A 67,018-nucleotide genomic window follows, 5' to 3' on the forward strand; every position below is an offset into this window, starting at 1 on the left:
GATCCGTCAGAGAGGTGGGCATGGGCACCAACAGAGAAGTCTGAGAGGTGGGCATGGGCACCAACAGAGAGGTCAGAGAGGTGGGCATGGGCACCAACAGAGAGGTCAGAGAGGTGGGCATGGGGCCTCTAAATGTTATGTTTTGTTCTCATTTAGTTACATAATAGAAAGTATACCTATGTTACAATTACGGTATATCTGAAAAATAGTAAAAACTACGTAATTTGCCCAAATGATTGTAGACGATGTCTTCATTGATAATTCACTTGATTAGACATAGGATGGATATTTTGGAAATTTTTATTGATTATGTAAATGTGAGTAATGTAAGTGTATTGCCTAATGTGAAACTGTGTAATCTGTCTTTTACATAGTACTGGAACATTAATTTCAGCACTTCTAAGGCCGATTTGAAACATGTATCTTGCATTGTTTGCTGTTGGATGAACTGATTGTTAAAAGTACTAAACTGAAAGAAGATCATACTGTTGTGTTTCGGTGATTAAACCAAATGTTCCCATTACATATTACAATAATCTTGTGTTTGAAACAATGATTATGTGGACTGGAAAACATGTGCAACTGACTGAAAGCATTCCATCAGGTTTTGAAAGAATGACTAGCTGTGTTACAAGTGTGATCAGTTTAGATTTTTGTACTATGAGTTTTGAAAATGTACACCTTACTTGTGAAAATAGTACCAAAGCGAATAAAAAAACTGTAATTTCACGACTTCTAAGGCCGATTTGAAACATGTATCTTGCATTGTTTGCTGTTGGATGAACTGATTGTTAAAAGTACTAAACTGAAAGAAGATCATACTGTTGTGTTTCGGTCATTAGACTAAATGTTCCCATTACATATTACAATAATTTTGTGTTTGAAACAATGATTATGTGGACTGAAAAAAACCTGATGCATTCCATCAGGTTTTGAAAGAATGACTAGCTGCGTTACAAGTGTGATCAGTTTGGATTTTTGTACTAAGAGTTTTGAAAATGTACACCTTGTGAAAATAGTACCAAAGCGAATAAATAAAACTGTAAGCAGCCATGCAATATTACAGTTACTGGAAGAAATCAAAGATGACATCGAATCTCCGAATCAGCGTTCACATTCAATTCCAGCAGTTGTTACTCCTCGCTACATTAAAAATATTGGCATCAGGATCATTTCAAACAGTCATCACTGTTTTGACTTTGGTGGCTGATCCATGATAGAAAGAGAGAAGGAGGCCCATTCAATTGCGCGTTTAAATGCTCGCAATGTACGGTATAGTGGGCGGACAAAGGCGCTGATTACCCGATGACCTACAGGTTTCGTAAATTCGACGTAAACTGAAGTATCACAGCCGGCGCAATCTGCGGGTTGGCCATGGCGCTAATAACACTACGTTTGCGAATGTACGTACATGAGGCCCAATGACTCTTACTGAGAGACTTGTTGCTCTTGTTGGTTAGTTGTAACTGATTTAACTTCTTGTACTCACTGTGAATTATATTATATTATTGTTGCTTGCCTTTCTACAGGTACACTCTTGCACTTTTGAGGTTCATGTTGTTTAATTTGTAACTTGTTTAACTACATGCTCTTATGGTTCTCCCCATTGGCACTTATTTGCTTTTCACAATGTATGCTTCATGTTTTGGCTATACCCGCAATGTTTTTGGGGCTATCTCGTTGTTTATGATCATTGACCTATGCACTTTTTGTACAGCTCTTTCTTGTAAGTCGCTTTGGATAAAAGCATCTGCTAAATGAATAAATGTAAATGTATATAAACAGATATAGGGTTGGAATAGTCTTCCTCTATGGAAGCAGAGTGCATCTGAGGTTCAGCTGAGTGTGTATGTGTGTATCTGCTGCAGATGACTCCAGCTCTGCCAGCTACAAACTCTACAGCCTCAGAATAACAGCTGGCACCAAGTCTAGAATATTATAAAGAACTGCTACTCTTCACAAACTCCAGAACTTCTACACATTGTATTCAGCCATGCATTGTAAACCCATATAAAAAATCTAATTGAAATACAGCATGTCTGAGGGAGTGCTTAATGTTATTCTAACCCCCAGTTGTGGTCGCTAATGCAACACTAACAGTGGAAACTGGATTTAAGTAACATTGCATCAGGTAGTGGTTATTGTGAAACCAAACCACAATTGGAGCAGGAGCCATGAAGCCAATAAGGGCTGTTTCAGGGATAGGCATCGCTGTCAGGGCAAGAGCTTCACTAACTCTGGTATAGCACAGGCTCCCCAGGGACTGGACAGGAGACTGGAGAGAGCTTTGTTGTTGTGTTTCAGCCTGAAATGTGCCATCTGTAATGATGCGTCCAGAGAAGGTCTGTCCCAACTCTCTGCAACTGTGTGGTGATTTATGGTCCAACATGTGGTAATGGTTTAGACAAGCTGCTGGAGGTCAGCTAGCTAGCAGCTCTAAGACAGTTTGCACACCACATGTGTGAAACAAGGAGACGAGAGAGAGAGGGGTGAGAGAGAGTGAGTGAAAGAGAGAGACATGAATAGAAACTGTACTTTAAGACAACCCAAGCATTCAACCCAGACACACTTTCTCAAATTTCAACTTGATCTTTGTAGCCTTTGAAGGACAAGAATGAATTCACACAGTATCTCAAGGAAATCTGTGTCTCTGTAATGTTTCTGAGATGTGAATAGAAAGTTACCCATTTAAACTTTTCGCAATCGTTAACCACCGTGACTGACAGACTTTATATGAAGTTTTTTGGGAGTTTTGTGTCCTTCAGATATCTCGAGAAGGGAAACCAGTAGAGACCACAACTGTCACCACATCATCACACAGTAAGGACAGTCAGTGGATTATAGCCCACGGAGCTAAAACATGGACTGTATTAAAAACAACAATAAATAAAACTGTGTTTGAATTCTAGGATAAAAGTACGCCGTACAATGAAGGCATTTATTTAACACTGATGCAAGCCAGTCGCATTTTTTTATACAGACACAAAGGTTAGCAAAAGAAGTGTCCATTCGCTTTTCAAGATGTTTTAGTTGCTGTTAGAAATATACAGAGCAAAACATAGGATTATGTGCATAGATTAATATGGATTTAACAATCTAATATGGGATTTATTTCATAGTTGTTAAACTGACTGGTACAACGGTTCGATCAAAACTATAAACAAACACATTAAACTGTAAGTACAATTATATACAATGTAAAAAAAACAACCTCTAAACCGTTTAAATTCAAGATTGTAAAATGCTGACTAAAACAAATATATGTGATCTGTGATATCTAAGCCAGTGAAATACAATTTAAGATGATGACTAACTAAATGTTTATTCATGTGCCTTGTTAAAGCGCATCAGTTTAAAGTCTGTAATACCATTCATCCACACAAAACAGAGCCATAACTACACCACAACAGCTTGAAACTTTGAGATCAGTATTCAGAGTGCCTGCTCTGAAACGTTACACATGTAAAACACTTACACTTATAAAACTGCCTCCTTCATAAATTCTACACTTTATAAAACCGGTAAAGTGCTATCATAAAGAGAATGGAAATTAATGAGTGAATGCTGCACAAACTATATATAAATGTGACTAGATTCTTAAAAAATAAATTCTGAGACCCCATGAAAGTGCATGGTCATGTAAACCTAGACTGTACATCGCTCTCACTTGGATTTGGAAGTTCTTCGAATGTGTGAATCCAACCATCCATTTCAACCATTCCTCTTGTATAATACATTCAATTATATGTAATATTGTGACTTAGCCTTTGTCCGTCAGTCTAAAATCAGTCTCTTAAACTCTCAGATGAGATTTAATGGTTTTTTACTTGTGTGAAGAAATAACTGGACTGAGTCACAAGAGAGATTAGAGATTAACTCATGGCAAATCCATTCTTTTTTTCATTTCTTTTTGAACTGTGTCAGTTCTTGAAATCCCCTGTCTGCCAGTTCATCATCTTCACCCAGGAAGGCCAGTCCCACACGAGTGTGTATAGGTATCAAAGGTATGCCAAGCCAAAAGAAAAAAGTTGGTACCAAGGTAAGGCAAAGCCAAGTGTACCTTCGAAGGTACCAAACTGTACGTCTGTAGCGTGTCCTGTTAAGTCTACAGGTGATAGGAAGCAAGGTCCTTTTTCCCTCAGGAGACTGTGGGGGACGCATGGGCTGGTAGTCCTGGAGGTCCAGGGGTTCCCGGGGGACCTGGGGGCCCCACTGGCCCAGGCTTCCCTCTGGGTCCTGGCATGCCGTGGACCCCTGGCAGACCAGACTGGCCCTGGATCCCTGCAGGTCCCTTGGGTCCTGAAATCCCGTCTTTGCCCATGGATCCCATGTCACCCTTCTGTCCAATCTGCCCACGGGGGCCAGGTGGACCCAAGGCACCTTTAGCTCCTTTGATGCCCACCACGCCCTTGGCCCCAGTAGGCCCCCCCTCACCCTGTGCTCCCTTGGATCCAATGATGCCCTTCTCACCCAGCGGGCCACTGTTCCCTCCTAGGCCCCTGTCCCCCTTATTACCTGTCAGGCCGACAGGACCTTTGGCCCCTGTCTCCCCTCTGTTACCCTTCGGACCGGGAGGACCAGGAATACCTGTAGAGTGAGGGGAGCCAAACAGGTAAACATGGAAATCTCTTAACGAGTCATGACTTACAATGTAACTTACACAATAACTTTACAGTGAAAAATGTACAGTAAAATTATGATTGCACGTGGACTGCACTCATATGGGACGTTTTCTACCTCAACGGTTCTCAAAACGCTGTAAATTTTTGCCTCTCATTTACACACACACAAACACCACTGGCAGCAGAGCTGCCATGCAAAGGCGCTGGCCTTCAGTGTCTTGCTCGAAGACCAATCCGCTCACCCTCCCCTAACCCTAACCCTCCCCACCCCATCCGCCCCTTAACATTGCATGCGTGTGTCTGCGTGTCCTACTGAATTTACCCTACCTTTCACTATGGTGAAGTTTTGTATCAGCTGGCCATGGTGTGTATCCACCAGCTTCATCTCCTCCATCACCATGGACAGGTTCCGAACGTCCAGGTCCAACCTCACCCTGAGCATCAGGTCCTCTTGCCTCAGAACGTCAGCCATGTGCAGCAGCAGGTCCACGGTGCGGTTGAGGTTCTGCAGGTCCTCGGTGTGGCTGGAGAGCCGAGCTTGACAGGAGGAGCTCTCCATGTTGATGTACTTGTACATGCTCTGGACGTGGCTGACCGTGGCGTTGATGCTGGAGGAGATGGTGTCGATCTCCATCTCAATGGAGATCATTCTGGCATCCAACGTGGTGAAGCGCTCTCCTGTGCGGTTCTCGTAGTATCTGCAGGGGATCAGAACAGGACCAAAGGGGTCATGGTTAAAGGTTTGTTAAAATCTTGAGCAGGTTGAGGAAGTGGAGGTCTTGCTTGTGTGTTTTGAATGTACTATCCCTTAAGGTAAAGTCTGGTACTTTCTATCCCAAGGGCCTGGTTTGTGCCTGCTCTTGAAACATATTTCCAGAGAATTTTGCCAATCAGGTTTGGCTTTCTCTCATAGCAAAAAACATACAATCTCTAATTCAGACACCCAGCCAATTCACCCACTTTGAAGTGATAGTGCGGGTCCAATCAGGGTCTAGAATGTTCCTGGATGCTGTGCATGTTGTTCTCCTGTCTATGTATAGCTGTTTTATACACATTCATGATGCCAGGGTGGGTGGTCAATATCAAACCTGGAGTGGTAGTGGAGGTCGTGCATGTTCTCCTCGTGTTCATCCATGAAGGAGGTAAGGTTGTCAAGCTGCATCTGGAGGTTCATGACCTGCAGGGTGAGGTCGTGGACCATCTCGGAGCTCATGCTGATGCGCTGGTGGGTGGCGGAGATGCCGCTCTGGATGCTCCTCACCGTCTGGGTGGTGGCACTGGAGTTGGACTTAAGGCTGCTCAGGACCCGGCTGTAGTTCTGCCAGTCGGCCGTCATCTTCTGGAGGACTAGGGTCTCCTCATCCGTCTTCCTCTGAAGGGTGTCCATCCACAGAGCGCTGGGTCGGAAAAGAGCGTCCAACATCAAACAAACGTTTTTGTCTTTGAAAATTTAAAGAGCTAGCATGTTTTGGTTCAGAATTATGGAGGCCGGCGCCTACCTGAGGGCCACCGTGGTGTTGACCTGCTGGACGGTGGCCTTGAGGTCGTACTGGTCCTGGGACAACGTCTTCATGCTCTCATCTGTCTCTGTGATCACCGCCTTCCAGCCATCTACCTGGTCCAGGTACCTCTCAAGCGATTGGTTGATGAGTTTGATTGACATGGAGTAGTTCTGCATGTCACGAGTCATCCTGCTACTCGCTGTCTTCAGGGTCTGCTGGGTCTGAGATGCCTGGTCCAATACCTGAAGATGTAGGTGGACTCATTCAACATTTCGGCCAATAGCAGTGTTTGTGTGATTGGTTGTTTGAGGGACAATTGGTAATAAAATGAATAACATATTTCCTTTCATTCCTGTTGCAGATTGATGAATAAAAAGGTTAATAAGAATATTTCTAAAATATATATTATTCTTTTCTGTTCTCTGCTTTACTATTCTACTGACCTGCTCCTGCCCCAAGATCATCTTCTGCAACTCTTCAAACTCTCTCTTGAGTCGAGCCACCTCCAGCCCATAGTGGGCCAGATCCAGACAGCCAGAACAATTACTGGTACTGCTCAGATCTGGGGAGTGAGGGATGAACCAATGTTATACAGTGATCTGTTGATGATGAACCCACAACCTACATACACCACTAACACCATGCTCCAATCGCCTATGCTGTCAGGGGAAGGTCTATAGCTCCAAACATCCCATTGGTGTAGAAACGTGTAATTTAATGCCACACAACCAGAGTTCAGTGTTCAAAAACTCCTAGAGGTCAATGGAACAGAAAAAAGATTCTATCCCAGCAGAGGTAACCAGAGGTAACTGAGAAGTATGTATCCTAGAGCGAGCTCAGAGATTCATGTCTCCCCAGGGTCTCCCCATTTCAGGAGGCCAGGTCATGGGGCTATAGAAACTTCTCCCCCCTCCATCAAGAGACACCCTTACATGCTCCCTCCTGGCCCAAAGTTCCATATTCCATGACCCACATCTCTGAACTCTTCGGACGACCTACTTTGGACACTGAGATGTCTCTCTTTTCGACTTCTGCGACTTCTGCTCGATAGGCGTCTGCAGGAAGTCTTGGTATGCTCCACTAATCTCTGTTTACCACTCTTCACCTCTCAAAGTACAGTGAATAGCTACACTTCTCAGCTACAGTATGTTTGTCCATTATGCAGAACATGCTGATGAACAGTTAGAATGTCTTGTACCTTCAATACTCTCCTGAACTTTGGTAATCTTCGTGTGAAAGTATGATTCCTCCTCCGATAAGTTGTCAACTTTCCGGAAAACTGAGGAGGCATGAAGAAATTGTTAGTTAGCAAGGCTGGCTTCATGAGGAATGAAGAGAAATCCACCAGTATGAGTAGTTGTTTTCTGCCTCAACTGAGCTTAATTATTTGGTAATTTCTGGGACCTTTCTTTCAAATTTTTCGAGTTTGGGTTGTAGAGATTTACAGTATGTGTTGACAGGAGGCAGAAGTTATAAGCGCTAGTTCCCAATACAACACACAACTTACAGGGCACAACTACAGGAAATGACTTAGCCAGCTGCTCGTTTTCTCGTGGACTACAGCTCCCAAAGGACCCACAGTCATGTTTAAACACAGGCTGGAGGAGGCCGTGCTGCGTATTATAACGTCCTAATCCCAGAGCCTAGGGATTAATAACGGCAGAGCTGGAGTCTGTTTATCCTCACAAATGCTTCCATGTGTCGTCCACATACCACCTGTTTAACCGCATTAGGATCGTGGTGTACTGAGTTTGAACATGACTCATTGGAGACTAGAGGTGTTGTTGGTTCTATAGTCTAGGTATGGGGGTTGATCAACATGCATTGAGATTCACTGTCCATGGAGCTTTTTGCATGTTTGAAAACAGTCAGAATGCTTATAGGAGGAGGAGCATAAACTATTGTCTCCAACCCTTTCTGCTAGATGTCATAAGCAGATGGCTAAAGTTTACAGAATTTAAGGGAGGTTTGGAAAAGAAAGAAGCTACTCGGTAAAAACATACACTTTGTAAACACTGCTGAGGAAGGCAGGCTGGAGCCCTGCCTGAGCCAGAAACATGAGATATACACTCTCAGATACTAAGACCCGCTGTGTTTCTTTAGTTATCTGAAAATCCCTTTGGGTTTTGTTCTCTCAATTATTTAATCTAGTGAATACTCAAGCCACAAGCAGTGTTAACAAAAATTTTAAACAAAAGTGGTTTGTCAAATGATGCGCTTAACCCTCGTGCTGCCTTCGGGTCACATGACCCAAAGGTTCATAACGAACCATCGTTGTGTTTACCCAATTTTACCCAATACAAAAACAAATAAAAATAATTTTCTTTTAACCTTCGCAATGTGGGGGGTCTGAGACAGCCCAACGGTTAAAAGAAAATGCTTCACTTTGTTTTTGTATGCGGTAAAGTTGTCGCAATACGACGGTGGGTCACAATGACTGATGGGTCAGAACGACCTGAAGATAACACAAGGGTTAAAAGCTTCAAGACTTGATCTTGGTCTAAAACTTGGACTTTTAAAATTGGTAAAGGTCACACAAATGTGACACTGATAGCGAACACTTGTTATATAATGAAGTATCTGGGAATTTCACCAATATGAAACAGATGTGGGAGTAAGTGGACATAATATGGAAACCTCAACATATCACTGCTTCATGTTCTCCCTCTCTCCCGCGTTGTTTGGACAGGTTCAGCCAAGCACAATGTCAGAGTTTCTCCATGATAAAGTTTACAATTCTTTGTTCTTATTTGGTTTCACGGCTGAGTGGGTGTGGGTTCGTTGACATAAACTGTGAGGCGGACCCTCTCGGTACCAGGGCTAGGCTTTGCCACTGCCGTGAGGAGACCTCAGCTCCACTTTAACCTTCTCACAGTTACAACCAGAAATCTCCCAGGGAGTGCTGAGGTATTGTAAAAAAAAAAAAAAGAAGAGATTTACGGCCTCCCATCTCAATCCCAAAGACCTCCTGATGCATCTAGCATCTGCTATTACTGTAATATTTGTCATGTTTGACACAATAAACCTGCTATGAAACGTAGCTTCATATGATCCAGGGAAACCAGTGACCCTTATTGTTTTACACAGAACTCTTGAAGGCCTCTACCACAATCCTGCTTCTCCCTTGTTATGGCTCATAGAGGAGCACTGTGGTCAGTCGAGCATGACTAAGGGACCAGGTTCTGCTTTGCCAGAGGAGTTTGCAGACGGTATTGGACGCATGATACCTGCTGGAAGGCCAAGCTCTGGGCAAAAATGACTCACTCTACAATCCAGAGTCAATCTGGATTCAATTTTGGTTTAGTTCATTGTAGTCTGTAGCTTGGGTGCAGTGAATTGAGCCAAAAGTGGATGGAGTGTCAGTGGAATACTTAAGCCCAAAGCAAGACTGAGCCCAACCAACCAGCGATCTCCTTCAAAGTTCCAAACACAAGCTATTGGGGCGAACAGTTACAAACCAATCAAAACTCAATTTTGATGGCAGTCAATTGCCAGCTAACTTTTAACTCTAGAATATAATAGTGTGATGCCACCTACCCAGTGATGCCAGCACTGCCACAGCAATGATGAGGAAGGCAAAAAAGACATAGAGGACCTTGACAGCCAGCTGGAGGGAACGGGTCTGTTGGCACTTAACACACCCACCCCGGGTCCTGCCTGAGGGCGGGCACACACACACACAGAGAATCATCTGGATGAGTCTGGACTGAGTTATAGATGCAGTGTTATGTTAGCCTAAGATTTAAGTCTTTCACTGGCATGGAGGGGATGAAGGGAGTGGAGACCCCATGACTACTTAGAGAGCAACCAAAATAAATATTACAATATCTTCTGTAATATCTATATCTAGGCTCGCTGTAACAATGTGGGGAAACTGGCTATTGGTCATAATCAAATGGAGTAGAAGTGTTTGTGTGTGTGTGTATTTGTGTGTGTGTGACTGATTGCGTGCCTCTAAGTCGAACTATGTAAACCAGATATAACAAGCACGCACAAAAACAAAGCTGTGATTGCAGGTGCGTGGAGACACACACGCAGACACACATGCACACCACGACACGCTAAGGATACATTCCCTACACGGCTTCCTGTTTACACAAAATGGCTGCTCCGATGTTACTCATCTGTGTCACTGTTTAGGAGGGAATGTCTTCAGGACAATCAACATTGCACCGGGACATGGAACATGCATTGGGAACACAGCACATTAAGAGTTATTTTGAATGCTTGAAAACAGCGCAATAGTACCGTATTTTTCGGAAAATAACCGCATTTTCTATAAACCGCACCCCACCAGAATGGGAGCTTTGTGTTTGTAAATCCCGCACTGGAATATGAGCAATGTGCGAGTATGGGCGATCTGACAGCATTCCATTGTGTAACACACTTCGAAAACGAAAGTGTGTAATGTATGTTTTCTATTGCCCGGGAATTAACTAACATTTACCTTTAGACGCGTGAGTTCTAAATATTTCCGACGGTCCCCAAAGCGTAAGTTATTTTTTCGAAACGATAGCTAGCTAGCTTTAGTTAGCTTCCGGGCTAAGTTAGCTAGCATAATACTTGTAGCAATGCTACTTCCATGCTAGTGTTACTTGTTAGCCTTCTCATTAGTACTTTTTGAAGCCATACTACAGCATTTGTAACATCGTTTTTGTCCATCAGAAAATATTCATTTGGAATGTTCAAAATCGTATACGAGACCCGCATTCGAACGATCACATATGTGCGACGCTACTCCTTAAAGGCCATATGGCAGGTTAGACACTTCTGTTGATTAATGGGTACATGAAGCACTCAAGATATGTATATCATTTAAAATATCTCCAAATGGTGTCTCCAAATGGTGTTAAAGACCAGTTTTTGTTGTTTTTGGTGTTAGCATTAGCATATTAGCGCAATTTGGCGATGACGTCACGTTGGGGAGTCGTGGAGGAGAGTAGCCTCAGCCTAGTACTAGAACTATGGCGTCTGACTGGGATGAAGAAGAGGTGGCAAAAAACACAAATGTGTATGATGGCCCGCAGCCGTATAATTTTGAACCAAATAGACATGAGAAGGCAAATGAGGAATTGCCGAGACCTAATGGCCGTCAAAGCCAATTAAATGGATGGTCCGAGGAGAATGAGGGGAGAGTTGGTGAAGTGTCTTGGTGAGTTGCTATCATTTAGCAACGCAGCAACAAGCTCTGGAGCTAGTCTACGAACAGCAGTGCACATATACAATTATTTTTTTTACTGTCAGTGAATAGCACCGAGTGAAAGTCAACGTTTTCTTTATAGTTAGAGACAGTGATCATTCAGGGCCTGACATTAACTTTTTGAGGCACTTGCCTACATTTACGTTTCACTTTTCCATGCACAAAAGTCACGTCAGGGTAAAGATTGTGCCTTTGACCAACGAAGATGAGCTGTAAGATTATACAAATGATAACAATTGAGGTGTTATAAAAAAAAATATTTGTTACATTAAACATTTACACAATTTCTGCAAATGAGGTTAATGGTTAAACCCTAACCCTAATGGTTAAATAGCATTCACGAAAAAAGTGTTTCTACTGTTGTTTTATTTAAAAACTTGCTATAAGCCACATCGAAATATAAGCCTCACCTCTAAAAAAAAAAAATCAAATCGGGATATAAACCGCGGCATTATTTCCGAAGAATACGGTACACATGAACTGGAGCTCCTTTTTTAGCAAATATCCAGTTGTAACAAAAAGGGTAAGTTATAAGATGGGAATCTATGGTCAGTGGTCAGGAGGATAGACAGATGGAGTATATGTATACGGTTGATGTATGTGGGTTAATACGATGTTCCACACCTCTGAAGGAAGGCATCTCCTCCTCCTCTCCAGTAAGGTCCTCCTCTGGAAGACACACACACACACAGGATAAGTGTCACTTCTAGCGATCATCAGCTTCACATTTGCTCAAGTAAAATATCTTCAATATCGTCATTGGAAAACTTGACCTCAGACTTTGACCTCTTCTTCATGCAACGACAGGAAGAAGTTAGAAGATGATGGAAGTACTATCTGTTGACAACAGCTGCTTTTCCAAAAACCTAATCAATTCAAGGCAGCATTTTAGCTTTCAGTATTACGTTTATCCTTACCTTTAAAGAGCTGGTTCTCGTATCCACAATAGCTATCTGCCGAGACAGAGAGAAAGAGACATGAAAATTGCAGTCACAGTCATGGGGACCAACTTGCATAGTTTATAACAGCACTCATAAATCTCCGGATAGGGACTGTGCTGAAATTCCAGTCCAAAACACAGAAATTCCAGTCCAAAATACAGAGCACCTAACTGGGGCTGGGTATGGACGTGAGGTCATAGTTGGCGTGCATCTTATAATTAGATGCCTTGAACAGGCAATGTTTTGGTTCTGTTGAATCTGTGTCTCTGACCAATATATCACATACTTCCTGTAGAAGACTGGCTGGCATGGAAATGTATGAGCTGTCAAACACATGCAGGGCCCCAATGCAACATTACAGAAACTACCAAAGAGGGAGCGATTTTCTGTTTGTGTGTGTGTGTGAGAATGTGTTTGCGTGTTCATGTTATTGGTTTGTTATAATGCCGTCATTTATTTCTCTTCCCATTGGTCGACAGGAGAGGGCAGAGGGGGGTGGAGGCTAAATGATGACTGAGACAGAGGCAATCTAAACATATGCCAGGACAGCTACATACTCACATAAATAACTGCTGAAACTCTTAGTAAACTGCAGTTCATGCTTCATAGAGACAGATGCTGAATAATGTCCAGAATGTGATTTATTCTGTGTGGGCATAGTATCTAACTGAGATATGTAGACATTTAGGACTAGAACATGCTGTCAAGGTGCATAACTTTGGACCAGAAACATACAAATGCTAAAAATGTGTTGCATATGAGACCATAAAACAAACTGTAACACAATTTATTTATTTACATTTAGTCATTTAGCAGACGCTCTTATCCAGAGCGACTTACAGTAAGTACAGGGACATTCCCCCCGAGGCAAGTAGGGTGAAGTGCCTTGCCCAAGGACACAACGTCATTTGGCACAGCCGGGAAGCGAACCAGTAACCTTCAGATTACTAGCCCGACTCCCTAACCGCTCAGCCACCTGACTCCCCATATTATATGACTTAATATATTTATTTGACTAAATAAATATATTAATAAATTTCTGTTTGGTGGAGGTCGACACAAATCCACAATGACACAAATATAAGGCTGCTGTGGGCATCTACCCTAACACATTCTATTCTGAAATGATCCCAAGTCTGTCTATGAGTAGTGTACTTCTGAAAAGAAAAAAAACAAGAATCATGGTTGTCAACTTGATTTGCTCAAACCTTAAAATATAGAGCTTAGACACAAGCTATCCATCTTGATCCAGTAACGACATTACCAGACATAAGCTTCCTACATTGGGATAGGAAATGACTCAGCATAAAGGTGTAAAAACGAAAGAGAGCACTTTCACAAGGCACAGGGGGGAGAAATCATACTGGCTGTGAGAGAGGGGAGAGAGGGAGTGAGAGATGAGGCTGGGGTATAGAGAACTGAGAGTGTGTTTATGTGACCTGGTGGAACAGCTGAAGTCAGGTCTGGTGAGGGCCCAGAGAAAGAGCGAGAGTGAGTTGTCTCAGACTTAGAGTTCCTCAGTAAGTCACGCAGGTGTTTCAGTTGACTCACACATCATAACAAACCAACACACACAGACCTCTAAAAGTCAGACCTACTCTGCCTTAGATGCCTTGAATGGAAAAACAAGTCTACTGCGTCAATCTGTAACTCTACATTTAACATACACACACACACACACCTCGTGGTATAACACCAGATGTGTTTCTAAGATGGAATCAGCACGAGCCAGACAGGTGTGGGGAGACTGGCCGCTTGCCTGAATTTGAAATGAGGCTGTGATTGGAAAAATTGAGTTGGAGAATACCCAGAGTGTTAAAATATGAACAAATATACTGAACAAATATGAGCACAGGTGCCTCAAGACGAAATATAGGAAAAACTATGTTCAACAAAACCTGAACATTTCAGAACTTTCAAAGTAAGAGTTAGGGCAGACATTCTCATCTAAAATAACGTTCATAGTCAAATCATGTACAATATGCCATGTAATACAAACCTAACTATTAGGTTTAGTAGTTTAAAGGAACTAAAAGCATCCATAAAATAATATTATTTTCTTTTTTTTTAAACATCCTCCGCTAATGCTATTAAGGGGGATCTACTTTTCCTGCGTTCTCAGTTATTCTGGACTCTCCTGACCACAGTGGTCAAAAAGAAAGGTAGGCTACAGTTCCATGCAGCAAGGTTAGGCCTGCTGTATAAAAAGTTACAACCCACAACGCTATCATTAACTTTCATAAGTATGCATGTTTGCTTGCACGCTGTCTGCTTTAGTGATGGACTCCGGTACACTTAGGGTTAGAGTTAGCTGTAGCTAAGAATACCTATGTTACTGTGATACTAATGTTATGGTAACGTGCTAGTTGTGTAACATACTAACCCTGGAATCCTTCTAGTTATGTCAAGTGGCATGGTGACACTGCCAACTAATAGTAAGTGCTGTGTTTAATTCCTGCATGGGGAACTGTTTCGTGCCTAAGTGGGTATCTCTGGTAATCGTGCTAGCATGGTTATCATGCTAGTTGTGTAGCATGCTAACTGTAAGGGTATAGTAACAGGTATAGGTACAGTAGTGGATGTTGCAGAATAGAGGTGAAAGCACTGATAGTGTGATTGTGCTACACAGAGAGGATTAGCTCTGTGAAAACTTGGTAATGTTTCAGGTTGCTCATATGAAAGAAAGGTAGCACAGATAATTTGTCTGCTAGCTTGTCCAGATGTTGTACAGTGCATACCCAGCAGCCACCTATGAAAACATGGGTACAGTTATACTAAAACACTAGTCCAGGAACATTAGCACTGCAGATTACCTTACACAGTACATCTATTCCAAACATCGTCTGATTGTCTTTAACCAGCACCATGTGCATACCTGTGTAGGTGAAAGGTAAGAGTTGATAGAATTTCTGCTATTAACTGTTTTGGTGTACCTGTCCAGGTGGTTTGTAACCTTGCTGTAGACCAATATGTGATTTCTGGGTCTGAGGGCAACATCTGGGCTTTAGTCCTGTCATGAGACCTTAGTTCTTCACTTCCATATTTATGCTGTGTCGTTCCCAGTGTGGAGTCTTCACAACTATATTCTCTTCCTTCCACCACTATTGTTGTTATGTCAGCACAAACTGGGAACTCAGACCACAGAACTCCCAGTTTGGGTTCTACTGATTTTGGTTCAAGATGGGACCCTTTTACCAATAACAGGGTTCTGTAAACAAGTAAAAAGGGACATGCAAGATAATTTTTTCGAGCAGAACCATTTAACACAAGACTGAAGACCATTTCTGCAGTCTAGAAACCTACTGACAGGTCCTTCTGTCTGGACCTGAGAATAGTCTGACTTCATTTCTGCAGACCCACCAGGGAATCTGACACTGTTAATAGGAGTAAACTCCAGAATACGAGACCCTTTTCATGTTAAGAGCAAGCAGCACTGTCTTAACACTGTGTTGTGTCCACAAGCCTAATGACCCACTAGCTCACTACGTCATACTTGCCCTTCTCTCACCTCTGATCCTTCGTCCCAAAACACTACACAGACAAAACATACTGATTTACTACACAAGTGTTCACCTCTTTTAACGAGGGGCCCGACTAAAAAATGTTGACAAAAACCTCAACCTCAAATGGAAACAGAGACAAAAAAGGGGAGGTTTTCCCAACCAGCAGGGGGTCTTTACCACAACTCATAAAGACAAGTGTCTCCTGAAACTCCTGCTGACACCCTTCTGGTTCTGACTTTCCCAGATGGGGCAGAGTGGTTGTCCTCTGGGCCATGAAATGACTGAGGAATGTGTTGATGTAAACTGCTTAGCCTTGAAGGAAAGAACACAGAAACGGCCTTAATGTGGTAACAGTCAAAAGATGAGAGTTGGGGCTGTGAACAGGCAAACGTTTCCTCGCATGAAAACAGTACATAGAAGACAAAGGGAGGGAAAGAAAGGAGGGAGAGAGAGAGAAACGACATCAAAAACAATCCTCCCTCTAGACTCTTCAGCAGACCATACAAGATTCATCCTTCTCTGTGATTCTAGAGTTTTCTTTTGACTGGTCCTTAGCCTTGTAGTTTTCCAACACCTCTCTGTGTGCCAGCTACACACCTGCTGCCCACTCCTCCCCTCTTTCTTCTGTGGTGCCTCTTTCCAGTTCCTCAGCAGGAATGTGTAGACCTGCATGTTCTGGGTCTGCAAACTGCCCTGCTCCAGCGAAGCACACTCCAAACAAGACTCAGACAGACCTCCTACCTGGACCAAAGGGCACCGACCTGTGCCCAGCAGTTACAACAGGTCAAAACCTTTTCCCAGCAGGAGAATAGTCTAGAACTGACCCCGAAGCAGTATACAAGCAGCGTACCCAACATGCATTGCCTGTAAACACACTTTACTACATTTTCCAGAGGTTTATGACACCTCCTAAATATCCATCACCGTGTGATTCGTCCCCTTCTTCCCATGATGGAAAAGGACACCTCTCACTTCACAACCTTTAATATCCCTTAGAGGGTTCTTCCGTCAAAACACACCAATATGATTTTACCCGTACTTATATAGTGGTTGTTCCCCCATACAGTTTTTTTTAAGCTACATGCTAAACCAATCCTTTAAGGCTCTCATTTCATGCAATGTTGACAAAAGCTAAGAATGTAGCATTAACCTTTCAGTATGGTTTGTGTAAGATACCCCACAAAAATGATCGTAGGCAGATCCGAGGACTTTGAGTCCACACGGCCTCTAAGAAATATGAGGCCGCTCAGTGTTCAAAGTCGAGCCCAAGTCTCGCGTCCAAGAACAACACAGACGCGCTCACTCAGAATCCTGCCTAGCGCGGTCGAAAAACTGGTCTGTCTGCACATTTGGGTGCTGGTGCACTTTCAAGTCCCCCACATGATCTACCACCAGCCCGAATCCCACCCTCTACTGTGGGACAACACCGGTTTGCTGTCTCACGCTGACGCAGAAACCAAGGGCAACATTGGGGGTTGCAGATTTCCACACAGACATGGTATTCTCTTACCTTTCATGGTGACTTCTTAAGGATGCCTCGAATCAGGATGTAAACAGATTCCAAGAAAACTGTCCTCTTCACTAAGTCTTGGTGTCCTGAAGGAGAAGCAAGATAGGAACTAATTCAACTGACAGTGCACACATGTCCATGTAAGGTCAGTCGTTTCACCTCACAAAATGTAACTCAGGAGGTGATGCTGTGTGGTCATAATAAGACTTACGTGTTGCTTCCACAACAGCTATCCAGCTTGGCTTATATCTATACAACTTGAGTAAGACTTCCTCATCAAGCCCATGGACTCTGTCTCTCTCACAGACACTGAAGACAGTTCACTACCGGTGCTGACAGGAACAGGAGAGGCAGGCTGTAAGTCCACTAGCACATGCAAAGACTGAGTATCTACCGAACACACCAACGTTCCCAGGCTGCATGCTATGTTGGCTTCACTACAGGCTGCAGCTTTTCAACATCCTGCCTTTCTCCTCCATGGCCAGAATAAACTGATACCTTGCTCAGAAACCATGTGCAGTTTAGAGAGGAGGAAGAGGGGGAGGGAGAAAGACACAGAGAGAGAGAGAGAGAAAGAGAGAGAGAGATGGGAGGGGTTGAGAAACAAGGAAAATTAAAGAGGGTAGAGAGGGTAAAGGAGGGATGGGAGGAGAAAAGAGAGAGGGAGAGAGAAAAGAGAAGGGGAAAGGAAGGCGAGTGGGTGGGTCCACATGTCATAGAGTCAGGTTCGTCTGGTCCAGCCTAATTGCTAACAAATGTTTGAACATTGAGGAATGGCCACCTTAAAAGTCTGTGGTCTCTGCCGTTTGAAAATGAAATTGTTTCCTCCAATCCTCCTACCCTACATATCAGACATATTCCACATTCAAATGAAAGGAGAGGTAGCTAGCTCCTGTCAGAGAGCAGTATGTCTTCAGTGGAAGGTTACAGACCACTTCTAACATCTGTGTAATTGACTTACCACAAAGTACATCCACCATCTATTTGTCATGCTGTAGGATTACATGTCAGAAAGACTTATTAGAGCACACTGGATGTTCATTTCAACTCCCAGTTTAGCTTAAACATCATGGAACATTCTTAAAAGACAGATCATGCAAAATTCCCTTTCCTAAATTCTGCACACCTGGTATAAGGTGGAAATAGGGGTACCTGGTAAGGACCATGCTGACCATTTCTCTTTGATCCCTAAATACTATGCCTACCATAACACTATTCTCTTCATCAGAATCATAGTACCTTCCAGACACAGGCAGACCACCAATAATAGAAAACCTGGAACTAGGATCCATCTGCTTTCCATCAGCAGAGTTTAGATCATGCCAGTATTCATTAACCATGGGGAGAAGACCAGCCCTGCAGGACAGTGAGGTCAGGGAAAGGAAGAGACCTGCATGTAAGGGGTTTACAATAATTTTTTTGTGGAAACTGATTACATCAATCGATTTCAGTAAACATTTTAATCAATCTACAATTGTACAATCTACAATTATTAGATTGTATACAAATGTAGTTTTCTTGAAGAAAATGCTTAGATTTCTTTTCACTATCACTAGTTTAAGGTAATAACAGTTTCCATAAAAGTTTTGAGTACTCTGAATTAAGGTTTACAGTGTAATGTATGACAAGGAGACCTAGCATTGGAGCACAAAGAAGGTTCTAGAATCAAGATCAGCAAAGGAAGGAGACCCAGAACCAGAGGACAGGAAGAGGAGGGGCCCCAATCTTTCAGGGCAGGAAGGAGAGGAGCCCTATTACTAGGGAACAGGTAGGTGGGAGGTTTTGTCCAAACCAACACAGCTTCCGGATGGGTTGGTGTAGTTGAGGTGGTTTGGTGACACCTGAGGATGTACCTCAGTCAATCACCTGGACCTGAAACCTTATTTCCCATAGGAAAAACAAACTAATCAGCAAGTTTTCTCATTGCAAAACTACCTTTGCTACCGCTGCTGTCTCCAACTGTGAGCCTCCATCACCTTCATTTGAACTGATGCTTGACAGTGTCTCTCGACCTCAAGGGCCCTGTACTATCCAGTGTAATGGTCTCGCTCCTCTGTTTTAAAATCCAGTCCCAAGACTCCTATGATAAAGTCCACGAGAACCAGAAAAACAACAAGAACCGGTTCCATCCCATTCAGCTGCTTGTTCCTCGTCACAGTTGGGCGATGATGTCACTCTCTGCTCATCCTGATCCTCTGATGTTTCCTCCAACCACGCAGGCGGTGACCTTGGACCGGAGAGAAGACTGACTCAGGTTGTAAATTAACGGACTGACAAACACGGCCGGACGCTCCAGGAGTCCATCTGCCCTCTGGAACGGCTTCTGACAGCAATTTGTTTTGCAAAGACATGGATCCCAGCTTGATTCAATTTGAAGAGCCATTTCTTCAGAATGCAAGCTGAAAGAGATTCCAAAATAGACAAAGGGAGAGACTGGTGAGAGGGAGGGGGGCAGAGGGGGGAGGGAGAGAGATTTTCAGGCTTTCTTGATTATCTTGATATCCAAAATAGACAAAGAGAGAGAGCGAGAGCGAGAGCGAAAGCGAGAGCGAGAGAGCAGAAACAAACAGTAACATCTGGTCATGATGTGAGATGAGTAAACTCTGTGCAATAAGTTCAAACACAAGTGACCTGAACACATGGACCTAACAGTGTCATTGATATACCTTCCTGTTTTCATCATTACTTGTACTGAGGGCCCTGATTCAACAGATTCTTTCAACAACACAGAGCTCAACAGGCTTGTCTATGATTACTGGGAGCTGACGACTGCTGTGACCACTGATGAGCGTGCAGTTAGGCTTGGCTAGAGTTCTAAAGAAGCTATTTTTAAATTCAAATTGTTCTCTTTAACAAAACAGGTCTTGCCTGAGGGACGATAAGAAATTAGGACAATGAGGAGGACTTGTTGTCTGCCTCCTAGTGGAGACTAACAGTTGTAGTTGTGTTGTTGCTGGTGAGGGTTGCAGGAACCCTGTTTCAAAGTAGAGCATGTAACCAGCTGTCGGCCGAGCAAGGGGGGGGGGGGGTTCTCAGAGAGCCTGTGTGTGTGTGTGTTTATGTGTGCTACAAACTGCAGATTTCAGTGTTCCAGAGAAAGTGATAATGAAACTGTCTGCGGCTGAAGTTGACCTTGGCTAGACATACACACACATGGGCAGTGAGGCAGGTTTGTGTCTACTATGAGCTATGCAACCTTGTGGGGGAATGAAAAGACGACTGCTTTCACAATTCATCATCACAGCATAATGTACTATCGATCACTGCAGACAATCAGACCAAGCCAGTACAATTTGTACAGGACAGTTCAAGTTGACACTAGGAATGGCATTTTTGTACATACACAACACAGTGTCTTGAATGGAAGACATCCCAAACACTACAGTCGCCTAAAGCAACAGTGTAGCGAATAGGGAGTGCACACAAGCTGCAATCTCTCTCACTGGTTAGTTCAGCATATCCTCTAACCTTTAGGCTTATTGGAAAACAATCTCTCTTCCTGTCACAGACTGAGGACTCAGCCCTTAGTTCTGGTATGGTTTGACATGGTTGTCAAGAACCCTGAATGAGTTTATGTAATAATCTTACATCACAGTGTAACAAAGCACAGAGCACACTGCTTCAGGCGACTCCTAACAGCTAGTAGACCTACTGGTCCAAACTGGACACATGCAGCTGGCTGGCTGACAGGCTGGCAGACTGGGACTTGGCAGCTTGGGTTTACAAAGGTAAAGAAAACGGTTTTAACTCTGCAGGGCTTATTAACAGTAATGTTTCAAAACTTGTCAGGTTCAGCCGGGTTTCACATGTACACCCATTCCTCAACATTCCCCGACGTGTGCATGATTCTGGTCACTTGTCTGGGCGGAGGCTAATAAGGCCTACAGAGTGTGATTCAGTCTAGCTTTTAACTATAGGGATCTAGTTCAAGGTAAAAAGGTTTAAAATGATAGGTAGCTGTGGATGGTCCACCACTAATAATTGTCTACAACCTGCATAATGGCATGGTGTTTGGGACAATGTTGTCATGTTGAAGTTTCTCATTGTTGTGTATAGACTGGCGGATCCACCATAGCATCTTTAAAACCATGTTCCCAGTGTTTACAAACCTGTACATTTCTCTGACCCTTCCCCCTCTGTTTACTCAGAGAGAGAGAGAGAGAGAGAGAGAGAGAGAGAGAGAGAGAGAGAGAGAGAGAGAGAGAGAGAGAGAGAGAGAGAGAGAGAGAGAGAGAGAGAGAGAGAGAGACAATCCAACACTGCCTCCTTATGGCATGTTCACCACACAGCCCTAGGCGCTGACGAGAAATTACACAATTTCTCGAAAGGTCTATAGCTACGGCATTCTCTGCGCGTGAATCACAGAGTCAACATCGCTCCAAGCAGCTGTATAAATACCTAGCGGAGGGCGGCGAAACTGCGCTTCATTCTTACTGAAGATACAGGATCCGCAGAAAGGTGAGTGGTCCTGCGGCTTTCCCTTCCCTCAGTGCGAAGTTCATATTGTGCGTTTCGTATTTCAGGGTAACAGTTTTTTTTGCATTTGATTAATGTTACTTGTCATTAAGTTTTGGGTTTCTCATTAGAAATAAACTTGCTTAGATTTGAAAGAATCTGGCAACGAATTAGTTTAGTCGCATCCCATGCCGTACCGTTATTCTACAAGAATGCTTAACGCTACTCATGAGTGACCTTCGACAGAACCTTTTATTTTGTTAGCTGCGTGTGTTTGGGAGACAACGACGGCCTATCATTTTATGTAATTATTATCACATGCTGCTGCAAAACATGCAACATTATTGTTACTGTTAGTTATATACGATTATTTAGTTCCAATATTTTAAGACACGTTTGCCTATTAATCATGACTAGCACATTATCAAAGTAGGAGTTTTACTGCAGTTTGCCAATAATACTAACAGCTGCCTACTCGGTGACCCCGTGATGTACTAACCAGCAGAGAATTAACAAAAATAAATTCCCTTCAATGCAGGTCTCAGTATGTCGCATGTTCTAGCTAGCTAGCAGGATTCTGTTTTGAGTCTCTCCTGCTTTCAAACAAAATTATTGGTGTTGGGTGAATCATAAAAAATCCCAGCAGACACACCTGACCACAGTCCCATTAAACATTCAGAGTAACTGCAGAGATTCCTATCCTATGATACAACTTGGTTTCATTGCAGTATAGTTTGGCTAAGAGTTTGAACCTCCATCCAGTCTCTGTTTGCTCACTCAGCCTAACCCCTTTCTATTTGAGTCACTCTGTCCCTTATCTGAGTATGAACAGTTTGAGAAAGACTACCCCACTCATGGACACAAATGTCTTAATAAGGACATCATGTACATATATGTTGGCAAACCTTGTTGCTGCTATCACTGTGTAACGTTATCAAGGTTTTGTTAAATCTGTGAGATTTACAGAACCAACCTATTACGAACAGAAAGGAGGGATTAGCATTGGGAGACTGAAGGATTTATCAACAGAGAGATTAGTCTGGGTAAAAGAGATAGATGGATGGACAGAAAGAGAGCGCAGGAAAGAGAAAGTAATATAAAGAAATATCTAATATTCATCATTTAATGTTGTTTGGGGTACCACTGATCAGATTAATCACACGGATCCCCTAATGATCAAATTAGATCTGGTCCAAATTGAAATTGTTTAAACTTTCATCAGTCATTTCCACTCAGTAAGAAGGGTGTGGTTACTTTGCATGCCACTATGCCGCTAATAAATGCAGGCCGTTTCTTGACCCTGACCACTGAAATACTGTTAGAACAATCCATTTATTCTTGATCCTCTATTGTACTGTCTATATACACCATTTATACATAACTTTGGACTAAAGCATCTTAGAAATGAATCAAATAAAAAAAATGTCAAATACTCAACTCCATGTTGATCGGTAATTTGAATACAGTGTCCCGTGGAGCTAAAAAGTGAGGATCAGCATCACCGGGTTCAGTGTTAAATTATGCTGCGTAGCTGTCTTTCTCTCACCCCCACCATGCCTCGCTCCCTCCCTCCCTCAATCTCTTGTTCAGTAAAGTTTCCCCCTAGTGGACATTCCTAACATCACAAAAACACCAAGGTCAGATGTCAGCGATGAAGTCTTGCAGTGATGTCATGTTCCAGTGACACTTCCAGTTGTTGCTTCCTAAGACCGAATGTGCTGACTCGGAAATTAATCCATTTTTTTTGTCTCCTATAGTTACTCCCTTTTGTAGGATGGAGATTCCATTTCAGGATTTCAGGGTCTGACATAGTGATCACATCAAGGTATGCAACTTCCTAGTGACATGCCCCTTCTATCTGTATCTGTGTGGCAGGTTTGTTTTTCGTTTGGTTCCAACTCCCTTGACCTCACCGAGATGTTGATGATGATGATGATGAAGAGGAAGCTGCCTACACGTCTGCTGGGCGTGGCCATGCTCTTGGTCTCGGCCCACAGTCTGCTGCCTCCATCCAGTGAGGAGCTCAAACGTAAGTCAAACAGATGCCAGCAAGCATTAAACCCCGCCCACTACAGACGAGTTGTCTCCGGTTGACCTTTTGGTGTCTTTCCCCCTTCACTCTTTAAGACCTCCACAGTGTGAAGAAAAAATTAGCTGGTGGGATTTCTGGGTGAGACGATTGGAGTTTGAAGAATATAATAGTCATGTGATAATTGTGATTGATGGTGGATTGTGGTGGATACTGTCGCTACTCTATCCCCTTAACCCTCATGCTGCCTTCGGGTCACATGACCCAAAGGTTCACAACGAACCATCGTTGTGTTTACCCAATTTCACCCAATACAAAAACAAATAAAAATAATTTTCTTTTAACCATTGCAATGTGGGGGGTCTGAGACAGCCCGACAGTTAAAAGAAAATGCTTCACTTTGTTTTTGTATGAGGTAAATTTGTCGCAATACGACAGTGGGCCACAATGACTGATGGGTCAGAATGACCCGAAGATAACACAAGGGTTAAAAGAGATGGAGAATGTGGAGACTGCTTCATCTGTTCCAGGAGTCAGGGTTAAGATCTGGGGTCAAGTATTGGGGATGTTCCCGATGAGGACTCTGTAATGACCTTAGCTGTCTCCTTATCAGAAATCTCCCAGCTGGGAGAAAAGTACCTGGACAAGCAGATCGATAACGCCATCAACGGAGTGAAGGAGATGAAGACGGTGATGGAAAAATCAGGAGAGGAACACAATAAATTTCTCAGCGCCCTGGAGAAAACCAAACAGCAGAAAGAGGTCAATGACATTTCCTTCAACTACAAAAACTCTCCCAAACATGTTTTATGAGTGGCGTTCTGACATTAACTCGTTTCCCCCCCCCCACCCCACGCATGCGTTTCCCAGGATGCATTACGTGAGGCGCAGCAGATGGAGGAGAAGCTGAACGAGGAGCAGGAGGTGTGTAACGACACCATGCAGGGCCTGTGGGAGGAGTGTAAGCCCTGTCTGAAGAACACTTGCGTCAAGTTCTACTCCAGGACCTGCAGCAGTGGAGCTGGCATGGTCGGCAGGCAGGTAGGTCCAGAAGACGACATGTTTGAATCAGATCGTAATAGAACATGAATGTGTATTGAGCAAGAATGCCCTTTTTTTCACGCTTTCATACATAAAGAAAATTGTGACCCCCACATGCTTTTAGGCAAATGTGAATGAAAATGAATTGAATATCATTATAAATATGTTTATTAACATTGAGCTGAAATTTAGAAGACATCCTAATCTCCATCATTGTCTCCTCTTGCTTTCGTAGCTGGAGAGGGTTCTCAATAGAACCTCTCCATTCTCCATCTGGATTAACGGTCAAAACATGGACGTTCTGGAGAAGGAAGACCGGAGACAGAGCCAGGAGTTCCAGAACCTGGAAGAGCGTTTCTCAGAGGTGGCGGAAGGCGTAGACAGCATCTTCCTGGACAGCATGAAGGTCTTTGACCACATGCGGTCCCTCAACCCCGGCCCCCTCTTCCCCAGCCCCTTCCGCATGCCCAGCCTCTGGCAAGGGGCAGGCCAGGAGGGTCAGGGGCAGGTCCAGGTGGCTGCAGAGCTGGACATGGGAGGTTCTCGTGTCAGACGCTCCCCATTTCAGGGTCCAATGTTCCACGGGTTCCACGACACGTTCTTCCCCATGATGGACATGGCAAAGAACATCTTCGGATCCTTGGGGCCCCTTATGGATCCTGACAGCAACCTGGACACCATTCCCTCAGAGGGTAAGGCCCAGACGGTGGGCTGTGGTGGTTTGCCGTATTGTTATCCAGGATCAATAGGTCTTTAACCCTTGTGTTATCTTCGGGTCATTCTGACCCATCAGTCATTGTGACCCACCGTCGTATTGCGACAACTTTACCGCATACAAAAACTAAGTGAAGTATTTTCATTTAACCGTTGGGCTGTCTCAGACCCCCCACATTGCAAAGGTTAAAAGAAAATTATTTGTATTTGTTTTTGTATTGGGTAAAATTGGGTAAACACAACGATGGTTCGTTATGAACCTTTGGGTCATGTGACCCGAAGGCAGCACAAGGGTTAACCACAAACGTGTCACATTATATAGACAAACACAAGACAGTGCTTTGAAAGCTCCTCAGCAGCCATCAGTTTAGTGATGTTTGCATTTCTAACACTACTCCCTTGTTTCCTTCAGACGGGAGTGTGAACGAAGATGTGGTCCTGACCCGGCCCTTCGGCAACGGCCAGATGACCTGCAGGGAGATTCGCCGTAACTCCGCCGGCTGTATCAACTTACGCGAGGAGTGCGAGAAGTGCAAGGAGATCCAGTCCGTTGGTAAACTGGAATTCTGTGTCTCAAAGCTGTTGTCAATATTGCAACAGTCACTAAGCAAGTAAATCTACAGTGGATTTAGGGAGGCACAAACAGGCCTAAACAATAGCTTGGATTATCACTGGCACAGCCATTACAGGTAGACAACGTCCATTATACAACATGTTTGGCCTTGTATGCCCCGTTGCCAAGTATCTCACTGAGCAGTGAAGAAACTTTCGCTTTGGATGCTGATAACTGTAGATACAGAAAAACTATCACAAAAACTATGAGAGCTTGACACAGATCTGGCCATCAAGGTCAAGGCTGTGTCTATGTTTTGGAGTCATTTGAAATACTACTTTCTGCCCCTCCAGACTGCTCAGGTAAGAAGCCTCTGGAAGGTCCCATCAAGAAGGAGCTTGAACAGGCCTTGGCCATGGCTGAGAGGTTCACCCAGGAGTACAACTCCTTGCTGAGGGAATTTGAGGAGAAGATGCTCAACACCTCCTCCCTTCTGGACCTCTTCAACCACCAGTTTGGCTGGGTCTCCTCCCTCGCCAACAGCACCAAGACCAAGGATGGCATCTTCAGGATTAAGGCGGTAAGATGAAGTCAAAACGGAAAAAAAAGAGAGAAAATTGAAAAAAGGCCTGTTGTTTGGCTAATACGCATACTTAACCCGTGTGTTATCTTCGGGTCATTCTGACCCATCAGTCATTGTGACCCACCGTCGTATTGCGACAGATTTACCTCCTACAAAAACAAAGTGAAGCATTTTCTTTTAACTGTCGGGCTGTCTCAGACCCCCCACATTGCAATGGTTAAAAGAAAATAATTTTTATTTGTTTTTGTATTGGGTAAACACAACGGTGGTTCGTTATGAACCTTTGGGTCATGTGACCCGAAGGCAGCACAAGGGTTAATCTTGCGCTTGTGTTTATTAAAGGCAGACTAAGGGGATTAGATGTTGTCCATTGCGTTCATTCTCATGGATCTCTCATCGACTTAAACATGAACCCCCTCCCCTACCAGGTGATCTCCCAGGACAACAAGGACACAGGCGACTCAAATGACACCAGCGTGTCGGTGCAGCTGTTCGATGCCCCGCCCATGACCTTCTCCGTTCCCGGTGACATCTCCTGGAGCGACCCCAAGTTCTATGAAGTGGTGGCCCAGGGAGCCCTGGAACGCTACAAGCAGACGACCGTGTGAGTGCATGGTGGACGTAGGGAGCCTTTTATGGGATTCTGGGCCCGGCAGCAGCAGCAGCTGTAGTTGGCGACCTCCATGGTGTAGTTTATTGGTTGCACGGTCTCGCTTTTGCTAGGCTGATGTTTTGTCTTTTCTTGCAGAGTTGCATAGTGAGCAGCGGAGGACACAGGGCAGTGTCTGCTGAAGAAATACGCGCTGGGCCAGAACACACGAATGTAAACGTAGTCTCACAATCCCTGTCTTTGCAAATAACATTAGAACAACGTCAGCACAGCTGTAGGAATCTAACCAGCAGGTAGACATGCGAGGTGGAGTCTCTTAAATGTTGTTTTCTTAGTTCCTCACACCCTGTGGTGAGGTCTCTTCTGGAATCACATTGGAGGAGAGAATTCAATGTGAAGAAGCCCCATGCCCACTCAGGAGTTAAGGAAAGGAGGCGAGGAGCCAAGTTATGCCTTCGGAGACTCCCAGAGTAGTGTTCTCGAACAGAGAGTAGTGCTGTTAGCCTTGACGGACCCCTGCTTATCTCTGCTCACGTCCAGGGTCCAACACTGTACTGTGCTTCTGTATATACTCTACAGAGCCACGCGGTATTAAAAGAATGGTGAGACCGTTAACTGTTTGACTCCTGATTTTAGAACATCTTCAAATTATGTTTATACTGTGTTAACTATCTTCTAAATACTAAATATAATCTCAAGGTTTGTGTAGAGATATTCAACTTAGAGTTTGATGCAAAATGATGCCTTGGAAGGTTGGATTTTCTGAGAATTTCAGGGCCTGAGAACTGATTTCAGAGAACTTTTCATTCAAAGTAACCAAGTCACCCAGAAAGCAAGCTGGACCTATTTCATGTTAGACATTCTTGTAGTAAAAAAAAAGTAAAAGTTAAAATATTGTGCCGTTTTTATTTTTGTGTAAAAATCACACAGCTGCTAGTTTATTCTGCAGAGATACATCCATGCAGTATAACATCTAGGATCCCACAGCCATAATAGAAGCAATTAAATAGAATATTTTTTGCTGTTAGTCAGCAATTAATGCAAATTTACACATGAGATCAAAAGGTGTGTATCATATACAATATACAACATACTCCTCTCGTACAGTACATCTTCATCATCGTCCTGAACAGAAAAAGAAGGCTAGCCTTGGTGCAACACAAGGAGGTTACCGTGACAACCTGAACGCCAGGAAGGAGTAAGGCTTTTAGAGGACAGGTTATTTTCGAAAACACAGGAAGTTCAAAGAATAAACACAACAAAAAAACGGAAAAAAGTGAAACAAATTATTAAGGTACCAACACATACTAGTTTTGTTTAGGATTTGCAGGTATAAATCGAGTGGTTCGGTTTGAATTGTAAGCAGTTTTCGGATGAAGGAGGACATGCGGGTTTAGATGGTGTCAAGAGTTTGGACAAGGACAGAACGACAGTTAAAAAGGTTAAGGGGGCCAAAGTGCAGTGGGGTTATATGGGTCTCACTTCCATAACTGGGCATGACATGAGGGAGGGATTCAAGAGAGGTCAACACCGCACACCGTTGCAGAATGGACTTGAGGAGAGCTTGGCGGATTGAAACCCTCTCTGGTTTCAACCTCTTTTAATAAAGGCGGGGCCTTCTGAACACGCCCCCTGGTGTTTAAGGGCAACAGAAGGCAGGTTTACGTCACATGATGTGCCCTGGCTGGACATCCAGGCTCCAGGAGATTTGAGGAGGCAAGAGCAGAGCGAGGAGGAGAGAGCGAGAGAGAGAGAAAGAAACTAAATTGCAAAAAGAAAAGTCGCTGACATAGAAAACAGAATGCATACACTCCTCGCCTCATGCCATTTATGTAACCGTTGCCTGTGCACATAGGTACATCCACTACGCACACACACGCACGTACGTACACACACAAACACACAAAGTCCACTTTTACATTGTGGGGTAGACAGTAAGCAGGAGGTAACATATAAGGAGTTCCTGTCACCCATATGATCCCATGATCAGCTATGGGCCATCCAGAATTAGGCATCATCTTCACCTACAACCCCATCCACCAGAATTCCGACACACACACGATAGCACGGACACACACACGGCACTCGTATCATCTGAATACTAGTCATGGTGAACAGGGGAAAGACTAACTCCAGTTCAATGTGTGTGTGTATGTATGTGTGTGTGCGCGCCTCGTCGACTTCGGAATCTGCTCATCTTTGTTTACTCTGGTAGAAATAAAAGTGCCAGTACATGTAACATTCCCCACCCGACCCCTCTCTGGTGCAACTGGTGACTTCTAAATGTGTGTGTGGTGCCAGCAATCAGCCAATGGCAGAGTAGAGCACAGTTCAGGGGGTGAGGAGACAACGAAGGGGCGGGGTTAGTTGTTGGGGCATGTGCGCCACGCAGAAGGCCCCTTCTTCAGAGTTCTAGTATCTTCGACTGACGGAGTCGTCCTCCGTGCACACACAGGCATACACACACACACACACACACACACACACACACACACACACACTGGTTAGAGATGTGAGAAAGGTCTGAGCTGCTCCAGTTGGACCTCCAGAGATATCCTTTCTTCTAGCAAGTCCTAAACAACAACAAGAAGCACACAAACACACGTTAGCAATAAAATCAAAGGTGAGAGCTCTCATTCCATGTTTGTAGTCCAGTTCCTATTTCTGCAGTCCGCGCACCATGTTTGTAGTTCTTTGCTAACCTTAAGCTGCTGTTGTAGTTCGCTGTTGAGCCTGGCAAGCACGGTGTTGGTCTCTTTGTTTCTCCTGATCGAGGCTTGGATGGCCTTCTTATCCTTTCCCACAGACCTGTGGAGAACAGCCCTCAGTTCGAGTTGCGCCTGTGTGTGGTCTAACGGTCGAAGAAGGTACTACACATACAGTATTCAAAATGTTTACTGAATATTGAATTGTCTTTTATATATACACTACCATTCAAAAGTTTGGGGTCACCCAGACAATTCAGACAGTTTTCCATGAAAACTCACTTTTATTTATCAAATAAGTTGCAAAATGAATAGAAAATATAGTCAAGACATTTACAAGGTTATAAATAATTATTTTTATTTGAAATATTAATTTTGTTCTTCAAACTTTGCTTTCGTCAAAGAATGCTCCATTTGCAGCAATTACAGCATTGGAGACCTTTGGCATTCTAATTCTAATTCTTCTAATCATCCATTAGTCTTCTAAGGTAATTAGCAAACACAATGTACCATTTGAACACTGTAGTGAGAGTTGCTTGAAATGGGCCTCTATACACCTATGTAGATATTTCATTAAAAAACAGACGTTTACACCTAGAATAGTCATTTACCACACTAACAATGTATAGTGTTTTTCTGATTAATTTAATGTTATCTTCATTGAAAAAAAAGTGCTTTTCTTTGAAAAATAAGGAAGTGACCCCAAACTTTTGAACGGTAGTGTATATTAAGTGTATATAAGTCTTCTGTATTACGGCATTATCAAAGTGCGGCAGTATAAAACTGCAAAAGAAAATTCCTTCGAATATTGACATTCTGTATTTTTATATCTTTATAATTGGGTGTGCTCAAGCCTTCGGCGAGAGCACAACCTTTGTTCTCTCACATATATATTTATTTATTTATTATTGTTTATTTTCGCCCCCCTAAGGATCAGTCAATATTTGGACTACATACACAACGGCGGTGTCAAAAGGTTCGTCTTGGTAGCGATTGCGTTGGTTGTATTTTTATTTACGTTCCGTTGCATGGTTTAAGTAGAAATTGCGTTTTTGTGGTGAAAAGTGAAGCTAACGGTGGCTAATTTGCTAGCCACAGTCACTGACGTTACTAACGTCACTACGTCACTAACGTCACGAAAACACACGTGACTACCTGTAGCAGAACATTCGTTTCACGTCTGTTAACATGGGGGATAGCTAGGCTAACTATAGCTTTACTGCAAGGCAGCTGCAGGAACGCCACAAGCAAAGAGGCCAGGGTGATAACTATTTACTCATTTTACTTTGTGATGTGAAACACAATTATGAAATGTAATGTACAATATTAGCTGATATTATTAAGGAAGGGGCCCACATCTACTTTTGGAAACGGTAGTCTACTATTTCACTGAAGCATTAGCATCATGACATTAGCCTCTGTTGCCCGGGGAACACATACTACAGTGGTCTATGATGCATCTGTTTTCAATCTTTAAAATAAACATTCCTCACAAATACATTTTCGTTGTAGGATTTATTATGACATTACAAGTAAACGATTTGTGGGTGAAATTATCATTACCTGTGGTTTCAAACCAGTGTAGCTCACTGCAACGCTGTAGCCTACGCGAGACACTACAAAAACATCTACACAACATGTTCGGCACTCCCCTTACTTAAATCAAAAGTCTAACTACTAACCTGAACTTCATTGCCACAGCCTAAACTTTGTCAATCTGTTCATGAAAATAATTAATTTCAGCCTAAACCGTACAACGGAACGTTAAATCCAATTCAACCAACACAATCGCTACCAAGACAAACACAGCAGTAGTCTAGTACTGTACTGTAGTAGTAGAATTTACCGGGGCAGCTTCTCCACACAGGGCTATATCGCATTTTGCGTTGTTACTGACAATGATCGCTACCAGTGAGCTTTTTATGAATGAGCGATTTTCCACTAAATAAATGTCAAGCTTATTTACGTTTTTGGGGGCATATTTTCAGTTAGCAGATGGTACTGTTTGAATCGCGATTCCATCTTCTACTGCCGGTAACGTCGTAGAATAATCTTCAAAGGGGGTTCTTTATTAATGAATGAATGCAATATGAGTAGGCTAAATGCCTGAAAATATCACGAGAAGGGAAAATTTAAAAGGACATTTAAGTCATAGAGATTAGGTCCATTTTTACACCGGTCTGCCAAATTTATTCGTTTTGATTCAGCTACGAGGCTACCTCTTGCAGGGGAAATGAGAAGACATCATATTTAATTCTACACTTCACTCGTATTTTCAGTTGTAAATGAGCAGCACCAAAAAAATGCTTTTAAATCTATGTAATGTTTATAAATAATAAGTATGCATTTTAATATAAAATATACAGATATATCAGTTGTAAAAATGTCATTCAAAAACGGACTCCTGTGCAACCGACGCAAGCAAGCACACCCTACAATTTCCCCAGAAATTGTACCCTCTCTAGTTACTATATATTTTCTTTACTCTTTTTTTTTGAGGGGGGGGCGGGGGACGACCTGAGACTTGAGCGCAGTAACGTGAGTGTGAATGTGTGCGTGAGTGTGTGTGAGTATGTGTGTGAGTGCAAGTGTGTGTCTAACCTGGGTATGGAGGCTTGTGTGGCGAGCACGGCGGTGATGATGGTGGTCTTCTGGGGTGGCTCGTCCTCCGGCCTAAGCTCATCCTCCGACTTCAGCCTCCGCCTCACCGGCTTGGGGGGAGGGGCCAGGGGGCCGCTCGAGCCCTTGGCCTGGTGGGTAAGAGGGATACAAGGAAGTTGGTGGTGTTGTGAAGGGGTGAAGGAGGCCAGGGAGTCCTGGACTGAACTTACGGAGTTGACTGCGGCCGCGGATCTCTCCTCCTCTATGCTCTTCACGGATCTCAGCGGCCCTGCTGACTCTGACGGCTTCTCCGACTGGGAGGACACGCAGCCACGCACACACACACACACGCGATTGTCATTTGCCTTTAAACTGAAAGTGATCACGTGGTTAGGATGTCATGATGTGACAGGGAGATGGTAAGTAACTAAGTGTAGCTGTGTGTGTGCGTGTTTGTGCTGTGTGTGTTTGTGCTGGGTCTACCTGTGTGTGTGTGTGTGTACCTGTGTGTGTGTCTGCACTGGGTGTACCTGTGTGTGTGTGTCTGGGTGTGTATCTGTCTCTGCGCCTGGCTGCTCGGAGGAGGCAAAGGCCTGGAACTGGCTGAAGTCTGCGAAGTTGGGCTGCTCTGGGATCTGCTGTGGGGAGGACAGACCCTCGTCCGAACGATGGCTGTGGGGACCCGACGTCTGGGGGGGGGGGGGGGGGGGGGGGGGGGGCAGAACGCAGGAAGGGTTAGAGGTTGCACCAGTCCTGTGTGTGTGTGTGTTTATGACCTCCTTCAGCCTGTGTGTGTGTTCATGTCCTACCTCTGTACATGTGTATTGTATGTGGGCAAATCCTATCCATGTGTGTTTATGCCCCGCCTCAGTGTGTGTGTGTGATACCTGTGTGTTCAGAGGCCTGGGGGGCACGGCGGGGGGATAGGCCACGGCTCCGCCCTGCTGCTGGGGCGGTCCCGGGGGTGGGGCCACGGCGGCGAAGCTGCGGTTCATGTCCAGAGAGGAGGAGCGCGAGTGGGACGCCTGGGGCCGGGGTGGCGGCGGGGGGGGTGCCACCACCTTCAGACTCTCGGGGGACGCCCCCGAGTGGGACCTGCAGGGCACGCGCACGTGAGCGGACACACACACACAACTGTATCCCCCCTCCCCTCGAGCTATACCCGTTTGGCTTAAAACTAAGCCGCTTACCGTTGTCTCGTTACCGCGCTCGTGATTGGCTCCTGGTCCGAGGTGAAGGAGTCCGAACTGCTGTAGCCATCGCCGACGGGAAGAGACGACATCATCCCTGGACGGACGATTGGAAGAGAAAAGGAGTTACGACGCAGGCGTTGTCACCGGCCTGTCTGGAACTGGGTGAGACTTGACCCCCCCGACCTCTGGGCCTCTGAGCGCGCTCTCACCTGTGCTGGCCGGTACGAACTTCATGGAGCTGGCTAGCTTGGCGTCCTCCGACAGCTCCGCGGGCTTCGCCATCAGAGGGCTGGTCGGGTGTGTGTGGTCTGGCGGGAGAGGGGGGGTGGAGAGGGGATTAACAAGAGGAACATGTCAGCTGAGTTCCCTTTATGCTAAGTTACTGCTGTAAAAGGTTTCTGTGATGTAGAACATTGATGGGTTGGATTGATGTGGTTGTCTGAGGCTAAAGTCCTCTCTGTGTGTGTGTGTGTGTGTGTGTGTGGGTGTGTGGAGGTGTTGTTCTTAAGGCAGCCAGAAGGTAAGACTGTGTCACTGCTGTTGAGATGAAAAATCTCATTTTTGAAGTTGACGGTTATTTTGAATGGAAAAGTCCTCATCCCTCGATTGTAATCTGACAGTTTGACAGATAAATCTGTAGTTCTGTTCCTGGTGAGATAGTGTGATAGGTGTGGCCTGTAGTTAAGGTAGATAAGACTGTGTTCCTGGTGAGATAGCAGTAAGACATGTGACGCTGTAGTTGTGTTCCTGGTGTGTATGACAGGTGAAGCTGTAGTGGGTTAAGACTGTGTTCCTGGTGATACACTATGCACACATGCATGTCTCTCTCACCACTTCCTGTTCTCTTCAGCTCCATCTCCTGCATATGGATCTTACTGGGGGTCATCCTGATGGGGACAGGGTGAACGATGGCTGTATCCTGAGGAGGGGGGAGGGGAGACGCGATCTGTCAAACTAAACACTATAACACTTGTTAAGCTATATCACACAATACCACACAATCCCCTGAGGATCAAGCAGTCAATCTAGATGTGATGAAATAAATAACTTCTCTATTTGGAGAGAATAGCCTTAATTGCTAACATCAAGTAAGGTAGCGTGGGAACAACTGGTTAGATAGTTAGCCAAGGTGTTGCAGTTGTGCGGGGCAACTATGATTGATAAGCATTATGTAAAACATATTTCACCATCTTCCTAAGTTTCTGACTCAGGAGACTGACAGAAGCATACTATGACATCACATCCTGCGTCACAGGAAAAGGACGTTCCAAGCAGGACAATGTGTGTGACGTTAGCCAATAAGCTAAGCGAACCACATCATGTGACCGCTGTTGAAGGCAGGTGATTGGCCAAGTTCGTCATGCATTTGGGGGTGATGTGGTAGGTGATGGACTTACTGGGTCCGCTGGTGCAATGTTAGAGTCAAACTGGGTCAGCGTTTGTGAGCTGGACGAGCGCTCGCTGAAGGTCTCCCACTGCTGCAGACACAGAGCAGAGACACGTCAGACCTCCCAAAAACATCACAACAGCAACAACAAAAACAACACCACAGCAACAACATCATCATCATCACAACAACAACCACCACCACATCCCCACCGCAAAGACAACATCACCATCACAACCACCACATCACCCCTCAATATCACCATAACAACAACAACCACCACCACAACAACAACAGTGACATCATCACTCAGAAGTAGATGCAGTGACATCATTGAACCATGGCTATACGCCATGATTGACATGAACGATAGGCTACGTAGGTCGAGGTCCTTTTTTATAGACCTTCACTTCATTTATTAAAAAACATACACCCTATATCAAACAATCTAAATTGACTTTGACAAATTTAAATAAATACTATTAACTAATGCATTATCCAGTAGCCTAACTTTTTAACATGGTTTTTGAGTCTTGAAAATGGAGGTTAGATGTATGGATTTAGGTTTGTTTTGCAATTGTAGGCTACTGTTAACTATTATGTAGCTATGATAATTATTCTGGGATCATTTATATTTAGATATTTACATTTGTAGTCATTTAGCAGACGCTCTTATCCAGAGCTACTTACAGTAAGTACAGGGACATTCCCCCCGAGGCAAGTAGGGTGAAGTGCCTTGCCCAAGAACACAACATAATTTCTCACAACCGGGCATTGAACCGGCAACCTTCTGATTAATAGCCCAATTCCCTAACCGCTCAGCCATCTGATCCCCTATATATGTAGCATTGGCCTAAACATTTGATATCACAAACTACCATATAACCATAAGTTAAAAGTAGGCTATGTAGGTTTTATCATTCTTAAATCATTGTTCATCATGGAACTTTTTTTTTTTTTTAAGTAGATTTTCTATAAATGTACATATTGAACTTATAGCAGCATAGAAAACAAATATTTAAAAAAAGGCATCACGCCAGAAATGGTGAATCATCGTTTTCCAGTCGGGTCAGTGTTACAGGAACGTCTGGTTAAGCAACAACACGGGCTAAGCCTGACAGTTAACCTGCCCCGGACCAGGTTAGTTTCGCAGCATAAGTTGTCATAGTAACTGAGTTCAAACTACACTGAGCTGGCTTTATTGGAACCGAATGAAATGGAAATGAGTCAGACTAACTGACAAGAGTGGCTTAGTCGGTAAACTCGCTTTCTGAAACAGGGCCCTGCTTTCTGGAATACCCCCCCAAGGGCTGTCTTAGAGGAAGAGAGGGTGGCAAGACGGAGGGAGGGAGGGAAAGAGAAAAAGGGGAGGGGGTCTTTGAGTGTCGGACTTCCAGGGAGGGATTAGAGACAGGATGACGTCCCTGTCGGCAGACCTACTGCTGAAGCTATCAGTCACAGCGAGAGACGACGTGTGTGTGTGTCCTACCTCGTTGTTCTGGTTCATCTCGGGCCAGGTCTGGTTGAGGGAGGGCATGGAGGGGGACTTGTTGGGGGTCACCTCCACGGGTGACCCTGAGTAACCCACGTCAGGGGCCGTCTCTGGGACCTCTGGACCAGGAAACAGAAAACGCAAGAAATAAGAAACATTCATGAAATTTGTCACATTTATGTACATTAGGAATAGGGGCCCATCACTATTCTCTCTTAAAAGCTTTTACAGTGATTTAATGCTGTTTTATGTATTAATTTAGTTGTTTTTTTTTGCACTTTGTATTTCTAGGTTGTGTATTAGCAGGACTTTGTTGATAAAGAGAGCTGTCTCAAAGGAGCCTCACTACACAAAAAGTTTAATTAACAAGGGATACATTGGAAAACTATTGGTTTAAAGGCCACATTCTTTTCCAGGGGCAGCATTTGCTCTGAAGACACAACCTGGACACATTCTAGGTATGAATGGGGGAAGGGTTGAGAGGGAGAAGAAAGAGAAGCAGAGAGAGAGTGTGTAGAGAATCTGGGGCTTCTGTGTGTGTATGTATGTACCTGCTGAGTCATCCAAGTCTATCAGCTTTGGCATGAGGCTTTCTGGAAGCTTCTCTGGGAGGTCATAGCCGTTCTTCCTCGCCACCACCAGGTGAAAGGCAGCGCAGAACTCATCCAGTGTCAGGGCCCCGTCCTTGTCAAAGTCAGACAGCTCCCTGGAACGCCCGGAAAAAACAGCCAGCCGGTCAGGCAAAAAAACCTTTTCTTGTTTTCTTTTTGACTGGGCACGTCAAAAATAAATGAACAATTCATACAGAAGCCACTGAAACTAGTGAACAGACAAACGGCTTGCAAACACATAAATGTTCTGAAATGCCAGATTTGATTGAATAGCGGCAGTTGGTCCTCAAGGTTCCGGTATGTTGGTGTGGCTTGGTTGAGCAGTGAACCTGGGGGGCTGGGGCAGATCGGCAGAGGACTCACCAGATGTGGGACAACTCCAGGATGGGGAGCTTGGATTTGGTGAAGAACTCTTTCGCTGCGGAACCTGAGGCACAGGAAAGGAGAATGTGACGAGGGGGGGGGGGAGAACCAGGTATCCTAGCTTGAGCAGACTCGGGATAGAGAGCTGAATGGGGGTTTCCAGTCTCCGGAGATGGTGGTGTTTGTGTGTGTGCATCTCACTCACCAGGTATAAAGCCATTGAGGTCTGGCTGGATGGTTTTGAATTGGTTGATGTAATACTGCCTCTGCTCGTCCGTGATTCGCCAGGGGTCGTCATAGCTACTCGACTGTCTTTGGATCTCATTGGTGGTCGCAGCTGAGGCCACCGACCTGATCGACGAGCTCTCCTAAGGCCGGTCATGTGACGACCGAGAGAAGAAACACAATCAGATTGAAAAAGGTAGCAGATCATTCTAACAGCCTACTTTGCTTGATTATAACAGATGACGTGATAGTGTATTTTATATTTAGGTGATCGATCTTATTATATTTTCTGCCTATAAAGAATAAAGATATGGCAGCTGCTGAATTATTTTGGTCTTTTGTAAGCATTACATCAAGCCTTTTATATTTTGCCATAAAAAAACAGGTATGATGGAAACTACTATTTCATGAATAGGGCCAGATTTAAACAATAGACTAGGTTTTGCAAGAAAAGCCAACTGATTGAATATTTGAATATTTGGAGGGCAAAGTTTTAGTGATGGTTAGAATGACCTGTTTAATGGAAACCACACCTGAACTGGCAGATGACACCTTCCTATTCTTTTCAAATTTTTACATCCTTTTTATTATGCTGGATCTCAGGTGGGTGGAAACCTGTCTGTTGATAGATGACTGGGGACACCCAAGCAGCAGCTTAGTTCACATGAAGGAAGATGATGATGAGGACACTGTCATGTCATGGAAACGATGGCCGACTTCGCACTGCCGACCGAAAAGATCAACGTGACACGGGGGAAAGCGCAGCAAAGAGAGGACGGATGAGGCCAGGATGAAACAAGCAGCTGTTCAAACGGAGACGGACGAGGGAGGAGGGTGTGACAGTCGCCGAGACGGCAGCGAGACAGGAGCAGCTTCAGTCGACGGGGTGGTCAGTTAGTGCACTTTCAAACGCAGTCTCAATGCCCTGCAGTGGAACTGCATTAGGATATTAGGATCCCAGATCGCCATAGGCTTCTCCCTCATACCTTTTTATGATATCTGGGATCCTAAATCTACAGTTGATTGCCAGTGATCTAAAGCAGTGGAAGACCCTCCCCCCCAGCCTGCAAGCACCCCAGACCCCTTAACCCCTACAGCCCCGCCGCCAGACCCCAACCCTGCCCTCCCTGCCCAAAAGAACTGTCGACGCAGGGAGCCTTTCAGATTCCCCACCCTGGAGGGACGTGGGACCATAAAAACACAGTGCCATGTCGCCACATGTGGTAGGAACGACAAACTCTGCCCACCCCCATAGCTGTCTGCCTGAGGGGAGCATAGTGAGGGGAGCATAGTGAGGGGAGCATAGTGAGGGGAGCATAGTGAGGGGAGCATAGTGAGGGGAGCATAGTGAGGGGAGCATAGTGAGGGGAGCATAGTGAGGGGAGCATAGTGAGGGGAGCATAGTGAGGGGAGCATAGTGAGGGGAGCATAGTGAGGGGAGCATAGTGAGGGGAGCATAGTGAGGGGAGCATAGTGAGGGGAGCATAGTGAGGGGAGCATAGTGAGGGGAGCATAGTGAGGGGAGCATAGTGAGGGGAGCATAGTGAGGGGAGCATAGTGAGGGGAGCATAGTGAGGGGAGCATAGTGAGGGGAGCATAGTGAGGGGAGCATAGTGAGGGGAGCATAGTGAGGGGAGCATAGTGAGGGGAGCATAGTGAGGGGAGCATAGTGAGGGGAGCATAGTGAGGGGAGCATAGTGAGGGGAGCATAGTGAGGGGAGCATAGTGAGGGGAGCATAGTGAGGGGAGCATAGTGAGGGGAGCATAGTGAGGGGAGCATAGTGAGGGGAGCATAGTGAGGGGAGCATAGTGAGGGGAGCATAGTGAGGGGAGCATAGTGAGGGGAGCATAGTGAGGGGAGCATAGTGAGGGGAGCATAGTGAGGGGAGCATAGTGAGGGGAGCATAGTGAGGGGAGCATAGTGAGGGGAGCATAGTGAGGGGAGCATAGTGAGGGGAGCATAGTGAGGGGAGCATAGTGAGGGGAGCATAGTGAGGGGAGCATAGTGAGGGGAGCATAGTGAGGGGAGCATAGTGAGGGGAGCATAGTGAGGGGAGCATAGTGAGGGGAGCATAGTGAGGGGAGCATAGTGAGGGGAGCATAGTGAGGGGAGCATAGTGAGGGGAGCATAGTGAGGGGAGCATAGTGAGGGGAGCATAGTGAGGGGAGCATAGTGAGGGGAGCATAGTGAGGGGAGCATAGTGAGGGGAGCATAGTGAGGGGAGCATAGTGAGGGGAGCATAGTGAGGGGAGCATAGTGAGGGGAGCATAGTGAGGGGAGCATAGTGAGGGGAGCATAGTGAGGGGAGCATAGTGAGGGGAGCATAGTGAGGGGAGCATAGTGAGGGGAGCATAGTGAGGGGAGCATAGTGAGGGGAGCATAGTGAGGGGAGCATAGTGAGGGGAGCATAGTGAGGGGAGCATAGTGAGGGGAGCATAGTGAGGGGAGCATAGTGAGGGGAGCATAGTGAGGGGAGCATAGTGAGGGGAGCATAGTGAGGGGAGCATAGTGAGGGGAGCATAGTGAGGGGAGCATAGTGAGGGGAGCATAGTGAGGGGAGCATAGTGAGGGGAGCATAGTGAGGGGAGCATAGTGAGGGGAGCATAGTGAGGGGAGCATAGTGAGGGGAGCATAGTGAGGGGAGCATAGTGAGGGGAGCATAGTGAGGGGAGCATAGTGAGGGGAGCATAGTGAGGGGAGCATAGTGAGGGGAGCATAGTGAGGGGAGCATAGTGAGGGGAGCATAGTGAGGGGAGCATAGTGAGGGGAGCATAGTGAGGGGAGCATAGTGAGGGGAGCATAGTGAGGGGAGCATAGTGAGGGGAGCATAGTGAGGGGAGCATAGTGAGGGGAGCATAGTGAGGGGAGCATAGTGAGGGGAGCATAGTGAGGGGAGCATAGTGAGGGGAGCATAGTGAGGGGAGCATAGTGAGGGGAGCATAGTGAGGGGAGCATAGTGAGGGGAGCATAGTGAGGGGAGCATAGTGAGGGGAGCATAGTGAGGGGAGCATAGTGAGGGGAGCATAGTGAGGGGAGCATAGTGAGGGGAGCATAGTGAGGGGAGCATAGTGAGGGGAGCATAGTGAGGGGAGCATAGTGAGGGGAGCATAGTGAGGGGAGCATAGTGAGGGGAGCATAGTGAGGGGAGCATAGTGAGGGGAGCATAGTGAGGGGAGCATAGTGAGGGGAGCATAGTGAGGGGAGCATAGTGAGGGGAGCATAGTGAGGGGAGCATAGTGAGGGGAGCATAGTGAGGGGAGCATAGTGAGGGGAGCATAGTGAGGGGAGCATAGTGAGGGGAGCATAGTGAGGGGAGCATAGTGAGGGGAGCATAGTGAGGGGAGCATAGTGAGGGGAGCATAGTGAGGGGAGCATAGTGAGGGGAGCATAGTGAGGGGAGCATAGTGAGGGGAGCATAGTGAGGGGAGCATAGTGAGGGGAGCATAGTGAGGGGAGCATAGTGAGGGGAGCATAGTGAGGGGAGCATAGTGAGGGGAGCATAGTGAGGGGAGCATAGTGAGGGGAGCATAGTGAGGGGAGCATAGTGAGGGCAAGCTGTGGCAAGCATGCGGGCCAGTGGAAGCTTATGCTGCACTACCGGCGGGGAGGAGGGATGCATTGCTGGAAGTGTGCTGGAGGGGGGGGGGGGGGGGGGGGGTGGTGTCTGTGAAACTGACCCAGCTTTCTTGAACGGGTGGGGGGGAGTGGGCCGACCACATCCCATCAGCTGACACTGGTCCTGGAGGAGGGGGGGGAGAAACACACCAAAGGACAAAGCACAAATTAGTTAGCGCTAGCTGTTTGACAATGGAACGATTCTGTCTGTGTGTGTGGGTGCGTTTCCCACCTGACTGTGCTTCTCTGAAAGGCGTCCACAGCGCCCCGGTGACAACAGGCTGTCTGTCAGCGTTCCCCCCGCTGGCCTGCCGTTTGTGCTGCTTCCTCCAGGAGGGGGGTGAGGTGGGGGGGGACTGGTGGGGGGACACGACCGGAGAGGTGGAGTCAGGCTGGGGAAGGAGGGAGGGGGAGAAAAGCAGAGTAACAACAGATTACAGAGAACGATAATAATTATCATAATAAAAGAGATAAATAATATTAGGAGAGGTACACAGATACAGTCATGTCTGTATCTGGAGCTGTGTATTTTTTTCAGAGGTTTTAACTCTCACCCCTTATCCCCCTTTCAGGCCTTGGTAGTTAGCAGAAACAGTGGTGCTGAGATTCTCATCAGGGGCCTCAGAATAAACATTGCGTACGCACGAAAAGCTTGCGTACGCTGGTTTTTACGCACATGGTGTGATGTAGAAAAATGCAATACTTGATGTGAGAATGTGCGGGCCGTCACGCAAACCTTTGAGCAGTCTGTCCGCAAAGTCTTGTCTGGCTCTGTAACGTGGCCAATTCTAACTGAAGTGCTGAAACTCACCAAACATTACAAAATAAAGTTTCCACTACAGTTACTGTTATACGTCTATGACGTTGACTATTCAAAAAACATAATTACCTCCGCTAATAAAAGTTTGATCATTGATGTGTATGATTCACATCAAAATGCCAAAAACCCAAATGGGAAATGCTATTATGCATGTCACCCTCTGTATATGGTTAATATTGCACGCAGCACGGATTATTTACCACAGATTAAATATATACTCGCTGTGCTGTGCAATTACAAGATTGGCATGGGTAAATGCAATTTTAAAAAAATTGTCAAAAATTGTCTCTGTGAGCCTGACTCTGGCTCATACATGACCATTTCTTCTTAATTTCTGCCATGGTCCGGTTTTCTGAACCCACAGCATTTGCGACCCTAGTGACAGTGTTCCACTTCGCCAACATTTGTTGCTAATACCTGATGACAGGCCGCCAAACAAGACACATTTCCTCGCTTCCATCTCTGTTGTTAGAACCTCGATCTACAGTCTGTGAATTATTTGGGCGTGTTTATCCATTTTAATTCAGACAAAGAAATGACCTCAGGGGTGGATTTATAGTCCATCTGCATATTCATTTATGGGAGGAGGCAAGGCGGGGTAAGTGACTCGCTCACGTGCGGTCAATCTCACGTTGATTGTGATTTATAAAGGAAAGGTGCACAGGACCGAGCGTACGACCGGTCTTATACATGGGAATATTTCTGTGCGTAGGTACTGTTAAGTTTTGGCTGTAAACCATCTTCTGGTATGTAAGCTGCGCAATCTTTTATACATGCCCCAGGTGTTCTATTGTACGTTCTGGCCCACTCTTTTAAGGTGGTTCTGATGGGATTGACCTTTGGCTTCATGATTGTTCTACCAAAGTATTGACTTGAGGTTCTGAGAGTGGCTCTATGGTTCTGACAGTGGTTCTAAGGGAAATATGACCTATGGTTCTGACTGGTTCTGGTGGTACTGACCTGTGTATCTAAGCTAGGCCCACAGGGCTGGATGACCTCGTGGGGGGCGGTGGTAATCTTCTTGGCCTGGCCACGTCCGGGGGGTCTGGGGATGACCCCGGGGTAAGGCCCCTGGTTGTCAGAGTCCGGGTAGAGGGCCTGGTGCCTGGTCTCCTGCTCGTTCTTCCCCACCAGGAATCTGGGCAGAGGCAGGTCCTTCACTGTGGGGGAAATGGGGGCAGGGTTAGAGGAGGAGGAAGAAGGGAGGAAAAGAATAAAAGGAGGTGGAGGATTAGGGGAGAAGGAGGAAGGGGGGAAAGAGAGAAGGTGGAGGAGGGGTGGAGGAAGAAGGGAGGGAGGAAAGGGAAAAAAGGAGGTGGAGGAGGAAGAAGGGGAGAAAGGACAGTAGGTGGAGGTGAAGGAAGCGAGGGGAGAAAGAAGAGGGGGAGGAGGTGGGAAGACTAGTTGTAGTGTTACAATCTGACTGCTGAAAGGCGAGGAGAAGGGCAGCCTGTTAAAGCCGACAGGGACCGGCCCTGAAGGCCCCTATGTTTACGTCGACTCTTTGCAGACAAACAATCATCAGAGTCACACTTTCCCCGACTGAAAGACTAGTTTCTCCACAGTCCGCTGCTGGTCACATGATCCAGGCGAGGCCACACCATGTGTCCAGTGCAGCTCCAGAATAATGCTTTGTGTTCTCAAGGGCATCAGTCTTTCCCCTGTTAGGATATCTCCCTCTCTCGCCATCTCCCTCCCTCCCCCTTCTCTCTCTTGAGGTTAGCTACTTCCTGTTGACACACTGGGTATTCTTCCCTCTATCAACTGTCCTGCAATGGTGGGTCCTGCTTCCGGCTCCCTTACACTCAAAGACTCTGTATGTAATCCATACACTTCTATTTCATTCATCCACACAAACGTTTGTCTTACTCCTTCACCCCTGTATTTTGTTCTCTGGTTCTTTTACTGACAGTCATCTCTGTCTCTGCACCCTGCCGCTTACTGACGCCTCATACGGGAGTATGGCGACTTAACACATGCATTGCCTGCACTGCTTTCATCATGTCATGGCTGTCAAGTGATGCCTTTTCCTGCCTCTCGCTGCGAGTGTGAGGAAGTTAACTAAGCCTCTCCTGAAAATAACACGGTTGAGTTATGCAACCCAGCTCTGTTGTTGCAATGTTTGAAGTCAAATAAGCGGCATTGTGCAGAACACGGCCTGCAGCGTGACTGTGACAACTTCCCTGAAATACAGACAATTGTTTATAGAACCACACCAAACAACTGAAAACTCTCAAAACAACGGTTGGTTATCTGGTCTGCCACAGGGCATAGCCAACACTCCTTAAGCAACCCCTCGACTTGAGGGTTTTGGGGTAAAAGCGTGCCAATCTAAAGCCGTTTGAGCTTGTTCGTTCCACGAGCATGCAGCTACTAGCCACCTACCGGAGTTCAGGCTCTCGACGCGTAGAGGCAGGCCAGACTGGGCTATGGCGATGAGTTTCAGGGCTATGTAGAACTGGCTCCGTCCAAAATGGCCCAGTCTGGTGGCACCGCACAGTTCTGTGATCTGAGGGGAGGGGGAAACAGACATGAGGTTCAGGTGGTGGTTCCGGCCCGTCCCCTCACACAAACAACCTCTCCTCAGACACTCAAGGTCATCTTTGTGACAGCCGGGTACGCAAGAAGAAGTGTCTGTCTGAATCTGGCAGGAGAGCAGACGATTGGGTTTGACAAAGTAGTGCAGTTCATCAGGTTGCAAAAAGGCAGAGTGTGTGTGTTTGTGTGTGGGGTGGGTGGGTTGCGATCGAAAAGTCAGAGGCCCTTAACAGCTGCACACACTCCCTCCCTTCACTACCATTAGGCTATACACATTATCTTGTTTCAAGCCTAGATCTACCACTTGTTTGAGTCATACACACTTAGTCTGTGCCAAATTTCACGAGATGGGGGGGTTACACCAAAGACTGCAATGGAAAGTTTCAAGGACACATAATTTCTGCTAGGACAAAGAGACAGCTGTTGACTTCTGCAGGGCTGCATTAATAAAGATATTTGTGACATTATCATCAGACAAAAATGCATAACGGCATACTTTCACGTGTGGAAGCCGTCCTTCTCAAGTAAGAGGCTATAATAATATATTGTTATCTACAATTACGTATTCAATACCCCTGTTTCGGTAAAGTAGTTTCTGTTGACAGATGGATAGCCCATGTCACACAAACTACAAACTAGTAGAATGATGGTGGACCTGGAATAGAGATTACTAGTTCAATGTGGACACCACATTCGCCCATAATAATTAATACTCTATACTGTCATGTTACAAACCTCACACTAGGTTGAATCTGAAATCCAGTGATAAATTACTCTCGATTTGCTACAATGCTAGCCAGTGCTAGTTAGCTAGAAGGTGTGTCTCGCCACGTTCGACACAGACTAGTCAGGCTCACTGTCAACATGAACGCCACGGCTAGCTTGCTAGCCGAATAACGAAATAAAACATGCATGACTAGCAAGTTTACTAACATAACTAATGTGTCACATATTTACACATAGGGAAAAAGCACTGATATTTTTTTTACCGATATATCACAGTGGACAGTCTATGATTAGCTGGTTACCTGCAATACCACCTCGCTGGGAAGCTGGGCCGCCCGGAAAAGGTCAAGAACTCTCCCGTTCGAAGCCACTTTCTTGGTGTTGTCCGTGTCGCAATAAACGAACAGGTCCGAGTAGTATTTCTGTTCCACGTCGCTTAGAGTAAGACTTTCCATGATGGCATAAAATGTTCCCAGTACGCGGACAACTGGCTGTTGATGAGTCCTAGTTAACGTTACTTGCCAGAACTGATCCCCGAAAAAGGGCGAGAGGGGACAGACGATGCTGGTTAGCTTAGCTTCCTTCTGGCAAGCAAAAATGCCGAAAACAGCCAAATTGTGATATGATAAAGCAATAAACTTGTTGTATACGCTGGAGCTATTTCAGGTCTTTGTTAGGCCAAATAAAAATAACCTAGACAGAATTGGCCTGCAAACAAATGCTAGCCTAGCTAGCTACAGGCTGTGGCAATCGTCAATCCACACAAGCCAGCCAAGCTAGCTAGAAAACTAGCCTCAAAAAAGTCAACAGTAGTGCACTCTCAGGTCTGGACGTCTAAATCGAACCGTGGATCTAGCAACACTTCTTTTCTGAATCTATGCTATGGTCGAACAACGTTTCTACGCCTCTTGAAAGCAGAATTCTTTCTAAGCGACGTTAGAATAAAGTTTCAGGGTCTCTTGACTCCTTCCTCCATCATCAGTCACAGCCGCCATTCCTATGCCCCGTGATGTCATCCTACAGACTGTGTAGTCAGCGCTGCTTGGCAGAAGGGGCACGCAGGGACCCGGATGAAGGATGTCAACAGTGCATCACTCAAATTATCCATAGGCGCACTGAATAGCAGGGCTCTCCAGTTTTATCAAAATTTGGGCGGGAGATTAGCATACCTGTCAACATTTGGGTACTAAAATCCAGGATGGGGAGGGGAGGGGGGGCTGGTGTTTCTGATTGGCTGGTGGCATTAAACTCTGTAGGCTACTATCTTCGGCAGAAAATGTACCTCCGTATGCCTTCACCTCGTCCATTAATTACATATAGCGGGACAAGTTTTCCCTTAACTTCTCAGCGTGATAAATACAAGGTGTTGCGTGTGAACTGGTTGTAATGGGGGTGAGTCTCACGGCGAATGCGTGAAACTTGAGCCCTGCTGTATAGCCACATTTTTTAGGAATTATCTGACTCTAAGGACGTGGATTATTTTTTTTTATTCCCTTTTCGAAAGTGTTTAACCACTCAACCCCATAGACTGTAAGAAATAACTAGAGAGGGTACAATTTCTGGGGAAATTGTAGGGTGTGCTTGCTTGCGTCGGTTGCACAGGGGTCTGTATATTTTATATAAAAATGCATAGGGCCTACTTATTATTTATAAAGATTACATAGATTTAAAAGCATCTTTTTTTGCTGCTTATTTACAACTCAAAATACGAGTGAAGTGTAGAATGAAATATGTCTTCTCATTTCCCCTGCAAGAGGCAGCCTCATAGCTGAATCAAAACGAATACATTTGGCAGACCGGTGTAAAAATGGACCTAATCTCTATGACTTAAACGTCCTTTTAAGTTTTCCCTTAAACTTGAGTAGTCCCTACTCATATCATATTGCATTCATTCATTAATAAAGAACCCCCTTTGAAGACTTTCAACCTCATACAATGGCCGGGTCTCGAGATAACTAAGCCACAGACACACACAGAGACTCGTGCCTTTTATTACAAAACATGTCATACGTCTATGAAGTAGGCAGTGGCGCCTTAATGCACGGGCTTACCTGGGTTTAATAATAATACAAAATAATAATGATGATAAACGTCCGTATTTGCGGTGTCATTACTCTGCTCTACAGTGGCATCTGGTGGTGGATGTGGACGTGGAGGGAGACCCCCCCCCCCTTATCTAAACAAAATGTTACAAAAACTAGAGAGGGTACAATTTCTGGGGGTAGCCCAGAGAGAATCAGAATTCATTTTTCAGAATAAAACGTCTTTCAGACTCTGATAATCAATTAAAAGGAAATAATGTTATTAATTATTTTTTGTGCGGCCCGTACGAAATGACCCACGGACCGGTATCGGTCCGCGGACCGGTGGGCACCGGTTGGGGTACGCTGCTCTAAAGACCCGGCAATTCAATCAATTTCCCGGCACATTTGCAATGTAATGCAATGCAGATTTGCACACTGCCCCCTACCGAACAAGATGGGTAGCTCGGTCAGCAGGGAGCTGAAGAAGAGCGGCTCAGAATGCTTTTTCGTTCATTTTGCATTTCTGCAAATGCATTTGAATTTGAATTGTGGTCACGATTTTGCAGCCACGTTCTTAAAATGAAAATGCATTTCTGGAAATGCATTTGAATTTTGGTCACGATTTTGCAGCCAAGTTCTTAAAATGAAAATGCATTTCTGGAAATGCATTTGAATTTGAATTGTGGTCACGATTTTGCAGCCACGTTCTTGAAAATGAAAATGCATTTCTGGAAATGCATTTGAATTTGAATTGTGGTCACAATTTTGCAGCCACGTTCTTAAAATGAAAATGCATTTCTGGAAATGCATTTTAATTTTCAAATTTTACATTTCAAATTGAATTTTGGTATCTATTTGCTGGGGCATGTTTTGAAAATTAAATCTCAAATGTCTATTTCTTTTTCATTTTAATTAAGTGAAAGATTGAGCACTCTTGAAGAAGAAAATTAAAATGCAAATAGGATGATTGATTACTAATTTCATTTATGAGTCAAATAATGCAGCCACATTATTTGAATTTTGGTAACGATTTGCTTCCATAAATTTGACAGTAGGCCTATAACCTTCAAATGCATAATGCAACCCTTTTGTCTGCTTCTTTCTCAAGTAGCTTTTTCGTTTTTCAATAAACGAAATAATAAACGAATTAATACTCCAATTGATAATTATTAGTATAAGAGTATAGGGCTTCAAAATGTTTTGGCAGTAATTAAGGTTACAGCTTCAGTACCAAAAAAGATTCAATGTGCAATGCCTAATATATTTTCCTAGACATGAATAATTAGAATGAGATGGATCTAAAAAATGTAACCTGTAATGTACTTTAAAATTGTTTTGACTGTTTTTGCTGTATAATAATAGAAAACGTACATCCTACTCCAGAAGAAATGTATACCATTTTCAGTTTCTAAGCATACTTCTTAAAAGTAGATCAAAAGGGAAGTATTTTCAAAGCATACTTAAAAGTAGGCTACATCAAAAGTGAACTATTATCTAAGTATACTTCTTAAAAATATATCAAAAGTGAACTATTTTAAAAGCATACTTAAAAGTATATCAAAAGTGAACTATTTTCTAAGTATACTTCTTAAAAGTATATCAAAAGTGAACTATTTTCAAAGCATACTTAAAGTATATCAAAAGTGAACTATTTTCTAAGTATATATCTTAAAAGTATATCCAAAGTGAACTAAAAGTGTACTATCCATATTTTAGTATACTTATAGTATACTTTAATATACTTATTTTTTGTACGGGTTCACATAAAGTTGAGGCTGTGGCATTGAAGACAGCGACGCACCACACAAGCTTGAGTTTAAATACATTATTTAAATACATTACTTACTGCACATGCAAGTCTTGATTTAATGCTGCTAGTACACCATGACACGATACAATACTTGCTGTGCAACAGCAATGCACGTTGTATCCATGCGTCGTTGCTAACGTGTGCTGACGTTGTAACTTAGACTAGCACTGTCCCTTTCTTGACACAAGGCACTTTTTGCCACAAAAACTGAATTTCAGCCTAAACCGTGCAACGGAACGTAAATAAAAATCAAGCAACTCAATCGCTACCAAGACAAAACTTTTGACACCGACGTTGTCTATGTAGTCCAAATATTGACGGATCCTTAGGGGGGCAAAGATAAATTGATTGTGCGATTAGCGTAGCCTGGTCCTAACTAGACTCTCGTACATTTAATTTTTTGTACAGAGAGTCTGGGCTCGCTCCATTGACAAGTGTTAACTTCCTTGAAGGCGGGTACTCTGTTGAAGTTTAAAACTATTGGATCTGCCCAGAGCCACTCTGGATCTGCCATAACCAATCGCTAGCGTTCGCCTTCGCCAACTCCTTCACGACTAACGGAGCTAGCTGGAAAATCAAACGAACCCCGTGAGGATCAAAGACTGTTCTTCCTCTGGCTTTAACTTCTGGATATTCGGCAGCGTTGCCACAACGGACCGAATGGCTTCGCTCGCATCTTTCTCCGCCACCATTACGGAACTACAACACAAACTAGCGCACAACATCATCGTCATCGTTCTCAGCCACACCTTCTGTTCGCTGATTGGACAGGTAGAAAATTAACCGGAGACATCTTGCCCAGACCTAGTACAGCAGAAAAATCAAAATTGAGCGCAAGTACGTAGGAGGGCAGAGCCAGGCTACGATTAACGGGCAGGGGGCCTCAAAAAAATAAAATAAAAGTCTATAGCCCAGGGACCTCAAGTGCTATAGACGCCCCTGGGAGTAGGCTTACATATGGTTTCAAAAAGACCTAAGACTCTTGGGGGGTCATCCCTAGAATGTAATAATAAAATTATGTATATAATCTTTTTCACTTTTTAATGTTAAATCTTTGAAATTGGAACATTTTGAACCATTTTGAATCATGAGCCAACCTGATATTCACTCATGAAAATTATACATTATTTCAAGCGCTACGGACGTGTAACATTATGAAAAACGCCTATTGTGTGGGACCCCTCAAATATAAATATAACTCCTCAAAAAAAAGTTCGGAAACGTTATTTATAGGGATGCACCGATACCGGTATCGCCCGATAACATGTAGGCCTACTTGTAAAAATACCCCGATACAAAAGAACGATACCTCACGTAAAACATTTTTTTAGGTGAGAAATGAAATAACTGCACTATTGTAATTGTAAAAATATGACTTTTAATACACCTCAAGTATTAAACCTTACCCATGCGTTTGTTTCCATTTAACTGTCAAAGTAGCCTACTGGAGAACATGCTCTGGATAAGTTATGACATGTATTTAGATGAATTTCCCTCTAAATGTTTAAAAAAGTTACGGTTGAAAATTCTGCTGCATTTATTTGTGCTAAATGTGCGAAAACTGAGCTGGATTAACGGACGTGCAACCTTTACAAACGGCGCCCCATAGAATATTGCAGGGGATTTGGGCATTTTTTGGGGGGCCGCAACCCACACGGTTAGCTGTGTTTCTCATTCCACGAATACACGATCCTTACAAGTTGTACCTCGTTGTAAAGGTGACTAATCAGGCTTTCCAACGATATAAAATACAATACCAATTGGTATTATTGAAGGGGAGGAATAATCGACCGAAATGACGTTTCCGAATTTTTTGGAGGATTTTATATTATGGAGGGTCCCTATAGACTCACAGAGGCTCTCGGATCCGCCCAGCCTCCCTCATTTCGAACCCTGGATAGGTGGACATTTCTGCGAAGAACATGGATAGAGAATTGAGAACAAATTATTTACAACAGGCACTTGTTAGAATGAATATTCACAGTATGTGCCACCTAGGGTAGGGAGGAGTTATGGCACGTGACGTCAGCAACAGCGCCACCATTCCTGGTGAGGTTCTCGCGTCTGGCTGCTTGTATCTTTCAGCGCTGCTGCAGAACTCCAGAATCTACGGCAAATACAACTCAGGTAAATATTGTGATAATTAAAGCTATCTTTAAATAGATGTGTTGATTTATGTCAGTTGGTTAGGCTTGTGTAGCTTTTTATTATTATTATTTGTTCACTTCTTGGTTTCAACCAATAATTAACCGCTCAGCCTATGTTCCCTATTGTCCGCCCAGAGCTGGCCATACAAGCCGTGTCAGTGTATCACATAGTCATTTATGATGATTATAATAACTGATAGATACATTTGTGTTTGCCCATGGACCACAGCTCATCGGACATTCAGCTGCGTGTAGATAATTTAATTGTGATTATAAACCGACTAAAGGGTTTACTCACATTCACAAAGCCACTTCCGCATTGAAAGAAGTTTGAATCTCGAGTCTAACGCGTAGATTGTTACAATGTTGGAGATATATCTTAATTAGAATTTCAGTAGGAATGTATATTTTAATATCCAGAACAGCGTAACACTTTTCGTAAGAGTGATGGTTTATGTCTGGCGTAATAGCCTATAAAAATGAGGGCAGCCAATAACCCGGTGCCTACTGTAACACCCCAACCCTCCCCCACAACAGCCTACTAATGTTATTGCTGATTGTTAGGGACAATTCATAAACCACAGTAATGATCTGAAGATCTACATTTTCTCTTATAGTAAAAATGAATGTCCAGCACGAAGTATCCCTCCTTGTCGAGGAGATCCAGCGTCTTGGCAGCAAAAGTAAGTAGGTTACAATGTGTTTGTTCAGCTCCACTTCAATAGTAGATCAAACTAATAACACAGGAAAACTGTCTGAAGTTCATCCATATGAATACCTGTCCAGGCTAGTTCAAATCTACGATCTGGAGTGCTTGGTGGTTGTAGCTGCTGAACAGGGCTTGGTCTGACTTTTCCATATGTCCACTTCACATTCTTATTGAGAATCCCCAGGCTAGCACAAAGAGTGTTCATGTTTATTTACATTGGCATGCTTTTTCTTATTACTTTTCAGCTGCCATGGCCTGTGATAGCATGGCTATTCCACTGTGTTTCTGTGCCTGTAATGAATGTCTCAGTCTCAGAGGGTTGGATGGGGAGGAGGGAGGGGTTCAAAGGCATGCCCCCGCAGGGTTAAGGGAACAAATGCCAAGCCATATGCTGCCAGATATGTTGTTTTGAGACAGTAATGTCTTCTTTTACATTACACACTGCAAAAAGGACTTGCATTTGGCAGATTCTGCAAGTCTTCTGTCATTTGCGAATGTACATTTGAGAAAAAGCTTCCCAGCTGACACAGGAGTAGCCTAATATTGTGCAATAGTTATATCAAGGAAAGGTTCTTTTTGAACTATAAGTAGATAGATAGATGAATAGATAATTGAGTGATCCCGGGGGAAATTTAGGCATCCAGTAGCTTATATGACACATACAAAACACCAATACACATAAGAATAAAAATGTTATAGTGAAATTACAATGTAGCCACCAGAACTACTACTGAGAGCTGAAACAGTGCAATAATAATGATTTATGTGGATAAAATAACTGGATGTAAATATTAAACACATAAAAGTGCACATTTTGCATAAAGATGACATAGCCAGTAACTGACAGTCAAGCAGCCTAATGACTTAGAGAACAAATGCATGTGAGCATTCGATTTTACCCCTCCATTGCTGGGAATAGTTGTACAGCCATATGGCCTGGGGAACAAAATACTTCACTACAACAATTGCAGTGTAATCTGCATGTGGCATAACTCAGGAGTTGTACTTGTAGTCAGAAATGTACAGGAGACAGTATCCCTGTGGTGCGCCAATGCTGCTGATCACAGTCTCAAAGGACCTGTCCCTCAGCCTGGCATACTGGGGTCTGCCTGTGAGGTCGTCCGTAATCCAGGTCACCAGGTGTGAGTCCACCCTCATATCTGTCAGCTTGTCTCTCAGTAGGAGGGGCTGGATGGTGTTGAAGGCACTGGGAAACAAAACTAAAGAAGGTCCATGAAGTTGTCTCAGTAATATTTTCTTGACTGTTGAACCCCTTTTTCCATCGTCTCACAGATGCGGATGGAAAGACAAGCGTAAAGTTTGGGGTGCTGTTCAGCGATGACAGGTGTGCCAACATCTTTGAGGCACTGGTCGGAACACTGAGGGCAGCCAAGAGGAAGAAAATTGTTACTTTTGAGGGAGAGCTACTCCTCCAAGGTGTCCACGACAATGTGGATGTCATTCTTCTGCAAGAATGATACACGGTTGTGTTTCAGTGTTTGCATGTGCTTATGTGTCGGAGTGTGTCAGTATGAACCCTGTTGGGAGGCGTTGGTATTTCAGATACCGGGGGTAACATATGTCAGTCTGCGTTTTAATACACTTTCAGGACTTTAAATGTACAGGTTCAGAATGTAACATTTTGTATACCACAGACAAAACATTGGAATATGGCTTTTTTCATAATGTTGAAAGTATTTTATAGAAATGAAATTCAAACACTCCTACGGTGTTTCAAATCTGACGCCTCCTTTGTGAATCTTGTAAGTTAAGATAATGTCACCAAAATGATTCCATGCATTGTTTACATAGTTGTTTTGCTACCTCTTGTAGACTTTGTATGCCATTCTAAGACTTAAATGACTTTTAAATAGGATAACAAAGATTTCAAGTGTTTCCATTAAAGCTTTTTGCACATGTTCATTTTAGATTGAGTCCGGTAGATTGAGACCGGTACTCAAAGTTTGAGTACCGGTCGCTTTATATCAGAGCAAGAATGTATTTTTCTCAAATTTACCATACAAACCTTTGCCTTCGGACAAAGCAGGGAGGATTAAGCCAATGGGTTTTTCTGTGCAATCTTTAGCGGTATTAAAAGACAAAGATTTGTGCCAAATAACCAATGTTGGTTTTGCTTTGGTTCTGCTCAGGGCTTAATTAACACGACCAAACTGTGTTACTAACCTGTGCTTTAAAAAAGGGAGGGGGGGGGGGGTAGTCTGTGGCCTGTGTACAACCCTTTTTTCTTCTGTCCAGTCCAGTTAGGTTATTTTTCTGTAATTCCAGATAATGTAGCCATTTGTTCCCAAAGACATAAAACTTGTACTTGAATGTATTTAAGTTAAAAAGTTATGTCATTGTCGGTTTTCTGGATCCACTCTGTTGACCTTCTAGGTAAAGCAGGGCTGGGATCAGTTCAGTTTTTTATTTTGCTATTTGGATGGAATTTTAATGTAATTGATTGTAACTGCAAATTCTGATGGTGAACTGATCACAGTTTATGGGCCAACAACAACCTGATCATACAAGGTGTTTTGCTGTCACAGTTTGCATACATGTAAAACTTGATATGGTAAGCAATAGTAATTGGGCAAGCAAGTGCCGTGCAAGACAAACCACAAATGTAACAAGGTTCTGCACTGTTCATGATATAACACCATGCCTGCCTGTCTTACCTGACTTGGCCAAGGTAAAGCTGAAAGTCCATCATTGTGTTTTAGTGGCAATAATAATGGCAAGCAAAAAATAAACCAGAACCCTAACACCTTAATGGCTGAGTTCTGTGTCTGATTTGACAACTTTCATCATGTAGCTCTAAATCAATTCATTTTGTATTTCACATGGAAGTGTCACATTTTCGATACTTTTGCATGTCAAGTATCAGGTCCTCAATTTCCCAATATGTGCAAGATGGTTCCCTGACAGGGATACAGGCAAAGATCTCAAGAGAATGCAGATAGTTGTTCTATGCATCTTCGATATGTCACATTATAAGAGCACTTCCTCGGTAGTAGGCATACTGTAGTCTACGACCTACTGTGGGTTATGCTATAATTTGGGTTCCCCTAGCGCGCTAGACGGGACTCCCTGGCTGGGAAGTCTAATAATAACTCAACTTGGGTCGGGGGGGCGGGGTTGCGCTTGCTACGTCATGAAGGCTGGATGAGAACAGCGCCTGACCGATCCACATTCAGAGCAGGAATCAAAACAAGAGACGGACACGCCTCTTTGGTATGTTACCTTTGCTGTCATAACTGCAGAAATCGGGATGGTGTTATACTGTAGCTGTGGAAAAACTGTAGACCTGCCATCAAGAAGACGGCAGTATCATTGCATACCTCAATCAAAACAAATGGAATCTGCTGAGATGTCATTCCACAACAGCCGTTGATAGGGGATTTTATTGATACGTGGATCTCAGTAAAATGCCCAACCAGAAAAGCAACAAGGGGAAAAGGAGCAAACGCACCAACAGTAGTGGAGACGAACAAGAAAATGGAGCCAGTGCGGCCGCAACAGGAGGAGCGCCCGGACTAGCGACAGCATTACTAGGGGCTACAGCTGCACCGATAAACGAACACACAAGTGGTAAGAGTTGTGTCAAAACATGCACGACTTAAGTTATTAATGCAATAGATTACCAGGGAGCGTCTTGCTTGTGCGCACATTATGCTACATACTGCTTTCACAATGCATTGTTTTCATCTGCACACTATTACAGAGAACATCGTGAACGTTTAATGATGGTTTTGTGTTTTTGATCGGGTACCATGCACATATTTTAATAGCCCACTTGTGTTGACATCCCGTAATATCACAACGCACATTATCAATGTTTTTAGTCATGGCCTTGATGCAGGGTAACCTCCCCTCTTGTCTGAGCTCTCAAGTTCAACCTCATTTGATACCTTGGCTGTTGATAGTAATTGTGTAGCCTGGGTTAGATAAATCAACCCCCCAAGCATGCACTTGTGCAGACACAGGCTTGCATCTGAAAACCTCACAGAATCACTCTATCAACAGAATATGATACAGTATGGCAGCACAGCCAGTTTGGAACCCGTATATTGTACAGACACAGAATCTTAGGACGCAGATTAAATCACTCACTGACAGTTTTAGGAGGTCATTGCTTCTGAGGGTGTGCTGCACTGCAGTTAAAGGGCTGTCCTATAAGTTTTTTTTGTGGTACTGTTGCGGTATGTCAGGCACTAAGGCCTAATACTGTCTTACATTGTAAGGCTGTGCAGTAAGCATGGTGGCTTGTGGAAGATTGGTTGGTATACAGGAAATGAAAGGAGGAAACCCATAGAGGCACACACACACGTGAACACACACACACAAACAATCACACAAACTTGGTAAAAATCTCAAATCTTGCTCTGGAAATCTTGTAATTGTAAATTATGTTGGTATGCATTTCCTCATTTGACTTCTCATGCCATTCTGGTGAAGGGAAGTTTACCCAGAAACAACATGGTTACAACCATGTCACTGTGCCCTCTCTGGAATTATTATCACTGAAGATGACTTTTTATGTATTGTCTATGAAAAGGGAAAATCCCATTGAAGCTGAATGCCCATGCTGACAATCCTTATAAGATTCTGAAAGATTAAAAGCTCAACCAAAATTCATCGGAAAACAATGTCAGAGTGGCTAATCTTAAAAGTAATATAGATTTCATTGCACTTCTGAAGTGCATATAAACGAAAAGCTATTTTACCTTGGTTAGTATTCACCAAAGGAACAAAGCAAGGTAGAGAGTCCTTGGTGGTACTGTTTGTTTTGCCTCTAGATGTTAACAATGTGGGGTGATAGGCGATGGTAATATATCTGTACTGGCTTTTGGCAAAAATCAAGATGACACTTTATGTAATGTGAGTCCCTTGTGACCCATAGTAGATGCTCATACCATCAAGAAGCTATTTACAGATTGCCAACTTCAGCTCTTCTGAAATTTAACTGGATAGGTTAGAGTTGGCTGATGGTTATTTCTCATTTGTTGGTAGTTGGATTAAAGAGTAGCCTATTGAACAGTGTACATTTGATTGGGGCTACTTGTAAATTTTATTGGGACTGCTGTGACATCTGAATTTCCCATCCGGGATAAATTATATCGAATCAAATCTAATTTAGAGATCATACAGATAAACTCACAAAATTATGTTACCAAAAGCAATAATAAATACTGCTGTCCCCTCACACTGCTTACCCCAGCCCACACTGAGATAAGCGTACAATGATGTGTGCAGTAACTACAGTACATCTAGTGGTTTAAAGACAGATGCAGAGACAGTTTTCTTCCAACAGGGTACCACCATGTTAGATCAGGCCCCTGACCTCCATGACTCCTAGCGTATTAGGTCCACAGCTGCAGTACATTTGAATGTTACATTTACTTACTCCGAAGCAGCATACAAATAGTGTGGTTTGAAAGTACAACAGAAGATCAAGGATCGAATGTACATAGTTCTAAAAGTATTTAGCAAAGTAACCACATCTCAGTTAACATGTGCACAGTGAACAATAAGAACAATATGACAGTGCAACAATAACATCTCAATTACAATAGTGCATTGTGCAGTGGAGCAAAATCAACGTAATATCAAATGCAACGTCAACCAGTTTTGTGGGTCCAGTCTCTTGCCAGACTGCACCCACCCGAAGTGCTGCTTTAGATGCCGGTAGGCCAAGCAGAAGAGTAGTTAGCCAAGGTGAAGCTTGAAGAGGAGCAGTAGCTTCTTCAACTGTGTATGGAATTTTCCCCGGTGGGACAATAAAGAACAGAACTGAACACCAGGTTAGGATTCAAGGAGTTTCTTTCCTGAGGGCTCCTGTGGGTAGCAGAAGAAAAAAAACTTCCTGATTCATTCACTCCCTTGGCTTAATGGTTTCCCCTGCCTGTAGGATCCTTCCACACTATTCTGATACTGATGATTTTATTGACAAAAAAACCCAACTAAATTAAGTAAGTGTGATATGTCCAATAAATCCCACTGTTGTGTTTTAAATTGTTAGTTGACATTATGATAAACACAATGAGATAAATGTCATCCTCAGATAATGCATTTGATATCTTGTTGTATTCCTATTGTATTTTTGTAATACCACACTAACCTCCCTTTAAAGCAATGCATAATCAGTTTAATAAAGTTACATTACTAAGACTGACGACATACATGTCTTTAACCAATTACCTCTGACCACTAAACCCTAAACACATTGATTGTATTTCTACAACACAAAGCACAGTAGCCTATTACAATAATACATTATTAGTGGCTTTGCCTTGTCACCTAATTAGCTCAAGTGTCTTGGGCTTGAAGTGATGGTGAAAGATGTGAACTGGACTTGATCGTCTTAAACGTAATGCGCGGGCAAATGTTTCTAAGCCATGATAATGTACTCCAGCTATCAGGCATGATCCACGGCTGTTCTGACTGAGATCCACTAGGCTGTGCCTATCGATGGATGGGGTGAGGAGAGTGGGAAAGGTATTGCACTTGCACTCGAACACACGGTGTTGAAGGTGATGCTGTGCTGCTGTAAATGCATATTGCTAGTGCAGCCCCCTTTACATGTATTTACAATGCACATTTGTTGCATATAACATTATCTCCTTCACCTGTGTCATCTGACCGAGAATGTGCGTGTGTGCTAAATGTTTCTACAGCTGCACAGAAACATTGCAGCGTGCATAATGGAGAGTTCCAGAACCATTAGTGGAACCAAAAGTGTCCTGACCTTTTATTTTTGGAAGAAGAACAGGTTTATGGTTCTCATCCTTAGTGACCCCCCTTGGTATAGTTCTAAAGTTCTGAAGTCTGTGTCATATACCGTAAGTGTCTAATATAAGATATTTGACCTCTTGACCCCTGTAGAGGCCCCATGTGCGACCCCCCTGGTGTGCAGTTTGGGCCGGCCCATCCACCTGGACAAGGATGACTACCAGCGCGTGCTGTGCAACAGCGAACTCTGTCCCTACGGCAACTGGATGCACCTGCAGTGCTTCTACGAGTGGGAGAGCAGCATCTTGGTCCAGTTCAACTGTATTGGCCGCGCTCGCTCCTGGAACGAGAAGCAGTGCCGACAGAACATGTGGACCAAGAAGGGCTACGACCTGGCCTTCAGGTTCTGCTCCTGCCGCTGTGGTCAGGGTCACCTGAAGAAGGACACAGATTGGTACCAGGTCAGACGCACGCAGGACGACCGCAAGAAAAAGCCAGAGAAGAGCCTGGGCAAGGCTGGGGCGGTTGGGCTGGCCGGGGCTGTGGGGGGGCTGGAGCCGCTGGACGACCCCAAGAAGAGTAGGCTCCCTGGGGGAGCTGCAGGAGGAGGGAAGCTGGCCCAGCGGGCCTCCAGCCAGGAACTACCACACAGGCAGTCCTTGGAACACCAGAGCTCGCTGGAGAGGGGCCTGTTCTCCAGCAGCGTTCTGGGCCCTCGGTCACCCTGCGACTCCCTGGGACAGTCCCCCCCCTCGGGCTTCTCCTTCTTCTCTCCCCCCGCTGCCTTCACTGGCCCCCGGGGGTCCCGCCACCTTGGGGAGTTCCTGAAGACAGCCGTTCACATGGAGTCCCACCGGAAGCACTTATTGGCCAGCGGAGTCCTGGGGCGGGGTGGGATGGGAGGGGCTCACCTGGACCCAGGCGTGGTCCTCCCCTTGCCACTCCCCCTGCCCCGCCTCACCCCCAGCGGGATGGGGGGGGAGGCACAGGTGCAATTCCTGAGGAGGCTGGACCTGACAGAGCTGCTGACTCACGTCCCCCGCCACAAGCTCAACACCTACCATGTCCGCATGGAGGACGACGCCCACACTGGCCAAGGGGAGGAGCTACGCAGGTCATACACCTGGTTGTTGCTAAATGTTTTCAGGGGTTCCAAAAATGTTCTTAGCTCAATGCTGTGGTAGAACGATATTAAAACCCTAAAGAACCCTATTTGGTTCCTGCTAGAATATTATACTGGTTAAATAAAAACTTGGTTTGGTGAAATGTTTTAAACCCAAGACAAGCTCATGGTTTATTCATCGATGAGATGCTTAAACATGTTTACAGTCTTGTTTGGTAAGATGCTCTTAAGAAGTAGGTCTGCTGGAATGCTAACATCCAGGGTATGTCCTGCAGGTTCATCCTGTCAGCCCTAAGCGCCAGCCACAGGAACATGGTGAACTGTGCCCTGTGTCACCGGACGCTGCCCGTATTCGAGCACTTCCCCCTGGTGGACGGGACGCTGTTCCTCAGCCCCTCCAGACACGACGAGATCGAGTACGACGTGCCCTGTCACCTGCAAGGTGGGTGTGACATATGCACGCACACATGCATAAACACTCACGTACAAATGCATAGATACTGTGTATGCAGCTTTGTTGTAGGATATTTCTTAGATTTTGCATTTGAGTGGTGCTGAAAAGAACTCAGTGTGATTAACTTCCTTGTCAAGCAGAGAGAGTGTGTGTGTGTGTGTGTGTGTGTGTGTGTGTGTGTGTGTGTGTGTGTGTGTGTGTGTGTGAGAAAGTAAATATTCTCAGAGCACAGCTACAGTTACAACCCTCTCTTTGGTTTGCCTCCGTCAAGGGAGAGAGAAGGGTCTGACAAATATGTACCGTGTTTGGCAGTGTGTGTCTTGCACAACTACGAGTGACAATGCTTTCAATACAATAAGTGATATTTATGTCAACAAAATGATCTCCACAGGGGAACAAAGGAACGGCAAAAGTGCTTAATAACCTTCCTAACCCAAATCATGCCTCTGTAACAAAAGTACAAAGGTGGCACTTTTAAGTTCTAGAAAGTAGTGTATAACAAGTATAAACTATGTGAAGTGGTGTATGCCCATGTTCAGCTTACCTGGGGGGTATTCGTCGTAGTTCGCTAAGCGGTTTAGCGAGCTAATTTTCAGGCTAAGATAAAAAACGCCACTCTTTTTGGTTCGTGGAAGCAACTTTCGATAAATCACCATAGTAACATATCAATTAGCACTAACCTGCTCCAGAGCAGGCTAACGTAAGTGTAGCTGGATAAGCTTGCCACACCCCCAGAAAATAACATGGCAGCTCCCTTTTTGAGAGACCCAGTTGACCAAGGAGCTATAATTGAGTTCGATTAGCTTTCCATACCAATAGAGTTCTTCGCGATTGCCAAGATCCTTTATTTCACACGGATGAGTTCTTGTTTGAGCGATATCGATTCAGCCGACATGGACTCATTTATTTGCAAGACCTTCTCGGGCCGTACATTGCAAATATCACACGCCGCAGCAAGCTTTATGCCGTATTATGAGCTTATGCTGCTGTATGTGAATATGTAACGCTATATTTTACAAAATGTCTTGTCTTATCTGTTGTGCCTGTGCTTTTTATATGTTTCACTGTGGGAGTGGGAAACGTCATATCGATTCCTTTTTATATCTTGACATGTGAAGAAATTGACAATAAAGCTACTTGAAACTTTAACTGTGCTTCAGACTGCATAGCCTTGAGGTTTTTTTGCGTCAGGTAGGCTATAGGCTACATTTTTATACAGTATAGGCAATGCAGAAAACATTGGCAAAGCCGCAGCATGCGTTGCTGTAAGAAAAGTGTACTTGGCGCTTAACCCTCGTGCTGCCTTCGGGTCACATGACCCAAAGGTTCATAACGAACCATCGTTGTGTTTACCCAATTTTACCCAATACAAAAACAAATTAAAATAATTTTCTTTTAACCTTTGCAATGTGGGGGGTCTGAGACAGCCTAGCTGTTAAAAGAAAATGCTTCACTTTGTCTTTGTATGCGGTAAATTTGTCGCAATACGACGGTGGGTCACAATGACTGATGGGTCAGAATGACCCGAAGATAACACAAGGGTTAACCAGCTGATGAATCAATTCATCATATTCCCTGCCATGTCCCAGTCAAAGAAATCAAAGAGGGATTTACACATAGGCCTACATTATATATGCATATACACACACATATATGTGTATATGCATATATACACATACACATATATATATAAGCGCAGTAGCCTACATATATCCTCATAAGTGTCTATGAATTCGTATCAATTAGATACTCTTTGGCCTTGTTTTTATCTAGCCTACTTATTCTGAAAGAGTTGAGACCATTATTTTCGCTAGCAAGATCTCATTCGATTATTAATTTCCATTAAGCCTACTGCCAGCAGAAACATTTAAAGAAATGTGATCTGATTGATTGGGGTAATGAGGCACTTAAGATGAGCTTATACATTTCCCCAAAACTTTCGCATTTAGCTTATCGGCAATTTTTTGCCAAGCTGCTTGTCTTGCTCTGGCAGCGGTGGCGGTGTTTGACTTAGCCATGATAATATGCTTATTGTCTTCGTAGAGACTCATTATAATAGTTTGCTCGGATGGCGAGATAGCCTATCACCGCTCTCTCTTTCGTCTTTTCCGCCATCATACAGTTAGAAAATCACGGTTTTGGTGATCGACCTTAACTGCCTTCTGAAGTAGGACGTGCACGTGCAATTTCCCTGATAAGTTTAGCCTGATTGAAATTAACCACATGATTTGGATGCGGATCAGCCGTTGACGAACCGATATTTGCTGTTCTCACTCATCTCGCTAATGTTAACGGGCTAAAGGGACAATTGATTAACTTAGCTTCAACCCTTACGACGAACGGGGCCCTGTCCCCTTCCTCCTTTGCAAATGACCAAACCAAACAAAAAGCAACATGTAGCATATAGGCAAAAAACTGAAATAAGTCAACACTAAACAAGAGGATGATATGATATATATGATATACAGTATATCCGAGCTCAAAACACAACTAACAAATAATAGCTGACAGCAACGAATGACACAGCGAACCAAGTCGACTGGAACGAACAGCACAAACACAGAATCAATCAACTGATCAACAGGAGACAGGTGGGCTTTAAATGGAAGCAGAAGGAACAGCTGATTGGTCGGGAGACGCTGTTTATTCTCTGGAAGTTATACGTTGACATGTGAAAGTGAGAGAGGGGAGAAACCAAAGGATCTGAATCCAGTTTCAGTTTACACGTACAAGGAATTTGCTTTGGTAGGAAAGACAACACAACTATACGGACACAAACAAATACGTTTAGACATAAACATGTGGCTTACAACAGGCCAGACCACTGCGGATCTCACCATCATATTGCATCATAATGTCACACTGTCAATCCCTGTGTAATATAAGAGAGTGCTGAAAATAAAGAATAGCGGTTGTTTCTCTGCAGTCTACACACATTCTGTATCCCCATTGCCCTAACAAGCGCGACCAAACTAATTGCTTTCATACCGAAATAAATAAATAAACGTGTAATTGTTATGGCACATGAGTGTAATCTTGTGTAGTATGCATATGCAATGGTGATAGGCCTTGTGGAGACTGTTCACCACTTCAATGTGGGGGCTTCAGTTATATGCTTTGATCCAGTGTTTGATGTACCTGGCTAATATGCATCTGAATAATAGACTTTCCATTAGTGCACGCACATTTTGCTGTAGTGTGTGTGTGTACTGCCTTTTAGTTGAGTCCGGTGTGTGTGTGCGTGTGTGTGTGGACTGCAGGGAGACTGATGCATCTCTATGCCATCTGTGTGGATTGTTTGGAGGGGGTCCATAAGATCGTTTGCATCAAGTGCAAGTCCAGGTGGGACGGGAGCTGGCACCAACTGGGCACCATGTACACCTACGATATCCTGGCGGCGTCGCCGTGCTGTCAGGTGGGTAGCAACCTCCGCGCGACCTCCGACGGGCGAGTCTCCTGCTCGCTTCGGTGAACGGAACGCCATGTTTTCTCTGCTGCGTGCACCTGTATGAAACGCTGTCTCAGTTTTGGGGCGTTTGAGTTTGAACAGCTGAAAAGCTCAACTTTTGAGAGTGTAGCGCAGGTTCTAGAACATTCAACTGGGGGCCAAGCGGGGGCCAGTTGTACTGTTAGAGGGGCCTGTTATATTAAACATTATTGTCGTCATGTAGTTTTCTTAACAGGCAAAAGACCATGTTTGTAATTATTCAGACTCTACATTTAGCGGGGCCACAAGGGGTCCAAGTCTTGCCCCCCCCCCCCCCCAGAACCCCTCTGCATTGTAGTACAGCACATTAACCTATCGGTGCGGCTCCAAAATGATGAGCACACCTACTTTACACGGACACACTTACCGCTACACTGAAATGCGAATGTGGCGTAAGTTCACCTTGACACACAAACACACACCACCCCATGCAGACACACACAAACACACACGGACGAACACATCAATGCACACACCAATAACGACAGAGAAATGACTGTGAAGAGAGAACATTTGAAAATGTGTTGGTGGGTGGAGGGGGTGGGGGGCGGTGGGGTGATGGGATTTGTTATCAGTGTTAACCAGCCAGCCACCCAACACCTCTGACACAACAGTGTCGGAAACGGTCCCTTGGGATGGGCTGGGAATGTCAACCCATAGGAGGTTAACCCTCTCCTCTGTTCTCTCTCCCACCCCCTCCCCCCTGTCTCCCCAGGCCCGACTGAACTGTAAGCACTGTGGGAAACCAGTGGTGGATGTCCGCATAGGGATGCAGTACTTCTCTGAATACAGCAACGTTCAGCAGTGCCCCCACTGCGGAAACCTGGACTACCACTTCGTCAAGCCATTCTCCTCCTTCAAAGTCCTGGAGGCCTATTGACACATGTTGTGTATGCATGTTAGTTACATTAGTTAGTTCTTCTTTGTAAAAAAAAAAAATCTAAATATCTAAAAATATCTAAAATATCTAAGAGTTATTTTCCGGGCCTTACAAACACTACAAGCTATAGTCTTCAGCATTTTCTTTTTGTATGTTTTAGAAAAGAGTATGGTTCCGCTGTCTACCATTTCTGACAAGGTCACTGGTAGATCTGAACACAAGCACTTAAAAATACAAGCTACACATCATACTGTGACAAGTGAATGTATCTGTATGCCAAATTTGCTTTTTTTACTCAAAGAATGAAAATAATCTCTCAATAAAGGAGAGAAAGTTACCTGTGTTGTCTTTGATCAATGTGTTTTAGCATAGAACAATCTTTAGCTAGTAATATGGTCAAGACAAATATGGTGAGTAGGTAGGAGAATGCAGAATATCACAGGCGCCATCTAAAGGCCTCAAGTTGTAACTGACAGCTAAATTATGGGATAGCTGACACTGCGGGGCACAAGACTGTCTCCTCAGCACCTGTGATTGTTCTTTGCCAGAGTTGCCATGAAAACACCTGTTCTGTGGATCCCAAACTGAGTCAGTGTGAATCAGGTGGGTCAGAGTGTAAAAGCTGTCGGAGAGAGTGTGTGTGAGTCTGGGTGTGTGTGTGTGCATGCAGGTGTGTGTATTCCGACAAACTCCAGTCCAGCTGTGTCTATACAAAGACCTTTATTCCAGTTACATCATTGTGGATTCAAAACGCAACATTCTGTGGCTGTTTCCATTCACCGGCAACAGTCTGGAAGGTCTTTGTACAGTATCTGAAAAGTATAGTACATTTCTGTGTCTTTCGCCATCTGATATACCTCACTTCAAGGTGACAACTCTGCAGGTGCACCAGTCTAGACAAACAAAGCTGTTCATACAGCACATCCTAACCGCCACAGAAGGTACTTACTAGACTTGACTAATGCTCACTTACACACTCAAAACCCTCACTTCTCAGCTAGCCTTCTTAGAGTTCTTCTTCTTTGGTGTCTTAGAGGGGCCTCCTCTGGTTGGCTGTGCCCTGGAGGGGGCGGGCTTGGCTGTGTCGCTTTTTGAGGTAGCTGCTCCAGGTACTGGTTCTGGTTCTGGTGCTGGATTCGGTTTCTGGATCTCCTTCACCTCTTCTACTGGTACCTTAGCTGCTACCGAGGCCTGCTCAACTGGTTCTGCTGGAGAGTGGATGGGTTCATTTCCCTTCCTGGCATCTTCCTTCTCTGGAAGCGGTGCTGAGGATAGTGTGACAGCTACCTGTGCAGGTTCTGGTTCTGGCACTGATTCTGGAGACAGTGGTACCTCCTCTGTCTGAACTGATGCTGGTACGGAGGATTCAGCAGGAACGACTTGTACATCTGGGACCACTTGTGGTTCTGGAGACTCCTGGACCTTGTCAGCTTGAACGGGTGCTGATATGGAGGATTCAGAAGGAACGACCTGGACTTCTGGGGCTGGAGCTGGTTCTGAACACTTATGGACCTCTTCTTCCTCAACTGGTTCTTGTTTGGGCTCAGAGACCGGATGGGGCAGGGCTGGAACCGGGACATGGGCCCCGGTCTGGGCAGGTTCTGTGACCAACTCCCCCTCTTCCTCGCTGTCTGAGTCGTCATCATCCTCCCCTGCAGTAGAGGGCGCCAACAGCGAGGCAGCGAAGGCCTGCAGCCTGGCCTGCTCTGCGGACAGCCTGGACATCTCTCTGTCAGTACATCATCCTCTGGTAGCTCCAGGTCTGGGATCAGCACTTGTGGCGCCCCAGGGACCTCTGGGTCAGTCTGTGTGAACAGAACCCCCTGGGTGTTGGTTGGGATGTTATGATTCTCTCTATTTTACATGACGGCCTACTTTTCTTTGTTTAGGAGACACTTTGATCCAAAGCAACATGCAAATAGTGTGTGTAGTAATATGTCTGTGTCTATCTATAGTCAATCAATTCATCATGTAATCAATGAACCAATGAATCACCTGGGTGGGTGTAGCTTCCTCAGCGGAGGTGTGGCGTATGTCTTTGATCTTCGTGTACAGGCACTGTCTCTCATCCTGCAACGCACGGCACAGCTTCTCCAATTTGTCGATCCTCAGACA

General features: G+C 44.5%; 6 protein-coding genes across 10 annotated transcripts in view; 3 read left to right on the plus strand and 3 right to left on the minus strand.

The window, feature by feature from the left end:
* Nucleotides 1-2,909: 2,909 nt before the first annotated feature.
* scara3 (scavenger receptor class A, member 3) lies at nucleotides 2,910-19,661 on the minus strand. Of its 3 annotated transcripts, none has more exons than XM_062467771.1 (11): nucleotides 17,490-18,584; nucleotides 17,279-17,364; nucleotides 12,242-12,277; nucleotides 11,949-11,993; nucleotides 9,662-9,781; nucleotides 7,323-7,403; nucleotides 6,568-6,686; nucleotides 6,122-6,366; nucleotides 5,711-6,019; nucleotides 4,950-5,320; nucleotides 2,910-4,587 (listed from the first exon to the last, which is right to left on the minus strand). In XM_062467771.1, exons 2-11 carry the CDS (start codon nucleotides 17,283-17,285, stop codon nucleotides 4,139-4,141), a joined length of 1,782 nt encoding a protein of 593 aa, XP_062323755.1. In that variant the 5' UTR covers nucleotides 17,286-17,364; nucleotides 17,490-18,584; the 3' UTR covers nucleotides 2,910-4,138. The 3 variants fall into 3 exon arrangements, with proteins under 3 accessions (XP_062323755.1, XP_062323756.1, XP_062323757.1); XM_062467772.1 differs by lacking the exon at nucleotides 17,490-18,584 and adding an exon at nucleotides 19,214-19,661 and having other exon boundaries at nucleotides 2,925-4,587; XM_062467773.1 differs by lacking the exon at nucleotides 2,910-4,587 and adding an exon at nucleotides 4,741-4,859 and having other exon boundaries at nucleotides 4,891-5,320; nucleotides 17,490-18,596.
* Nucleotides 19,662-21,717: 2,056 nt separating this feature from the next.
* On the plus strand, nucleotides 21,718-27,878 carry clu (clusterin). The gene is made up of 9 exons (XM_062467776.1): nucleotides 21,718-21,736; nucleotides 23,609-23,762; nucleotides 24,376-24,524; nucleotides 24,633-24,803; nucleotides 25,039-25,495; nucleotides 25,930-26,070; nucleotides 26,424-26,650; nucleotides 27,082-27,257; nucleotides 27,402-27,878. The coding sequence occupies exons 2-9, from the start codon at nucleotides 23,651-23,653 to the stop codon at nucleotides 27,409-27,411; spliced, it is 1,443 nt and encodes a 480-aa protein (XP_062323760.1). The 5' UTR covers nucleotides 21,718-21,736; nucleotides 23,609-23,650; the 3' UTR covers nucleotides 27,412-27,878.
* Nucleotides 27,879-28,149: 271 nt separating this feature from the next.
* reps1 (RALBP1 associated Eps domain containing 1) lies at nucleotides 28,150-46,620 on the minus strand. Of its 2 annotated transcripts, XM_062467767.1 has the most exons (19): nucleotides 45,843-46,620; nucleotides 44,662-44,785; nucleotides 43,237-43,436; nucleotides 41,689-41,848; nucleotides 41,519-41,580; nucleotides 37,821-37,983; nucleotides 37,616-37,679; nucleotides 37,193-37,347; nucleotides 36,639-36,760; nucleotides 35,160-35,240; nucleotides 34,594-34,681; nucleotides 33,972-34,070; nucleotides 33,760-33,856; nucleotides 33,457-33,664; nucleotides 33,100-33,258; nucleotides 32,800-32,883; nucleotides 32,570-32,718; nucleotides 29,966-30,071; nucleotides 28,150-29,836 (listed from the first exon to the last, which is right to left on the minus strand). In XM_062467767.1, the coding sequence occupies exons 1-19, from the start codon at nucleotides 45,993-45,995 to the stop codon at nucleotides 29,768-29,770; spliced, it is 2,343 nt and encodes a 780-aa protein (XP_062323751.1). In that variant the 5' UTR covers nucleotides 45,996-46,620; the 3' UTR covers nucleotides 28,150-29,767. The 2 variants fall into 2 exon arrangements, with proteins under 2 accessions (XP_062323751.1, XP_062323752.1); XM_062467768.1 differs by lacking the exon at nucleotides 33,100-33,258.
* A 4,747-nt stretch (nucleotides 46,621-51,367) lies between these two features.
* On the plus strand, nucleotides 51,368-55,000 carry abracl (ABRA C-terminal like). Its single transcript, XM_062468118.1, has 3 exons — nucleotides 51,368-51,501; nucleotides 52,139-52,204; nucleotides 53,524-55,000. Exons 1-3 carry the CDS (start codon nucleotides 51,387-51,389, stop codon nucleotides 53,706-53,708), a joined length of 366 nt encoding a protein of 121 aa, XP_062324102.1. The 5' UTR covers nucleotides 51,368-51,386; the 3' UTR covers nucleotides 53,709-55,000.
* A 407-nt stretch (nucleotides 55,001-55,407) lies between these two features.
* On the plus strand, nucleotides 55,408-65,240 carry heca (hdc homolog, cell cycle regulator). 2 transcript variants are annotated; one of them, XM_062468215.1, is made up of 5 exons: nucleotides 55,408-55,818; nucleotides 59,113-60,085; nucleotides 60,358-60,524; nucleotides 63,797-63,951; nucleotides 64,739-65,240. In XM_062468215.1, the coding sequence occupies exons 1-5, from the start codon at nucleotides 55,656-55,658 to the stop codon at nucleotides 64,901-64,903; spliced, it is 1,623 nt and encodes a 540-aa protein (XP_062324199.1). In that variant the 5' UTR covers nucleotides 55,408-55,655; the 3' UTR covers nucleotides 64,904-65,240. The 2 variants fall into 2 exon arrangements, with proteins under 2 accessions (XP_062324199.1, XP_062324200.1); XM_062468216.1 differs by having other exon boundaries at nucleotides 55,409-55,818; nucleotides 59,113-60,073.
* A 366-nt stretch (nucleotides 65,241-65,606) lies between these two features.
* The window catches only part of txlnba (taxilin beta a), a 9,535-nt gene continuing 8,123 nt past the window's right edge, over nucleotides 65,607-67,018 (minus strand). The window contains 3 exon segments of the mRNA XM_062468134.1: nucleotides 65,607-66,630; nucleotides 66,633-66,708; nucleotides 66,899-67,018. Of these exon segments, the coding sequence (XP_062324118.1) occupies nucleotides 65,897-66,630; nucleotides 66,633-66,708; nucleotides 66,899-67,018 (930 nt within the window). The 3' untranslated portion in view covers nucleotides 65,607-65,896.

The sequence above is a fragment of the Osmerus eperlanus genome, chromosome 8 (assembly GCF_963692335.1).
Source record: "Osmerus eperlanus chromosome 8, fOsmEpe2.1, whole genome shotgun sequence".
Lineage (NCBI taxonomy): Eukaryota > Metazoa > Chordata > Actinopteri > Osmeriformes > Osmeridae > Osmerus > Osmerus eperlanus.

Bases quoted from the DNA above. Each gene is read 5' to 3' on its own strand.
- scara3 (XM_062467771.1), bottom strand. The intron at 7,404-9,661 runs GTAGGTGGCATC...ATGCCTCCTCAG, and splicing joins GGCAGTGCTGGCATCACTGG to TTTTCCGGAAAGTTGACAAC. The intron at 5,321-5,710 runs GTTTGATATTGA...GATCCCCTGCAG, and splicing joins GACCTCCACTACCACTCCAG to ATACTACGAGAACCGCACAG.
- clu (XM_062467776.1), top strand. From the start codon at position 23,651: ATGTTGATGATGATGATGATGAAGAGGAAGCTGCCTACACGTCTGCTG. The intron at 24,525-24,632 runs GTCAATGACATT...TGCGTTTCCCAG, and splicing joins AAACCAAACAGCAGAAAGAG to GATGCATTACGTGAGGCGCA. The intron at 24,804-25,038 runs GTAGGTCCAGAA...TTGCTTTCGTAG, and splicing joins CTGGCATGGTCGGCAGGCAG to CTGGAGAGGGTTCTCAATAG.
- reps1 (XM_062467767.1), bottom strand. From the start codon at position 45,995: ATGGAAAGTCTTACTCTAAGCGACGTGGAACAGAAATACTACTCGGAC. The intron at 37,984-41,518 runs GTCAGTTTCACA...GACCGGCCTTAG, and splicing joins CACCCGTTCAAGAAAGCTGG to GAGAGCTCGTCGATCAGGTC. The intron at 35,241-36,638 runs GTAGGACACACA...CTGTGTCTGCAG, and splicing joins AGATGAACCAGAACAACGAG to CAGTGGGAGACCTTCAGCGA.
- abracl (XM_062468118.1), top strand. From the start codon at position 51,387: ATGGCACGTGACGTCAGCAACAGCGCCACCATTCCTGGTGAGGTTCTC. The intron at 51,502-52,138 runs GTAAATATTGTG...TTTCTCTTATAG, and splicing joins CTACGGCAAATACAACTCAG to TAAAAATGAATGTCCAGCAC. The intron at 52,205-53,523 runs GTAAGTAGGTTA...ATCGTCTCACAG, and splicing joins CCAGCGTCTTGGCAGCAAAA to ATGCGGATGGAAAGACAAGC.
- heca (XM_062468215.1), top strand. From the start codon at position 55,656: ATGCCCAACCAGAAAAGCAACAAGGGGAAAAGGAGCAAACGCACCAAC. The intron at 60,086-60,357 runs GTTGTTGCTAAA...TATGTCCTGCAG, and splicing joins CTACGCAGGTCATACACCTG to GTTCATCCTGTCAGCCCTAA. The intron at 63,952-64,738 runs GTGGGTAGCAAC...CTGTCTCCCCAG, and splicing joins CGGCGTCGCCGTGCTGTCAG to GCCCGACTGAACTGTAAGCA.